General features: G+C 39.3%; 2 protein-coding genes and 3 long non-coding RNA genes across 9 annotated transcripts; 3 read left to right on the top strand and 2 right to left on the bottom strand.

Moving 5' to 3' along the window:
• The first annotated feature begins 33,781 nt into the window (after positions 1-33,781).
• On the top strand, positions 33,782-43,953 carry LOC119904963 (poly(rC)-binding protein 3-like). Of its 5 annotated transcripts, none has more exons than XM_038721632.1 (12): positions 33,782-33,876; positions 34,026-34,049; positions 34,149-34,181; positions 34,270-34,386; positions 36,195-36,326; positions 36,622-36,750; positions 37,797-37,871; positions 39,470-39,511; positions 40,851-40,929; positions 41,432-41,484; positions 42,328-42,497; positions 43,203-43,953. In XM_038721632.1, exons 1-12 carry the CDS (start codon positions 33,802-33,804, stop codon positions 43,255-43,257), a joined length of 984 nt encoding a protein of 327 aa, XP_038577560.1. In that variant the 5' UTR covers positions 33,782-33,801; the 3' UTR covers positions 43,258-43,953. The 5 variants fall into 5 exon arrangements, with proteins under 5 accessions (XP_038577560.1, XP_038577551.1, XP_038577542.1 ...); XM_038721623.1 differs by having other exon boundaries at positions 41,426-41,484; XM_038721614.1 differs by having other exon boundaries at positions 37,797-37,940; positions 40,854-40,929.
• On the bottom strand, positions 35,948-36,683 carry LOC119904992. The gene is made up of 2 exons (XR_005444767.1): positions 36,616-36,683; positions 35,948-36,303 (listed from the first exon to the last, which is right to left on the bottom strand). It is a non-coding gene; the product is annotated as an uncharacterized LOC119904992 (long non-coding RNA).
• LOC119904986 lies at positions 36,684-38,545 on the bottom strand. Its single transcript, XR_005444766.1, has 3 exons — positions 38,402-38,545; positions 38,190-38,250; positions 36,684-36,744 (listed from the first exon to the last, which is right to left on the bottom strand). It is a non-coding gene; the product is annotated as an uncharacterized LOC119904986 (long non-coding RNA).
• An 11,743-nt stretch (positions 43,954-55,696) lies between the features above and the next one.
• Positions 55,697-56,746, top strand: LOC119899611 (leucine-rich repeat-containing protein 3-like). The gene has a single exon (XM_038714234.1). It carries the CDS (start codon positions 55,761-55,763, stop codon positions 56,550-56,552), a length of 792 nt encoding a protein of 263 aa, XP_038570162.1. The 5' UTR covers positions 55,697-55,760; the 3' UTR covers positions 56,553-56,746.
• A 5,239-nt stretch (positions 56,747-61,985) lies between these two features.
• On the top strand, positions 61,986-66,064 carry LOC119904957. Its single transcript, XR_005444764.1, has 5 exons — positions 61,986-62,127; positions 63,048-63,228; positions 63,348-63,450; positions 63,684-63,824; positions 64,603-66,064. It is a non-coding gene; the product is annotated as an uncharacterized LOC119904957 (long non-coding RNA).
• The last annotated feature ends 1,960 nt before the right edge of the window (positions 66,065-68,024 follow it).

Here is a 68,024-nt window from a genome sequence, read left to right as displayed (position 1 = left end):
CTTTTTCCCTTAATCGGCAGCGCAGGGCGCACAGCCATCTTAACCTCACCCTTGACGAAATCAGTCCAGCAACAATTTATGCAGACGACCTGGGAACACCTGCAAACCCATACCACGGACCGAGACAAACTCCCCAGTATCACTTTCCTGAGAGATCGGCAATGTTGAGGCCAAAACAAATGAATCCAAGGAACCAGTATCCCTCAAAATCTTAACTGGCACCCTTACAGAATTCCCCATCAATGACAAAGCCATTTGATACAAATGGTAGGTAATCTGAAAGCTTAGCCTTCACATCTACCTGGCCACAAGATAAAGCAGAACCTGGCACAGTTTGAATGGACGCAGCCAGAGCAGTAGATATCACATGCACATTATGCTTAACCTTAGCTCTTATAGCAGGACATTCGGCTTTCCAGTGCCCTTTTTCCTTACAGTAGTTACACACATCAGCAGCAGACTGTTCTCCCAAAAACTGTTCGGACCTACCAGTCCAGTCATCCAGACACTTCCAAGAATTCACCTTGACACCAGTGTCACAGGCAACTTTGTCACACTCAGTGTCACACTCGTCTGCAAGTGCAGCAGCCTCTGCAGCCATTTTAACCTTCCTCTCATTAATGTAGGTGGCAACATTGCTCATCAGAGACATTTTAAACTGTTCCAAAATCATTAAAGTCAAATGTCTTAATTTCAAGAGCCATACTCCACCGATTAAAGTGAGTTACCAACTCCCTGGCAAACACCATGTGCGTCTGCTTACCTGACTTTTCCCAAGTTCTGAACCTTTGTCTATAAGCTTCAGGTACCAACTCATATGCTTTCAAAACAGCAGCTTTAACTGAAGAATAACTTTGGCTTTCACTTACCGGAAGGGAACAGTAAGCTTCTTGAGCCTTACCGGTTAACACACATTGCAACAACAGTGTACACTGTGAATCAGGCCAATTCCTTCTGTCTGCTACACGCTCAAACAATGAAAAGAAAGTGTCTGGATCGTTCTCACAAAACATTGGAACAAAACTCAAATTGTCAGCCACATCAATCCGTGACGACAACTCTGAGAACACAGGAGCAACATTCCAAACCGAGTCAGCTGTGATCCCACCATCACGAATCAGACTTAGCTTATACTGTTCTAGCTCAAGTATATTAAGTTCTGTCTCATTTTCTCAACCGTCCACTTGTCCCTTTCCATTTGCTGCTGCAACCTACTGTGCTCTAGCAAAAGCAATTCTTTTTGCTGCTCAAAAGTTAAGCCAGGATTTAAACCAACACCAGAGGTAGACTCAAAAGGATGCGCAGTGCCTGAAAACTCCATCCTCAAACAAGTTATCTTTCAAAATAGATTTCATGTTCTCTTTTATTCGCTTATCACCCACATCCATTCGAAAATGCGCTGCAATTATCAACAGCTGTTCTCGACTACACTGATCTAAAACCTCCTCCAATGGGGCTTTCAAAAAATCTTCAACCCCTGCCATAACCAAACAAAAACCCTCCGATTACGCACAGCAAAAATACAGTTATGCACAGCAACAGGAATATACAGCTAGCCAAATGCACAACCAACCAGATTCGGAGCCCGTCACTCTAACTGCCTAGCTAAAACACTCTTCCCTAGTCTTCAGGTAGCTACTAGCAGTGGGTACATATGCACTAACAGTCTTGTTATATATTATAGTTAGATCTAGTGACGCACACACACACACACACACACACACACGTAGTATAGGCCTAGTTTATATTGAACTAACTTCATTACACAGTAGCAACAGAAAAAAGACTAAAAACCTGCTCCAAACAGTGTGTGTATGCGAGAGGGAGAGCTAAATCAGACACACAGAAACTCTCCTTCTTACTGCCATATCATTGCAGCTAAATGTATTTCCTCATGCAACAAACACAGAACCATTGTTGTTTGTATAAAGTTACTTAATTGTCACATTATTATCATTAATAATAGTTTGCTATTTTAATAATTGTTCCTTTAAAAATTATACTGCTTGTCAAAAAGCAAGACATATTTTTAATGTAACATAGGCCTATAATGTGTTTTTATTCCTCTTTCTTTAGTTTTTATAATGTCATTTAATTGTTTATTAATATATATTTTTTTATTGTTTATATGTGAATTTATGCTCTGGCAACATTGCAACCTAAACAACCTAAACAACCTAAACATTCATGGCAATAGGCGAGAGAGAGAGAGAGAGAAAGAGAGCAAGAGAGATCTCATCTCAACAAGTTTCTGCCACTACATATCAAAGTTTCCTCCTCACTAGAGGAAGAGGTGTCCAGGCTGGACCCTGATCCTTCTCACAAGAGGTGTTACAATAACTATCACAATAGAAACTAAACTCAATTGCGCTTTCTTCCCCTGCAGCAAAGTCGCAGACATTAGCCCAAGGATCGGTACGTGATGTCACCGTCACACAGAAGCACTTCTGCCGGCACCTACAGGTCCGTGTGTGGCGGTGGTGTCACTTACTGAAATCCTTCAGAAATGTTTGGAGAAAATGTAGCGTGTGTGGAAGATACGCACTACTCGGTTAATAAAATAGCTTCGCTACTGAAAAGCTATTTGATTAAGAAATTAGCGACGCTACCACCAAGCTACTGAGAAATGTAGTTAAACTAGTAACGGTGCTACTTGTAGCGACACTACTGCCCAACACTGGAAGCAGGACGTAAGGATTGGACTTTGACAAGAGCCAAATTGTGATGGCTAAAACTCACACAGACTATCTCCAAAACTGCAGCTCTTGTATGGAGTTCCTGGTCTGCAGTAGTCTGTACCTCTCAAAAGTGGTCAGAGGAAAGAAAAGCTTAACCGGTTACAGGGTCATGGATGGCTCACTGGTGCATGCGGGGAAGAAGGCTGGCCCAAGTGGTTTGATAGGTGTCAGAACTCGCAGTATCGCAGTTTGTTGAGTACGGGGCTGCATGCCTGTCCACTGCTGAAAGTATCAGAACTGGACCATGGAGCGATGAAGAAGGTGGCCTGGTCTGATGAATCATGGGCTGCATCTGAAAAGTCAAAAAAATCTCCTTTCCTAACCACCTTTCCTTGACCTCGATGGAAAACGTCATGAGGTCAAGGAAAGATGTGAAGGAGAATCCGTAAGGACTTAGGAAAAGAGGACAGCGGGTCTAAGAGAATCCGACTGCTCTTTTCTAAGCGACGTAATTATGCGATGGCGGATTTTACTGACGTGACCTGCCATGATGAAACTACAATGTTCTGAAGATGGACTACAAAAAGCACATCTTTGACACTGCGCCCCGTGTTGTTGTAATGCAGGCCATCTAAAGGTGGACAACACGGTGGAATATATTACTTAATAACCAAGATAGCAAAAAGGCAGATAAGGTAGCCTACCAGTCACTGAATAATGGACAGGGTTGTCACATTGAGAATGCTTGCTCACACTCACCCTCCTGCCCACCCATAGGCGTATTTATCAACATGAATCCCAATTGTATGTAAATACAGTTTTTCCCACAGAATGACAGCGTAACTGTGCTGAGAGAGAGAGAGAGAGAGAGAGAGAGAGAGAGAGCGACGGGGCGAGAGGAGATGCTGAGAGAATATATGCGCTGTGCAGCACTCTGTCATCAAATACGATTGTAGCCTACCCATTTTAAATAGTAACAAAATCAATCGAAAATCAGCATTGATAATGTGGCAGGCCGCCACAAATAAATCAGTGTGTGGGAAACGCCTACTGTAGAGGTTATCCAGCTTGATCTTTGCCTTTATAGGTGAGGTAAGGTGAGGGTGTCAGCATCTGTGACTGAAGTAAAATTTATTTGCTGAAGGCTGCAGGACATAACGTGAAGCTACACGCTGCAACATTATCCTCACTTTGATCAGGGCTGAGTTCAGCGCAGACAAAACGTAGCAAAACGTGTTTTTCAACAGAAACGGTGGTTCCCTGAACACCCTGCTGTGTACGCAAGTGCAGTGAATTTTCCTGCCTTTTTAACACCGTTGTGTTTACAAACTTTTCGCAGCTGATTGGGTAACACCTGAGACACGCCCACCATACGCTCATGAAAGTGGTTTAATTGCCGTAATATATGCTGTGCTTGAACGTTTAAAGACACAATTGTTAAAGAGTGTTTCGATTATCCTTAGATAAAGAGTTTATGGTGTGGTGGGGTTATAAACAGCACTTTTAAAGCTGTCATTAAATAGAGGTTCTAAAGTGTGGAAATGACCTAACTTAAAGTCTGAATTTTAATACTTACATTTGCACAAATTAATAATTTGAGTGTAAATGAGGTCGTAGATGTTGGGTTAAAGTGGTAGCACTAAAATAAGTTAAAATTACTGCTTGCAGAAATTAATCCCAAACGTTTTACGTAACATTCAAATCACGTTAATCAGGACATACAAATCAAAAATGTCACTCCACACAGCAGAAACAAGTAAGCCCACAGACCTACCACCTGGAAGACCAAGCTCTCGTCAGAGAACCATGACAAACCATGACCAAAAAATGCAAGAGGTACATGAACAAAATGTCATTAAACATAAAAGGGCCTTTTACAAAGCTTATGACTCTTGGAAACAGACGGCAAAGGAAAGCAGGACAACAATGAAATGTTTTTGCTCTATGGACGATCTTGACAACATTGAACAAAATATTCAAACTAAACGTGATGTGCTTCAACGCAAATATGAGCCCATCCTGTGTAACCAAAATAATACTCCAGAGAAAGTTGGGAAAATGGATACCTGTGCCACTCTCACTGATGAAATACTTGCTCTGGTGAGTAAAAGAAGAGACGCAATGGATGATGACTACCATGAGCGAGTAGAGAAGGAAAGAGTGAGGATTGTCTTAAATAAAGAAGAATATGGATCTGTGTTCGGTGATACAAAAACTGACAATGTGGTTTCCCAGCATACTGACTGTTCCAGTGCAAGCTCCAGCAGTTCCAGCAAACGACAGGACGCAGAAGCAGAACTCGCAGCCAAAAGAGAGCAAACAAAGGCAATAAAGGACATACACAGATTATCAAACTTGAAAATGAATGGAAACTCGAAGAACAGAAAATAGTGGCTGATTTGGAACGCAAAAGGGCAGAGCGACGGCTAAAACTGGAAGAAGAACGAACAAAGCTGACACAGTTAAAGGCTGAAAAGGAGGTCCAAATAGCAGCTGCTCGAGTGAGAGCGTACAACAGCTCTGGAAGCGACTATGAAGAGGAGAGAGATTCAGTAACAGATACTGCTTACCTGGAACCTGAACCTGCAGCCCACCTTAACAAAAACACTGCATCGCTCCTACCCCAACAAACATTTACAAGAACGACTATAAATTAGGACACAGCCTGCTTAGTCCAAGCAATAATAAGCACATTGAGCATAAACTGTTTGCCTGTGCCTGGGCCAACATTTGATGGTGATCCCATGAAATATGTCGACTGGAAAATGTCCTTCACAACTCTCATTGACCCCCCTCTCAGCAAGCGAGAAAATGTTCTATTTGAAAACTTATCTCACTGGAGACGCACGCAAAGCAGTGGAGGGTTTCTTTTATAGAAACTCCGAAGATGCATATACAGGCGCCTGGAAGGTCCTGCAAGAGAGGTATGGCAACCCATTCATAATACAAAAGGTGTTCAGAGATAAGCTCACTAGGTGGCCCAAAATCAGTTCAACCTACCCTCTGGCTTTAAGAGAGTTTGCAGACTTTCTGCAAGGATGTGCAGAAGAAATTCCACATGTCAAGGGACTAGCCATCTTGGATGACTGCGAAGAAAATCATAAACTTCTGAAGAAATTGCCAGAGTGGATTGTGAGGAAGTGGAGTCGAATGGTGGTTGAAGAGTTGGATAAGTCCGGCAATTATTAATTAATTAATTATTAATTAATTATAGCCTGCAACCCCATTGTCTCACCAGTCCTACTGAACTGCACAACAGAAGACAAAACACCAAAAAGAGCTAAAGCCTTCACTACCAGTGTTCAAAATGAATAACTCCCCACAAGGCAGACAAGAAGCATCTAACTACAGGAGGCCACCATGCCCAGTCTGCAGAGAAGAAACACATAGGCATCGCTACCTGTTCCACCTTTGCCGCCAGGGCTATGGAGGAAAAGAAACGGTTCATCCATGAAAACCATCTCTGTTTTGGATGTTTAAAAAGGGGACACGTAAGCAAGGATTACAAAAGGCGCCACACTTGTGGCACCTGCAGTCGTCGTCATCCAACATGCCTGCATGAGGAGTGGAGACAAAGACCAACAGAAATCTCAACAAATGACTCAGTTCCCGCGGGTAACCACACAACGGAAGAAGTCCACAGAGCCATGTCTTATGCATCTACTCGATTTACCCCAGCTACCGCCAGCATAGTTCCAGTCCTGGTATCCACAAGGCAAGAGCCACAAAGAGAGGTTCTCACTTATGCCCTACTCGACACACAAAGTGATACTACATTCATCCTTGAAGATCTGCTCAAGCATCTGAGTGTGAAACCACGACCAGTGATGCTAAAGCTGAGTACAATGACTGCCGTTGACACAGTTTTCATGAGTAAAGGCATCTGCGACCTTCAAGTTCGAGGGCTTCATTATGACACCAAACTTCAAATAAACCAAGCTTATACTCGCAGCTTCATCCCGGTGGACAAATCATACATCCTGACCCAAGAAACCGCACAAAGATGGCCCCATCTCAAACACTTAACAGACAGACTGCCACCTTTCCAAGACTGTGATGTAGGACTACTTATTGGATATAACTGTCCATCAGCATTAGCCCCCCTTGAAGTAGTCATAGGCAAAGAGAATGAACCCTTCGCTCAACGTACTGAGCTCGGTTGGAGCATAATAGGATCGTCAAACCCTCATTTAGATCGGCAAGGAAGCCAAAGTTTTGTGCACAGAGTCACAGTGAAAGAAATACCCGCTCCAACAGTCACTGATGTCTTGAAAACCCTTTAACGAACGCACCTATGAGGACAAATATGTGTCTCAAAACGATGTCCATTTCATTCAGTTCCTTAGCAGTAACATCAGACAGAAAGATGATGGACACCTCAAGATGCCCCTTCCTTTTCAGAGCAGCAGCCAACCTGTGCTACCAAATAATAGGAAGCTCACTGTTGGTCGGCTTGAGAGCTTGAAAAGAAAGTTGAAGGCAGACAAACGCTATCACGACCACTACAGAACCTTCATGGAAGAGAGGGGATGCTGAGTTGGTAACCACACCGATAAATGGTGAAAGTGTTTGGTACCTTCCCCATCATGGCATTTATCATCCAAAGAATCCAGACAAACTAAGAGTCAGTCGTTTTCGACTGTTCAGCTAAGTTCAGAGGTGTTTCTCTGAATGATACTCTACTGACGGGACCTGACTTGATTAATATGTGACATTGAAAGAATGTTCCATCAGTTCAGTATTACTTCAGAATGCAGAAACTATTTGAGATTCTTATGGTGGGAGCATGGAGAGTTGGAAAAGGAACCAAAGGAACATAGGATGAGTGTCCACCTCTTCGGAGCATCCTCTTCTCCTGGGTGTGCCAACTTTGGGCTGAAGTATTTAGCACGGCAATACGCCACTGACTATCCGGCAGCATCAGTCTTTATGGAGAAAAACTTCTATGTCGACGATGGATTAACTAGTGTCAAGTCTGTAGAAGAAGCCAAGAAACTGAACATGGAGGCTCAGAGGTTGTGTAAGGAAGGAGGATTAAGGCTTCATAAATTCAACTCAAATCAAAGGGAAATTCTTGATTGTGTGGATCCTTCAGAAAGAGCAGCAATCGTTGAACCTATGAAACAAAGACAGGAAGTGTGTCAGCTGGGACATGTGCTCGGTCTTCAGTGGTCAATGGATAACGACATCTTTAGTTTTAATACTACATGGAAGGACCAGCCAGCAAGCCATAGAGGCATTTTGTCAGTGGTTGCCTCCCTGTATGATCCACTTGGATTCCTCGCGCCATTCACCTTGATGGGGAAATGTATATTGCAGGAGCTGTGCCGCAGAAGCGTCAAATGGGATGACCCTTTGCCAGAAGATTTAAACCCACGTTGGTAGGATTGAAAATTGGAGTTTCAGAGGCTACAAAATGTCACCGTCGCAAGGTGCTACCAACCAAGGGGATTCGGTGACGTGATCAGAGTGGAGTTACATCACTTCTCAGATGCTAGCAGTAAGGGGTATGGTGCATGTTCATACCTCAGATACAAGGACAACAAAAATGTGGTTCACTGCAGTCTGGTGATAGCAAAAGCAAGAGTTGCCCTGACTAAGGTGACAAGTATTCCAAGGCTTGAGCTCTCAGCTGCGGTAGTGGCTACTAGACTAAGTGGGATGTTGAAGTGCGAACTTGACATGGAGATTGACGAAGAGTTATTCTGGACAGACTCCTGAGTGGTCCTGGGTTACATCAACAACGAGGCGAGAAGGTTCCACGTTTTTGTGGGAAACCGGGTTCAACGGATAAGAGAAAACACAGACCCCGGGCAGTGGCATTATGTTGACACGGCTGAAAACCCAGCGGACCACACCTCCAGAGGCCTCCCCGTAACACACATCTCTTCCTCAAATTGGCTTACTGTTTTTGTGGTAGCAAGAAGTCCGTCCAAAGCCCTGTCCCCCTCCGGAATTGCTCGTCCTGAAGTTAAAGCGGTTTCGGTCTTTGCGACAAGAGTTAGCAACTGCATGGACATTCTTAGCCGCCTGAGCAGGTTTTCCTCTTGGTCAAAACTCCTCAAGGTGGTTGCAAGAATTAGGAGGCTGGGTTCAAAACAAAGACCTCATTGCGAGCATACAGGTGTTGAGGAACAAAAGGGAGCGGCTCAGGTGATAATCAGGCTTGTTCAACAACAGGCCTTTGCTCGGGAGTTAGAGACCTTTCAAAAGGGAAAACAGCTCTCAAATTCAAACCATCTTCACCATCTGGACCCTATACTCCATGACGGAGTGCTCTGCGTTGGTGGCAGGCTGAAGCAGTCATCTCTTAGCCATGAATTAAAGCATCCGGTAATCCTTCCAAACAATGGTCACATCACTGCATTAATTCTGGCTTTTTGCCAGGCCAAGATTCGGCATCAAGGCCGAAGCCAGACTCACATGGAAATAAGAGCAAATGGATTTTGGGTCATTGGTGGAAGCAAACTAGTGACAAAGCTGATAAACGGTTGTGTGCAGTGCAGGAAGCTACGACGCCCTTCGAAATGCAACAAATGGCTGGGCTCCCTCCTGAACGTGTTGAAGTTTCAGCCCCGTTCACATACAGTGGCATGGACTGCTTTGGCCCTTTCCTCATCAGAAAGCGTCGTAAAGAGTATAAAAGATACGGTCTGATTTTCACCTGCCTTTCTTCTCGAGCTATTCATATCAAAATACTGGAAGCCCTATCAACAGATGCATTTATTAATGCCCTAAGGTGCTTCATTAGCATCAGGGGAACTGTCCGGCAACTCTACTGTGATCAAGGTACCAACTTTGTGGGAGCTAGGAACTAAGCAAAGCTAAGGAAATTAGCTAAGCAATGGGATACCAAGTTGTTGGAAGCCTTCCTAATTGACCAGCACTGTGAGTTTGTTTTCAATGCTCCCTCTGCAAGTCATACAGGAGGTCTCTGGGAGCGTCAGGTCCGAACCGTTGTGTGATGAATGCCACTCTTGCACAGAGCTCGGGTAGACTTGACGATGCATCACTCAGAACATTGTTCTATGAAGCAATGGCTATTATAAATAGCTGCCCACTTAATATAGACAGAATCAATGACCCTCAAGCACTGGAGCCTCTCACACCTAATCATCTTATCATGATGAAGTCCAAAGTTGCCTTACCACCTCCTGGGGCTTTTGTGAAGGAGGATCTGTATGCTTCCAAAAGGTGGCGCAGGGTTCAGTACTTGGTCGAGCAGTTCTGGAGTCGATGGAAAAGGGAGTATCTTCTTAACCTCTCTATTTGACTGAAATGGCATGTACCCAAACGTAACCTCAGGTTGGACGATATAGTTATTGTCAAAGACGACAATCATAGAAACGGTATTCCCTGATGGCCTCTTTCAGGCTGGAAAGTAGAAGTGAAGGGAAAGTAAAGAAATAAAGAAAATCAACAAAGCAAAAAGGAAGTATTGAAGAAACGTAATGAAGTAAGAAAAATTAAGTAAAGTCATAAGTAAAATAGAAGGAACATTCATGCAGACGTTGAAGAAACTTAGTCGAATAATGCATCTTTTTAAAGATTAACCTAAGGGACGCCACATTCAGTCAAGCAAGACATGTTTCACATGTTTTTAAAGAGAAGTCAAGAAATAAGCATCCATGCTCATTCTTAAGAAAACAAAGTAAAGAAGAAAGCAAAAAGACTACAGAGGAAAGTAAGGAAGTAAAGAAAAAAGCAATTCTGCTCAAGACTACATGAAGGTAGAAGTGAAAAGGAAGTAAAGAAAGGAAGGACAAAAGAGTAAGAGTAAGTACGTCAATGAAACACAAAATGCAAAATACTTTATCAGATTTAACATGTTTTATTTTCGTTTTCCATAATCTTCCTCCAGCTGTTTTACCACCAGTCATAATTAGTTTTAATTGTTTGTAGCTGATCATAAATTATCCAGACACTAGTGTTTGCTTTTGATGATGGGAGTTCCTTTCAGACATCTGCTCAGCATGCCTCCTGGACGCCTCCCTGTGGCGGTTATTTTGACCAACTGGGAGAAGACAAAAGCAGGTAACATCAAGAACATGCTGGAGGGTCTAAATATCCCATCTGGTCTGGGAACCCTACCGGACGCCCCAGAAAATTCTCAATCATCCACTGGAGAAAAGGACTTTTCTGCTCCACAAAGACAGAGCAGCCTCTAAAGAAGCAGTGGAAATTGGGGAAAGTTTTGTCTGGCTAGAAAACTGCATAACATACTTATAATTTAGGTTGCATGCTGTTTTAGGGTGATTATTTTACCCCCCAAAATAATAATAATTCTTATCAGATATTGTTGGCTATTTTATTTTTGATATCTGATTTTGTTTGCCTCGTTGCAGTCGAGAAATGTTCTAGGCCTGGGTTAACCGTGTAAAGCACTTTGTCATTTTGTTTTTTATCATCATAATCACATGTTCTTCCACCTTTCTTGTCAATTTTAATTAGTATGTTAAGGGAAAACACTTTAATTTGATTATTCACACTCTAGAGTTCATGGGATTAAATGTCTGTGCTGGTCCCTTTTAATATTAAGATTTACATTGGAGTTAATATTTGAATTTATACTTGAATACATTTAAATATGTTATTAAAGGATAGAGTATATGCTGAGATGGTGTTTACTGGTATTTATCGTTAGCCAGAGTTGGCTGGGTTTGTTCTCTAAATTGTGTTTGGATTAGCATTGGAACATGAATGGATGGAAAATGTCCATTAACATCTACTAACTTGCCAGCATCCCAAAGGATCTCTAGCCTGCATGTTACACATTGTTCTCATCTTTAATTTCTCACTCCCACTAAGAATTGTCATGTTAAAAACTCTTTAGCCATGAAACATCAGCTTATTACAGCTGCTGCTTTGTTGTTAAATTCCACTTGATGGGCTGAGCTTTGTCTCCCTCTCTTCGATCCCAGTAGGACTTGTTGGCAAAAATCAAGTTTTACTCTTTTGTTTATTGCAGTATGCTAATGTGTTTCTGATGTATGATGCTCCTAGAAAAAAAGCAGACAGAAAAAGCCCTGAAGTCAAGATGCAGAGTGAAAGGATTAATTAATTATTTGCCTCTGATCTGAATAAGACACAATGCAGGATAATGAACGTCTTTGGCTTTGTTTGAATTTGGTCTGATATTTTTGAGTTTGAACTAATTTTTCTGGGGTTTATTTTGAGTTTAGCTTAAAATTCAAGCTCTTGAACTTTACCATCTTATTTCTGAACTGATGTTGCTTATCAATACTGGATTAAAGCTGATTATCATGACATTATTCACAAAGTATATCATCATATTTGAAGATTTTGTTGATTTATGGTGAGTTCTGTCTTTTTAGAGGAAGTGATCTGATAATGGTTGCATTATTTTATTGATTTTTGAATGGCTGCAGTTGATCATTTACATCTTTTATTATCAGTAAATCTGACAACTGATCAAATTCACGTTCCTACCTCCACACGCTAATGAAGACATACTAGAAACAGTTTACTGAAAATTTAACCTGTGCACGTCTGTGTACTGACTATCTCCACCAAGGGGAGCTAGCAGACTGCAGAACATTATTTGTCCTTTGGCAATGCCAAGATTATGAGTCAAGCAACTTCAGATGTCTTCCTCCAGCAGAGCACACAAATATCCAGTACAGGCCAAGTGAAACGAGGCCAAACCACATCACTGTGTAGATAAACAGTATGATTTGTCTGTGCTTTCGTTTAACTGTATTAAGCTGTAAAACATGAGCGATCCACATTAAGGGATTTCAGGGATGTTAAGTGCAGCCTAAATATTGAACGGCCAAACCATTTAATCAACAAGGACAGTGAGATGCACTAATTATAAAATGCACACAAGCTTATATCACCCCAAATGATACTAAATGGAAGAACTAACAGAATGGCATTAATTCATGGGATACATTTACTGTTTATAATCTCCTATCTTATGTTATGACCAGGGTTTACTATGTATTTGTTAGGTCCATGTTTTGGCCAACAGGCAACCACAAACACACCACTATATTGTACATGAGTACATCATCTTATTGATGATGACATGATTTCAGAACAAGACTCTACAGCCATACTCTAAGGCTGTACTTATTGGCGCTCACAGTGGCGCTGGGAGAAAAGTCAGAGGATTACCAAAGTCAGCAGGATTCATCTTATGGGAACCATGACTTTAGTTGAAAATTTTATCCTAATTCATTGATGTTGAGATATTTCAGAGGTAACATGAAATCTTCAAGTGAAAGGGAGAGAAGAAAAAAGTCAGGAGATTTCCAAAATATCTAGGATCCATCCTCTGAGGAAAATTAATACAAAAACAAATTTACAAACTTAATGGAAATTCAAGATATTTCAGTCTGGTCAGAAATTGACAGTGTGACTGACTGTCATTAGGATGGCTAAAAAGCCTAAACTGTCAAACTTATACAGTATATTAACATGAGTTATGGGAGTTCACAAGTGATCCTAAAATATTTACTAAAAAATGTTGATTTAACATACTGTATGAGCTGTCCTGAAAAAGTACTTTTTTTTTTAACAAATTAATGAAAATATGTCGCTGTTTAAAAAGCACCGAGCTGCAGGGTTCATACTCATATTCCACAGCTGAGTGGTTTTCGCTACCTCACGGTATCCCACACATAATGACGACGACAGACAGAATTACAAATCACAAATTCCTCCAAATGCTGAGATTAGACAGCTTAATTTAAAATGTTTTAAGTGAAAGAGGGTCCTAATTTGGCTTCAGACTTGTATTTGACACATTTATGCAGCCATGAAAACTGCTGGATCTACTTAAGAGGGAAGAGAAATGCTTAAAATTTCAAGGCCTAATTAGTTGTTTTTTTTAAATTCTTTGCTAATGATGAAAGCCAGCCATGCATGGGCTAAGTGAGCAGCTCCACATATGGTGCTGCAGCCATGAGGAATGTCAGTTTTACTTTGTGGCCAAGTCCATTCTGCAGGACATACTAAGCTTTTACATAATCTGGGTGAATGAAAGAAAAAGTGAAGGGTCAGGAGTTTGACGCTTTGTCCAGATCTTCATGTTAGCAGATAAAAATAAATGAGGCTTTTGTCTCAGTGTTCAGTTTTTTAATAATTCATGGAACAGCACATTATAATTTCATCCAGACATGAGCACTAAAAGACTCAGCATCCTTCACAGAAACGTCTCTGGCTCAGTTTTCTCTCAGCTGCATCTTTGGTTTCTTTTGTGTTATCTGTGATTTGAGAAACATTTTAGAGATGTTTTCACCTTTCTCTTACACTGTTTTGTTCATTTTTTAAGACTGTAATAAAGTAAATAGATTTAGTTTTTTTAAGGCATTTGCCATTATTTGTTTTATTTGATCCATGTCATTAAATCAAATATTGTTTACTAATGGAGTGAGGTGACAGGTTGGATGTATTTAAGTGATCTGATGTAGGCATTTATTTCTTGGTTTTGCTTCTACTGATGTCATTTTGGTGTTTAAGATTTTTTGTTTCATTTTACAGGTTCTTTTTCACACATTAATTTGTTATTGCTTGCAAACTGTCCAAACAAATGAGGGCTTTGATGCTGAAGGTATGAAAGTGTTACTATGGGGAATGATATACCACCCACCAAAACAAAAGCTTTAGTAAATTCAGAGAATAAGACACGATACTGTTTGACTAACCAACTGGACTGTGAGGTGATTTTGGTGTAGTAGCCAAAGTCATAGTCACAGGTCACATGATGCTCACTGGGCCAAAAAGTAAAAATATTAATACAAAAGCAGCTGTGAGCATTTCTCTTTATACCATCACATCTTGAGCCAATAAAAGGTATACTGTAGAGCTTTTTAAAACTTTTTTTTTTAAACAATCATTGTATCTCACCAGAACACGTACTCGAGACTACTAAGTATTGCAGAGCTGATTTATAATATAATATAAATAATTTGAAACCACATTTATGTTACTCATGTTTTCTAGTTGGCATTTGATTTTATCTAGACTTCGTTGGTCCATTACAAAATTTCTTGGCACGTTACCACAACCACTACTAAACACATTACTCTGTAGTGCCATTCATGGATGGATTACCGAAAGGGCCTGTTGGGCACACCCCCAGGGGCCCAAAAGACCTCTGTTTGAACTTACTGTTAACATTTCTTGTGACCCAAATTATCACAGAGATGTACCAAAAAATGCAAAGATATGCAAAATGACATAAAACAACCACAAAGAGACAGAAAACAACTACAGAGAGAATTAAACAACCACAAAGAAATGCAAAATGACCATTAAAAGACAACTGCAGGGAGGACGGCTATGTCATTTGTCTTTCTATGTTTTATATATAGAGGTGGGCGGGCTTTTACATGTCTCCCAGCAGTCTAGGCCTATAAAAGGGCAGGTTCAGGGCTCACCTGAACAATAAGCTTTATCAAAGAGGAAAGTTTTAAGCCTCCTGAAACCAAACTGGAACCTGGTTCCACAGGAGAGGAGCTTGATAGCTGAAGGCTCCGGTTCCCATTGTACTTCTAGCGACTCTAGGAACCACAAGTAACCCTCCATTCAGGGAGCGCAGTGCTCAGGTGGCGTAGTAAGGTACTACGGAGCTCTTTAAGATAAGATGGTGTATGACCATTAAGAGCGTGAAATGCGTGGACTAGTCCTTGTTTCATAATCTGTCCATGGCGCCACAAGAGGTCAGAAACTCCACAGGGTACCTTTAAGTCCAATAAAAATTACGAAGTAGTGAAGGGCAGTATGAGTACATCATTTTTGTCCCATTCAGGTTTGTGGGCCAAAACAGTTCAGGTAGAAGTTCTTTGCCATATATGTTACTGGTGAACAACTTTTATTGAAGTTAATGGGGCAAACAGAAATGCAAAGACACTGAGTTACCATTTATTAGCAGCACTGAACTTCAGCTTCATTAAGCTAAACTACTTCACTCAACTGACTCCCGAACTCCATCTTGCCTGGCACTAAACTGCACTGTACATGTCCGTTTCGAAACACCACACACCTTTATATCTGAATATTCACAAATCTGCTCAAATCTGTCTTTAATACCTAAGGCCAGGATTTTCTCATATAGATTTTGATCAAAAATCCTTAAATCTGCCAGAAAATGCTACTAAACTCCCATTTGAACATGAACATATGTGATCCCTGAAAAAGAGCTTCATATTACGATTGTAAACACTCAGCCTTTCTATGCTTGTAAGTACATGTGGTGCTTAAGTATAGAATACCAAGACCCCACTGGCCCTTTTGCATACACTATACAGACACTCAGACACACACACATGCAAACAGTGACACTTCCAGTATATTCAGGGCATCAAGGCTTCAGTCCTACTGACACCCAGGGGAACTTGTGTCCTTTGTCAAAGCAACTGGTTCTGCCACACTGGCAGCTTCAGCTAGGAGGCAGCCAGTGAGTGTGTGTGTGTGTGGACGAGAGAGTAAGAGAGAGAGAGAGAGAGAGAGAGAGAGAGAGAGAGAGAGATGGCTGTATATACTGTATTTGTTCTGTATGATCACTGAGCACAGAGTGGCTACAGCGACACATAAAATCCAAAAGGCAAAAGTACTTAGAGTCACACTCAACCTCTTTGATTGACATGTGGTCTCTAGCAACAGCGCAGCTATGAGTGCTTAGCAACAAGGGCAGAGACAAGATGTATCAGCACTTAAGCTGTCATCTTGAAAAAGGCATTTCTTCCCAGAAGGAACTGCAGCCAAACAAATGATGGCTTCATGTTGGAAACTTCCACATTAAATTATTAAAAAAAAACATTGGGTTAACACTGTTCCAGCGGTGGAGCTCATTCCAGTTTCGTAAAAATGTGTTTTCTGATCTGCCACTACTACTGGTACAGTTTGGTAAATTTGGAATATAAAAAGATATGTGGAAAATGGGAGGCGAACAGCTGTTTCTCATGTCAGAGGTCTCACACTTTGTAGGTTTTAATTCCTATTATTAATAAAATACATTTTTCCTATTGAGGTTCTTTGTAACCTACAATACTAATAAACCATTTATTAACATTTATATACGTATGCCTGATATCTGAATGAATTTACAGTACATGTGCAGCTTTTTAAAAATTTAATAAATGCTGTCTGGCTGTTTCAATCGACTTTACTTCTACTTGAGGCCCCCGAGGTTGTCTCCAGTGTTTGTGTGTTAGGGGCCCTCTAACTTTGCTAGCATCAAAAACTGTCCTTCTGAGGTTCAGTTATCCTCCGTGTGTGTGCGAGTACGTCTCGTCTCCAGCCTCTGGCATGGTCAGGTCCAATTTCTATCACTGCATTCTTTGGACGGGCTAAGAAAATGCTCTGCCACTGCAATGCACCAGTCATCCATTTCTTCATCTAGCTCTTCACTTACGAGTTCATGCATCTACCCATTCATTCATTTATACATCCATCTGTCCATCGAGTTATTCATCATCCAACCATCGTCAGTCCTCTGCGTTATAAATCATCTCCATCCCAATTGCGTATTCTTGCATTACCTTCCCTGCAGTTACCGTACCCATAATCCCCTGGCTCATATCACTATAGTTCAGAACATGGTTGCCCTGCTCATCATCCTCATCTGATTTCACAGCTGAATGTGCCTGGCATCTTAACATATCAGATCTGAGTCTAAATCCTATCGGGATTGTTCCAGGGGAGCCCACGTGTCGATGCATTGTGTTGATTAAAATAGATTTCCATCATACAGTATTAGTTATGACTCAATACCAACGTTCTGTCATGTGTTACCACCATGGTAATCCTCGGATTGAAGGGGACACTCTGTGTGTCCATGTGGGCAACGACATTAATCAGCAAAACCTATGGCGTTATTAAAGGTGAAAACATCAAGATTTCTATGTAAATGTTTCATCAGCATTAAAAAAACAAACTGGGGCTGCAAATGCAAAGAATGTCCAAGCCCATTTGCCCACAAGAAATTACCAATCTGAACTGAGAAAAGCTACTTCATAGGGTAATTTCTTTAAAATGTTAAATCTACTTGTACACTGAAGAGATGTTTTTCTTTATTTTAAGTCTTAGGAAAAGTGTCCTTTAACATGTTTGACTTTCCAGCTCGACTGTCTGCTCATTGTAAGGACTGCAGTTTTTTGTGACAGGAAAAAAGGGGCAAAAGAACATTTTCACCACCAAATTTTATTATATGCCAATTTGATCAGCTACTTATTCAAAATTGAAATTTAAACCTGCAATAACTTTTCTGGCCACATGGGGCAACGGAAGCAAGCTGTGAAACAAGACTGAGATATAATCACCTTATGTTTCGACTTTAGCAAATATTATTTACAGACCCAGCAGACTCGGATCAACATTATCAATCATTTGGAGTTGTGTTTCTGGTCACCTGGCAAATGTAAATCTAATATTTACTCTGCTGCTAGCTCTGTTTGTAGTCTCCACCAACTCCTGAGGGAAATATCTGGCTCTTTAGCTGCTAATGTTCCACTGTGTTCACCAGCTAGTCACTAACTCTGCTGTTTGGTCCTGAGTAGGTTTGCCCACTGCGGCCAATAGCAATGCTGATGAAAGAGGTGAGGACGAGTCAAAGCAAGTTGCGACCCGGAAAACCACGAGTTGAAAGACACTAAAGGAGGCGTTGCAGAGTCGGATAATAATACTCTGTGGGTTCATCCCAATGAGCAACCTCTTTCAAATTACACAGTCTAATCCACTGATGTTATAAAAATATACAGTAGCTGTGTTAAAGCTGGATTGAGCAAATTACCTTACAGTGGCCTGGCTTCGCTAGTGTTCGCTAGTTTGGGCTAATGTGATTGCAAACACTTGACTTACACATTTAGTAGGCAGAGAGCAACAGGGGCATGGGTCACCTGATAAAGATTTGTCAAATATTGTCTCACCTTGTTGTATCTGAGAAAAATAGGTGGCTCAATTTGTTTAGCTTTTTCTCTGCTCTGTGTCATTTTGTGCTGTGCATCTGTGTAGAATTAGGCTTTATCAGCTAGTTTGCCAAAACATTTGACTATGGTCTTAAATGGGAAGAGGTTTAGTGAAAGCCATGACATAGAACCAGTAAATCTTTTTGAGAGCCAAAATGATAAGCTAACCATGGCTAAAAGCTAAGTAAAGCTGCATTGTTGGGTGTTATTTATCAATGAGTATTTGAGAATACTGCTTAATGTAGTTTAAAGATAAAACTAAAGACACTCTTTAAAAAGCCTTTAAAACAGGGACGGGTTTGTTTTTTTGGTGAAATAAGTTTGACACGACTCATGTTTGTTATAAAGCCTGATGTTAGATATTTTATCTGTAAAGCCAATACATTTATAAGTTGAAGTTTAAAGGGTGGCCTTAAAGGGTGAGGATTTAAGAAACTGTCAAGGATTATCTTCTATTGTTTGAGATTGAAATATAAAAAACAATGTAAATTTGGAAGATTTTCATTTAAGATGGTGAGATGCCCCTATGTTTTCCTACATTTTTATTCAACCTTTTTTTAAGTACCCGAATTTTCTCCACTGTGATTTTGGTTTGTCTTTGGTTTTCCTCATGTTAAGAGAGGCAACCAAATCAAGGGTGGTTGTTAACTTTAAAAATAGAAATAGAGGAAATGATGTGCAGTTAAAAACTTTTATTAGACCCATTTTCTGTGATATCTGTGATCATTTTAAAAATCTCTACAGAAAATAAAGGTTAATATTTAATGTAGCCCCCTTCAGAAGACAGCTTGTTGGATTAATGTGGGGAATACAGCATCCCTCCATGACTCTTGTGTGTGATGTGTTTTCTTCAGTGGCCCTGAAAAAACTAAACTTGCTCATAAATAAATCTTATTGTACCTTGTGTTTTGCATCCACATGGTACGGTACAGTATCTTGTTTCTTTGTACACCAACAAAGCAATAGCACAGCGTTTGAGCCCAGAGGAGTCAGACACAGTCAAAGTTCCACACTAAACAGAAGTCCATTCATCATCGGTTTTTGCCAGGAGGCAACGTGTAACCATTACTGGCTGTATTGACCACATTAGTGGAGAGGGTCAGGCGATATTTTCCATTAGGAGCATGGAGTTGCTTTGTGTGGAGCGGTTTTAGAGTTATGGGCAAAGGCTTTTAGAGCATGCAGAACACTTTACAGGAGGTTTATTGTTCCCACAACACAGGAGTGCTGTTATTGCTGTCAGGGATAAACCCCCAACATAAAAGAAAATAGTTAGACATTGTCAAACGGAAAAGGGTTGTGCATTTGTGTTTAAGTACAGCTTCCTTTCTGTGTGCTTATTACTTTTTACATTCTGCTTTTACACAAATGTTTTAGCTTATGGCTTTCTTAATTTGAATGTGTTTTTGAAAAATCTTTGTAGTTTCACATCTTCGTAGTTTAAGGTAGCAGAGGTCATGCACTTTAAGATGTAAATAAAACATCTTACAAACTACCTCTTTTCTAGCAAAATCTGGCACTCTGTTTAGATTTTTAGGACATTCTTCTTGGAAGGTGTTCTCTTATAGATGCAACCTGCTGCACCCCTAAATCTTTCCCTGAGACCCTTTATGTCTGGCTTCTGTTGAGTTTTGTTGTTAGTTGCTAAGAGCAAATCAAAATAAGAGGGACACTATAGAAAAGCAGCTTTCAAATAAATATAATCATTGTATATACTCAACAGCCGGGCTGCAGGAACAAATTCACTGAAGGTACAAGATTAAACTTTCTGACATTTCTGAAGACAAACCTATAGGCTGTCTTATCTTGTCTGTTAACTGCTTTATTTCTCTGGCTGCTCTTTCTAATCATTACTTTCATCTCTTATCTTTTGAATACGGAACAGATTATGTAAATGTATTTGAATCTCAGATGAAACAATAGGGCAAAGGAAAATGAACACAACTAAAATCACCATTCTGGAAAACTAATACGCAACTAATAAGAGAAAAAGCACTGCTGAAAACGTGTGTTAATGCTCTTAAGATCTTACAGGGTAAAATACGGAAAGGGAGGTACAAATAACAATTTGCTTTTTTGGTTTTTCATACTTGTCCTAGGGGAAATTAATTTTCGTTACGACTGCCCAAGTCAAGTTGCTGTTTTACAGAGAAATTTAAGTTGTTATACAGCAGTGGGTAACTGCTTCAATGTTTTGCGTACTAAGAGCTTCTGGCACCATGCTCATGAAAAGGACAGTCACAAAGTTTGAATTATCACTTTCTGTGGTCCAAGTCAAGAGTCTTTAAATAGCCCTTAATCACAGTTACAACCTCAAATGGCTTTACAACAGCCACTTCATGAAACAATAAATTCCAACAAAGACAACACTACACTACCACCTAAAAACTATGGAAATGGGGAAATAGAGATAATGTTATCATGTGCCACAGGAGTAGAGAGGGGGTGACAAAGAATAAAGAGTGCAAAGAAGAAAATAAGATGTTTTGGATCACCAATTTGATCAAAACAAACATGTGGACATGAGCTCTCAGTCACCGCTGACTTTACTTATTTGATTGGGATTAGAAATTTCCGAACACCTAAATCTTCATTTTGGAGATGGAGGAAACTGGGGTAAGGGAGAGGAAGTGATCGCTATTTTTAAACCTGTGGCCTGTACTACAAAGTGGGGTAACTGGCTTATCCAGGTAACTTCAGGAGTAACTTCGTGACGTCGGGTGTAACTTCCCGGTTAACCCGTACTACGAAAGATGGATAGGTGTTAACCAAGGTCTGTTGCCATGGCAATTTACGCTGCATCTCTAAACTGCTCCGAGCAGGTTTTGTTCATGGTTCACTCGAGGTTACCCTGTAGACTACACACCACATCTGTACTCAGTGTTAATGATGAGAGTAGGATATTAATACACACCACTTCATAAAATGTTTAGATTTCATCCTGATTTGTTCTACTGTGGTTGTGTGGTTGTGGTCTACTGTGCGAGCCCTGCATCCTCGTGATTTTAGGAATCTTAATTAATTAATGGGATAGTTCCTTAGATGTAGCCCATCTGTAGTCTATAATTGAATTCTCCTAAGTGTTTTCACATATTTAGATAGATTATTTTACGTGTCCAAAAACAGGGCGAGTAGGTTGAACTCTCTTCGTCCACTGGACCCTATTTACACATATTTTGGTGCTGAAATGACCAGTGGGTACAAAAAAGTTTTGAATCTGTGCGGTAGATGGCTTCAAGCTGCAGATGAACCGGCTGCAGTGGCTGCCTTTGGGGCAATTGTGCTGGTCAAAATGACGTCCACAAAAAGTCCTTTTTGCCACCAACAGTCCTCAAACAACAATGTAGATTTCAAGTGTATAGTTATCTTTCAAAAGCTATGCCCTTTGACAGAGGATTGCAAGCTAGGATCTGTCTATCACTTAAGCTGAATGACAATGATGTGAAACACAATTAAAGCAATTTATATAAATTGTTTTTGGACTGATATCCATTGGCTGGTTATGGTCCAATTCTCTTAGCAGTTACGTGCTGTTGGTTACTTGTGGAAAATCAACATTGATTGCAGAGAAAAGTCAGTGAGAAATAGTTCAAAGCTAATACACACACACACACACACACACACACCCATAATTTTCCATGATTTCCTATTTCTAAGTTGTAGCATCTCTCTGACATTTTTCATTTTAGTTGTAATCTTACTTTTCTGATTTTCCACTTTAGTTACACTTTAAAACATATGAAACAACTTATTCCAATAAAATGACCCATTGGGAAAATATACTGATGATACTTGGCCTCCAAAAGAGATTTTCCCCAGATTTCATTACAGTGAGAAGTTTCATACAGTCTTTCACACTACATGGGTATTAATGGGGTCGACTCTGCCCCCTTTGTCGCCACTCTCCTGCGTCCATCAACAATCAGCTGGATTGACTGCCTCTGTGATCTCCCTCACTCTCTCCTTCACGCCCTTCTGCCTCCATTAGGACCCTGGCACCCTGATAGGACACATGGGTGGCTATGAGGACAAGCTCTGGCAGGGCAGGAGGGGGAGTCTTTGCATGCTGGGTCCATCACCTTGCTGGAGGCCATGGGCGGGGAGTGGGGGGGCGAGGGGTGTTAGTCAATTTATAGGGTCCTGGGAGCTGCCCCAGCCCCTAGTGTGCCCATAATCTGCCATCTTGGTCCTAAACTCCCAAACTGCACCTCCTCTCTCCTGATCTGGAGCCTCCCCACATCTTAACCGGTAAGTAGTTTGACCTTTGACCTTGACCACTGGCATTAAACAAGATTTATTTTTAGGTTTTAGCCTGATAGAGATCTTCAGCTAACAAATACTGTAAATTTTTTCAGTAGAGAATTATTTACAATTTTAGTTTTTGATTTAGATGGCTTATTATGGCACTAAGCCATTAATACTGCTCCATCAAACAACTTTTGACAGATTAAATGTCATTTCTCAAAGGACTGAGGACAGAACGCATTTAGCACTAATAAGGATTAGACTTTATTCAATTATACAAGAACATTATGTAAACTACTTTTTTTCCCCAGTGCTGCCACAAGTCTTGGTATTGGGTTTTGAAGGTGAGCCAGCAGTGTTGTTCGAATATAAAGCAGATTTCCTTTGACGTGGCGCTCCATTTTGCCCCACGCACTCTTTCTTTTATGATTCAATGTGGAGCAAATTTAATGCTCTATTTGTAGTTTATCCCATGGGCTGTTTTACAGTTGGGTGGGCAGGTAAAGGCATGGTTACCATTTTGGATTGCATAGGTATAAAGATGAAAAACACATGCATATTGGGAGCCTCATTACAGAGGCTTTATTTTGTTTGATATAACAACCAAGACTGGATTTTGCATGGGGAGCATCTGTGCTAAATGAAAACAATCGACAATGAGGTGAACCATGTTCTTCATTGTCTGCATTGCCCCTAATCCAGACAGCACAACACCACTGTTTGCGTTTCCCTGGCAGCTCCCTTAAATGTTCTGCTGCTGCTGCCCAACCCTAATAATGTTAGATTAAGCTCTGCACACAACTGTCCATCTGACATGAGGGCTGGATTTATGCTGGATTGGAAAATCTGGATGGTGGGCCTCCAAAGCTCTGTAATTCTACACATACACACTCTCACACACACACACACACACACACGCACACGTACGCACACAGGCAGATTAAAAAGCAGAGGCCCAGAGAGGATATGCATGTCACAGAGAGTGTTTGTTGGGGTTGTGTGGACTTCTAAGTTTGTGTGTGTTTGGTTTGACCTCTACTTCTTTGAGGTGGTTGGTTGCACCAAACCCAAAAAGTTCCTTAACTGTCCTGAGCAAGTCCCTTATGGCTGCACATAACAAAGCACGTTGGCATCCGTACCTCAGTGTGTTTTACGTCTAAGAAAAGTATTATTTGAACATGTAGCTGGGTTATTTTTGTGTCGATTGTTATCAACAATGACAAGGATGAGAGCTTGTGGATTTCAGGGGTGTTCGACCCTCCCCTGGGACAGACGAGCGCCCCGGAGGCTACATTTCTGATTCAGACCACCTCATCCCCAAACATGCCCCCACAGTGCCCGCGTGCCTCACTGGGCATGCCCCCCTTTTGTTGCAGCAGAGTTAAGGGGGGCGGCCGATAGGGCGGTGGGTGATGGTCACCCAGATTACGTCTCATTATACGGCCTATTTTACTTTACACCAAACAGTATGGCAAACCGAGCATTGCACTGTGACAACAAAAACTGCGCTCACTGAGGATACCAGTCGGTTTTGTTTCATCATATAATTTCGAGAACTGTCACGTGTTCCTCTGGTAGCTCACGTGACCGGCGGTACAGACCAATAGGGTGGCACAGTTTGTCCTGGGCAGAGCAAAAGGAAGAGGGGAAAATTTTTTTTTTTCCCTTTGCAATTTTTAATCTAGCAACACCGAAAGTGGTCGTCATCTACTGTATCCTGCGCTACATAAAGGTAAACACTCTTTTTATGGCTCTTATGAAGAATAATTCAGTAAATCCTAGGCCATGGTGTGCTTTAGCATTTTGTCCTATAATGCTACGATTCAAAGGCATAATTTATTTTTAGAAATGTACATCTTCCGGACTTCCAAAAGCATCAAACTGTTGAAAACTTGCATGAAATGCAGGTCCATGCTGAGTTGGGTGATGCCATTCAATAATTAATTAAGTTGATGACTTACCCGCAGTCAAGAAAAATCGTCATCCTGATAATGAGCTGTGACACAGTACGATTTCTTATTTGCTCGTTATCTAATTTGGTTATTTGAAGTAGATCAAGTTAACATTTTAACAAGTTAACAAGTTAACAGACTTAATGCGGTGTTGAAATATTTTTCCCCAGAGAATAGTCAATTTTATGGTCAGTCGATTTTGCTTTCAGGGGTCTCTGATTATCATTGTTTGAGTGTTCGTTGTCTTGGCTTAGATTCAAGCATGAGCGATTTTATTGTTGAAGTATTAGCCCCGAATGAGGAACCAGAAGAACTGCTGTTTATCTACTGCTATCTATGGAGCTAGGTTGACCTTTTTCACTGTAGGATTGATAACGTAACATGATGGTCAATGGAATTGATTCATCAGTTCCCCCCTAGATCATTATTCCAATTATCATCACACTGATATTAGAGCCGCTGATGGCCTTATTCTCAGCTAGTCATAGACCAAAAATGTCATTCGTCATTAACTCAAAAGCTAATTGCTGTATTCGACTTGAAATACACCAATGAATAACTCCTTTGTTTGAGTAAAAAGCCCAGTCTTTTGGCAACGAGATCAACAGTGAAAGTCTGGTGTGCTCACAAATGTATGTAGGTGACAAAATAAAATGGAGCAATGACTGAAACAGGGTTTTGAAGGAATGACAAGCTAGTAGCTAAAAGACGCAAACCAAAGAAAAGGGGACGTGCTTTTGACCCGTTCTGCATGACTGCTTGGTGAAAGCTTCCCGTATGGAAGCCATGACTTTGTGACAAGCAGTGATCTCACGTTACAAATTGTGGCAAATCTAAAATGGCCGACTTAACGCTCAGTTCTTAGCCCCGCATTCACAGCACAACATGGTGTGCCTGCATTGTAAAGCCCTTTATATTGTGCCACTGCCAGCGCCGACTCACTGGGACCCCCACCCCCCACACTTGGGACTATTTTTAAGCCAACACATAGTACTCTGTGATGTACTTTTAAAGCTTCTTGGTGATAGTTGGTCCCCACGTCTTCTTTGCTCGTTGCATTCTCTGATTTGACTAGATGTAGTGAGGATGTGGTGGCCAGAGTTTTGATTGTGATTTAGGCTGAGATCACGATGCTGGGCTGCTGATGTGGGCTGACAGCTCTTGAGAGCACTGTCATAGCGGCGTATAGGACAGCCGATGGGGTAGACAACCCCCCCCACTCGGCTGCACCGCACCACATACAACAAAAGCCATCGCCAGACGAGACAAGAGCTGCTCATATACCAGTAAACTGAGGGCGAAATCCTCAGGACTCAGTGCAACTCCTCTCGATTTCTTCTACTCGATCTGCCTACAGTTACTTTATCTGACAGGAGCGACCATCGCCAGCAATTATATATTATCCCTTTTTTCTCCTGCTCCACAGAGTCTTCATTCCTGTTGCTTTCTCTGTCACAAACTTTGTCTTTAAGAGGTTCTTTCACAAGTTGAAATGGTCCTGAAAGTGAGAAGTTCCTCCATGCGGAACTGAGGCGCTTTAAACAGATCTTGTGAAAACATATGGATCAACGAGGTCACCCTCTGTGCTCCCCCTCTGCTGCCCTATATGCACACTAATTTTCCTTTTGTTCACCCTTAATTGGAGCACAAACACGTATGCCAGGAGATCTCCTCTGTCAGGGGTCCAACATATTGACTTCATTATAAGTAAACCTTTTCTTTTGCTCTATTTGATTAACCGCCTGACCTGCAGCTGCATACATCTGCAGTTCAATTCTGCTGTATTGCTTGCAGACCCGGTACTCTTTTATCATTAAAGTATAACAAATCATCTCCAATACTTGCATGAGGATTTACAACAAGATAACACTGTGAAATAGATTTAGAACCATATGAAGCACTGGATAAGATATGGTGCTCAAACCCACATTTAAAAGTATTGGCTGTAAAGTAAAATGATAAAATGTTTTCATTGCTTAGGTGCTTCTACTTGCAGAGAAACAGTACTGAAGATAAAAATTCGCTTTCTAATAATGTCTGGAAAGGCAAATATAAAGAAAACATTCAGAGCCAGAAAGGTATATGTGGATTCTTCGTCATTTTTCCCCTGTTTTACCTTGAAAATAACCTCACCATGCTATCCACTTAACCTAAATGCGCCCTTCTAAACTATCTGAGTTATCATCCTCCACTGAAACGCAGCCATTTGCCAAACTGGACTAAAAGACAAGGCTGCTTACATAAAAGTAAATCTCAAATTTACAGTACGATGTTGCCTTAAGCTGTTTTAGGAGCTTAACATTTGAAAAGATTGAGAATGCAGCTGTTCAAAGTTAGCTCTAAAAGGTCAAATAGTTCAGAGTTGGACACCTCCTTTCGTTGCATCTGAATAGTGCAGATAAACTTAGTTTGGGATTCATTAGGACTATTTTTAAAGGGCAAGTCTGCTTAGCAGCAGGACAGAATGAATCCCTCCACTGGCATTCCTCCAAATGAATCACACATGAGAAAAGAAAGACAACCAGCAAACAGTGGGAGTTAAAATACCAAATTAATGAGTTGACTCTACTTTCATTCTTCTATTCAAGATTTTGCACAGCATGCATAATGTCACTTTTCCATATTGAAGAGGCATTTATCATGCTGCTTGTTGAATCTCTCTTTACACTACTTATTTTTTCACTGCTAGACACTTTTTATCCATTTATCCAAAAACAGACTAGAATCTCCCTTTAAATGTAATGTTCAATATTGCTAGTAATGAAAGCACTTGCTCTTGAACCGCAGATTCATATTGTGAAACCTCTGCCTTGCTGCTTTCGCCCAGGATTTTATTTCAAAACGTTATAATGACATATCTGTAGATGTGTGGATTAGGACGGAACAGCTGACAGGAGCTTTGGCCCAGATTAAACTGCCACCCGTCCATTTAATGATTTTCCTTACAGGATTTCAGATGTATCTTTCTCCCACTCTGTCTGTCTGTCTCTCTGTTACACTGGTTTATTGACAGTGTTAACTGCATCTCTCTGTGGGTTTGACATCATAATGACATTAAAACGTATTTATAAACAACATGCAAAAATTACATGCTGCAACACACTCAATTAAAATTGTATTAAAAAAATAATGGGTATTACTCAATCATATCCTAATATAACAACATGAAAACTGTAAAACATGCACAGAAATTTAAGTTCAATAATGTTTTTTTTTAAAATGTTCTATTACTTATCGCTGTTTGGGGGTTTCAGTGGATAGTTTGTGTCATATGTTCATCTAAATTTACTCTCATGAGGATATGATGGAATCACTGAATTTTATTTAATGAACAAAGCTCAGATTTGAAAAAATACAACCATTAAGTCTCCTATATTTAATAATCCATGCCTAGTTTGAGTAGTAAATGTTACAAGTAACTTCCTCCTTCATTTACCTCTTGAAATGCAGCTTTTAAATTGAGGTTATCCAAATCTATAAAAATGCCTTACAATTATATTCATTGGGCAGAAATTCTATATTTTCACCTTTCAAAACTACAACAGACTACAGAAATGTGTCTCAAAGCTACTTTTCTCTTCTTGATATTTTTTAAGATACCTGCTGTCATTTTTTTATGCTTTAAAACACTCAAAGCAAAGCAAGTTAATGGTCCCTCAGCTGTGCAGCAGCTCTCGGCCCAGGAGTGAAGGGCAGACTGAGAGGGATGTCCAGTTTTATATGCAGTGAGTGCTGTAATGAGATGCCTCCATATCTGCAGTGATCCTAAATGTCAAAGAAAACAAAGAGGAAGATTGTAACACGTAATCCTCAATGTTTTGAAATAACACACACTTTTTAAGCCTTTAAACACATTTATACTCTAAAAAAAATGGTTTGAAGTAGCTGATGGCATCAGCGTTCATTAATGCATCTTTAAAAATGCACTTTAACAAATATCCCCCCATAACTTGGCTTTTTCATGGAGTGTTTTTGCATCATTTACACCCGAGTGGTTCTGCATAAGAGCAGCATCCCCTCATTGTTTGAAGAACATAAAGAGATATAAAAAGAAGAGACTCTTAGATTCAAGTTCTCCAAGAGCAATGCACAAGTCTTTTCTGTGGCGAGCGCTGAGCAGACGCACGGAGAGATGGGTGGTGAGGGGAGGGGGGGAGCCATTTTGTGCACTGCGTTGTCCAGTAGAGCGTAAAGCGTGATTAATTCAATAGCCGCCATAGAGGAGGAGGCTAGCAGCACTGCAACACCGAGCATGACCCACTTTCCCCATCAGATGTCATGAAATATTCCCTGCCATCCCTCTCTGTGTTTCTCCCCCCTCCAACTTCCTGCCTGATTAACAAAGAGACAGGGGAGGAAAATTACTAAATCAATGCATGTACAATATGACATGATCAGTCGAAGTAGCCACAGAGCAGGGATTTAAATCATGAATTGTATGATGAGCTTTCAGGTGGATGTTAAATTCAGACCTTAAAATAAAAAAAATGCTATTTGCTGGAAGGTTTTTGGCCCATTGGGGCAAATGATTCACGGGCCTTGACCTAATTCTATTATGCTACAGGAGATATGAGCAAAATACAGTCTAGGAGGACAACTATTCAACGCAGCTCTTAACACTGACCTCGTTCATCCATCATCTCGTTTTTTTTTACCTAATAACATAGTGGAGTCTCCAGTCTCTGTCTTAATCACAGGGAAGGAGGCTGTTCATTATTGTGCAAGAGTGGAGACAACAAAGTATAACTGAGAAATTATGTTACTGAGTCAACTTTCAAAGAAAGCGGAGTGAAAGTCTGTTTTGCAGCCCACTCTCTTCTTAAAGCACTTCTTTGCCCAAAACCTCATCTTGAAAGGGCAACACTGAGCCATCTATCATCAATGTTAGCTTGAATCCCGTCATCAATCTTGGAGGGGTTTTTTTCTCTGCCCCCCTCCCCTCCCCTGGAGAAGACCTGCACCGCTGGCTTGGGTCTTAAACCCGGATTAAAGCTTTTTATGTAATCTGGTCTCCTCTGGGAGATTGGAGAGACAGCTGGCAACAGAATCCCTGTCCTTATCTCTCGAACCTCCCCTGGCCTCTGACCAGCACATCCCTCAGCTCTCTGCTCTGCATGCAGCACAGATTAGAGCATGAACAATTTCTGGAGCCAGTGGCTGATGGTACATTCACACACATTAAAATGCTATTTTTTAAATATCTATGGGTTTGGTTTAGAACAACTCATAATGTTATAACAACAGAAACTAAAGCTGAAATAATTAGTCTCTTAATAGATTAGTTGATCAACAGGAAATTATCTATTTTGATATACTCACTGAACTACTTGTTTAGCACCTTTTTAAAAATATATTATAACAGCAGAAAAATCTAAGAAATGTCACTATAATACAGTCTATTTACATATAAAGTGATTTTATCCCCACTCAGGGAAGGTTTTTGTGTGCCATTGTAATATTAATGATTCAAAAGTTGTTGTTTTTTTTTAAAACTGTGTCTACATGATATAGAAATAAAGTTATGTCACTATTAATATGAAATGCCAGTGTATTTATTAATGCATATAATATTTTAAACAAAAATGTGTGTTACTCTTAAAGGTGGTTTTCTTCACCTTCCATCACAGTAAACTGAATATCTTAAGACATCATCTTGGGCTTTAGGGAATTGTGAGCAGAATGTTTTCATTATTTTTTGACATTTTAAAGATGAAACTTGAAAATCAATCACTCAAGAAAATAATAATAGATAATGAGGTGCAACAATTAGACAATTTTCAATTTCTTTGTGGAATCAATGTTTGTTTACTAAGTGACTTATCTATATTTAGTCTCTGATGATGCCGTCACTACCTTGCTTTCATTGTGTGCTTCTATATGATCAACCAGTCAACATAATACACCCAGAACATCTTCCCTAAACTTCTCAAGATGTTTTAGTCCAGCTAATTCATTGATCAATCAAGTTGTGTTCGTTAAAGCTGAAACAATTAGTTGATTTATCACTTGACTTTTTCATACCAGAGTCTCTGTTTTATGTAAACTGAATCTAAAGATTTTTAAGTACAACCAGGTTTACTGAAGGTAAGCACTTTATGCTTTACCTGTATGGTTCAAGACTTACACAAAAAAGATAAAACACCATAAGATAGAACTTTATTCTAAGGGGAAATTCAAAAGAGTGCAATTATTAAACATCAACAACCATATATCTACAAATCAAAAATAAAGGCCATGCCAAAAATTTAAACAAAGTTAATGGTAAGAAAGACTTCTTTGTTGAAATTAATGTTGAGGGGAAAAAAAGAATATTCCTAAACTTGTGTCGTATTTCTTCCTTTAGCTTTTAGTAGTGAATGACCCTCAGTGGCTTAATATGTTAGACATCTTGATTTTACATATTTAAAAGCATTTATTGGATGTTTTCAGATGTGTTTTCCTACCATTTAATTTTAAGCTTTCATATCGTCTCTCAAGGCTTCCCAATGATAGAGGATCCATCCAGCGGAGCTGTTAAATTGTTGTTTTGTGTTGGTGATTAAAGTGTCAAAAGGGTGACAGCAAGGTCAAGCAGCAGAAAGACAATCCTTCCACTGGATAACCTGGACCAAAGCATCTATAACTTTTCAAGTTTATGCAGTCAGTCCAATCATTACATTGATTTTGTTTGAACTGCAGAGACCATAATTATAAATTCCATCAGATAATTGCCGGAAATTCCATTTCCGCATGGCAACAGTGCCTCTGACTGGCAGACAGTGACTTTATCTTTCTCTTCTGTCAAGGTCAGCTGCTTCAGGAGCTTTTTTCCCCCACATATTATCTTCTAGCAGGCTGCTGGAGAACCAAAAGTTTTATTCATCTCCCTCTGAATGTTTTGTAATTTTATCAAACTCAAAATGTAGAAAACTGTAACTCAGCATTAGATGTGAAGGTTTATGGTGTGAAATGTCAAGTAAAATCATCAATATGTTTTACTTTTCTTCTATGACTGACTGTATCTTTATTTTCCTTGGTACAGAACAAAAAATAGAAAATATTTAATATGAATTCCTTTCACTTTACATTTTCAGGGCCAATTTCTAACTCTCTCACTGCTATCACTCTGTTCCCTCAGAATCTGGCTGGTATAATTTATCGTTTTTTTCATAATTTGAACATCATCATCATCTAAAAAACCAAGAGCTGGCAGTCTCACACTCTAAATGAATTTTCTACTCTACAATAATTCTATGACAATTTATTTAATTTTAGTAACAATTATAATGTTGTTATCTGTTGACATTTACAGATAGTAACTAAAGCTGGGAAATTCTCTAAAATCTCACTATATAAATGCCTGTTCAGTTTAAAGACATTTCTGTTTGTTTCATTAACAGAAAAAAAACCTTTCAAATATGTTTCTGAATTGCATCAGATTAAAAACAAGCCAACCACGGATGCAGTGCGTGAAGTGCTCAGATCCAATGTCAGGGCTGCAGCGCCCTCTTGTGGCCACTCTCGAAACTGAAGTCTTGCTTGAGTCATTACATCACTTGTCAGCCAGAATTAGATGGGTTCCAGCTGAAATGGGCTCGATAAAAATAAATATGGCACTCAACGTTCGATGGCTCATCTCGTGACTGAAGAGACATATGCTGACCTACATTTCAATGGTTTTTAAAGCAAACAGTTGTGTACTGCATCAGGCTTTGTAGACAGGGAGACCACAGCTTGTTTATTCATTATGTCTCTGAAAATATATATTTACATCCTACAATGACTTTCATCATCTGGGGATTTTTGCCCTGGCGGCAGAAATCAAATGCTGGGCCCCACTTAACACGCCTTTTCCTCCCTCTTTCTGTGCATTTTCTATACTAAAATAGCACCAGGCTCAGCTTTGCTGTATGGTAATTTGATTAACAATACTAGTCGAGGAATATGCAACATATAATCAGTAATAAAATAAATAATAAAGTCTGTAAAACTAGATTTTAGGCACATCTTTAAGACATGGCCTCAATGTCAATCACCTTATACAGATGAATTTGGTGATATTCTATATTTTTCTTAAGAAAAGACCAAAAACAACAATGAATATATCTACTAACAAGTATTGTGTGCATCCAAAGCCTGATAGATCTTAATCCTCCTTGCGATGGAGCTACATCAGTCCCACATACCCCACACTGCTGTCAGAAATAGTCACTAGAACATGAAATGTGTATAAATCCGCAGATGAAAATAGTCCCCAACCAACCCACTTCTTACTCCTGTTTGAGCAACACATGCTAAAAACTACAGTGACCTGCTACTTTAGGAAACTGCTTAGGACAAGAGTATATTTGTGACCCGTTTTTAAAAGACTTATGTCTTCAGCAGGAACCAATGGGGTTGGTGATGAATGCCACAGACAGAGTAGGGAAGAAACACACTAACACACTTAAATTTAATATAACCAGCCTTATCCTTTCTTGAATGTAAACTGATATTGTGCTTTCGTGGTGAATATTTAGCATAAATTATTCAGTAAAGCAGGAGCTTTCAGGGCACCTGGTGAAGTTCCCCTCTTGGTAATCCAGCCTTGTGTTAATTCCATTTGTAAAAAAAAAAAAAAAAAAAGAAAAACAAAAGCTTTACTTTATTCCCGTCATCCTACACTTACCGAGCATGTGACACATGTGAAAAGTCTCAGGTTAAAGTGAATTTAAAAAGAATATATTTAGTCTTAGCATTAGAGTTGCATGGTTTGTATTCTGTTGTTTGTCACCTGGTAGCTAAATATCAACATTAAACTGTCTGAACAAAGTACTACAATATATTGTCATTACTGCCAGGAGACAGCTCAGTCCCAGTCACTATCTGCTCATCCTAAACTCAGCAGGTGTGTCTTTATTTGCTTTTTAATTTGCCAGGTGACCGGTTGGCTGACTCCACCATCACACTCGCGTTGGCCCTTGAACTCCTTTCTCACGTCACCACGCCCCTTCCTTCACATCCAATCCTGACATGGAGCCCATCAAAGTCCAATCAGAAGGTGGATTGAATGTGACCCTCACCATCAGGCTGTTGATGCACGGCAAGGTATAACAACACACAAAGAAGGTTCAACTTCCTGTTCTGTAACTTTCCTGTTCTGGTTTTATTTTCAAATATATTTCAAAAGAAAATAGATCATTTCCAGTGCGCTTGTGACACAAACACACCTAATGTTGTTTTTTGTGTTTCTGCAGGAGGTTGGAAGCATCATAGGAAAGGTATTTATCACAAATGCAACAAGCAGACCATGTAAAGCATCATAACGCCTGCGAGCATACACAAAGCATCTTAATAATGTTCCTTTTCTTCACTTCCAGAAAGGAGAAACGGTGAAGAAAATGCGTGAAGACGTAAGTAGAACTTAGAGTGTTTCAACACTTCTAATATGTATTTTTGTCTCATAACCATGTATTTTTTGTTCCTTCTCTTGCCCTATAGAGTGGTGCACGTATCAACATCTCAGAGGGGAATTGCCCTGAACGGATAGTCACCATCACTGGGCCAACAGATGCTATTTTCAAGGCTTTCGCCATGATAGCGTACAAGTTTGAGGAGGTATAACATCCATCATCTAAACACTACAGATTCTGTTGTAGCAGTTGTGCAGTTGCACGAGTTCCACATTATAATGAGTCAATAGCACTGGGTATGCTATAGTGGTGAAGTATTCAGATTCTTTACTTAAGTACAAGTATTAATACAACACTGTCAAAATACTCCATTACAAGTAAAGGTCCCGAACTAAAGTACAAGTATGTAAGAATAATCAGGAAAATATATAAAAGTTCTTGCAGAAAATGAGAAAATTTATTATACTATTTTCTATTGAACTGCAAGTAATACTTATTTTCATTATGGATTAATCTTCTGATTATTTTCTTCATTAAATCAATTGATTGTTTGGTTTGTAAAAACTAAAAAAAGTGACAAATGCCTCACAATTACCCAGACATCAAAGTCATTCAGTTAAATGATTAAAAATGAATTAAAGTTAAAATAATTTATCCCCATTTTTTAGAAGCTGGAACTATGAAATGTTTTTACATAAAGAATGGCCATTCATTTTTACTTAATCGACTGATCTACAAATTTTTCTAGCTGTACTTTATATGTGTATGTGCTTTGGTCCAGGTTATCCAGTGGAAGGATTGTGTATATTGTAAGGCACAGTAGTACAGTATTTTGTAAATATAGCGGAGTAGAAATATATCATAAAAATAAAATCAGTTAAGAAAATTAGTTCAGTCCATTCAATTTGTACTTAAGCACAGTACTTGAGTAAATGTACTTACATTCTACTAGTTACATTCCATCACTATGCTTTAGTGTCTGTTCTGACTCATTTCCAGATGGAATACAAAGCAGGCATGGCCCTATTATGTAGAACAGAAATGTGCTGATCTAACCTTGCAGCACCCTTTGAAAGTGTGCCAGTATTGTGTTTTGATTTGGGTGCCGTATCAGCATGCTTCCAGCTGGACAGAGCCGAAGTGGCTCCACCACGACATGACAGATAAACCTGTGCTAGGGTAGTTAAACCTTTGAGATGATCAGCTTTTCTAAATTAGTTTTACCTCATTTATGAGAAAGTTAATTTGTTCATATTAAACATCTAATGTTGATCTGGGTGTCAGAGGCCTTCCAGACCTTATTTCATTACATGGAGATGTATACAACGGCAAATTAGATAGCTATGATTCTCTTGACTTGAGTGTCAAGTGTGAAGTGTCAAGTAGTATCCTTTCATTGGTGGCTATATTGGTGGCAGACTAGCTGGTGAACATAGCGGAGCAGTTAGCAGCTAAAGAGACCAAAACCAGAGCTAAAAGGGAGACAATATCACACTTTACATCCATCAGGCAGACACAAACACGACTTGAATGAATGTTGATGTTGCTCCGTAACTGCTGGATGTGTAAATAAGCAACTATTTGCTAACAGGTTCACCATATCAACTTAAAAGTTGAAAAAATATATTAATGTTGTGTGTTTACAACTGGTTTCCGCTGCCCCCAAGTCATCCAAAAACTATTCTCTAAATACATTAAATCTCAAATAATTGGGGGAGCATGTGCTTGAGCGGAGCATAAATTAGCACACAATGAAAATCCTCGAGTAAAAGTACCTCAAAATTTTACTTAATTGATGTTACATTCCACCACCGGTGTGCATAATGTCAACAAAGATGTAAGCATAATGACAAATATTAATATATGAAGAACATAACAGAGCTACACTAGTAATGGCAAGTGTGTACAATCTGAAGAGCTACTTGGAGGTAGTATTTCTACGAAAGCCACCAATGCAAATCCAGTAATTAATGCTGAATTTGTCAGATATAACCATTTTTTCCCTCCCCTCAGGATATAATCAACTCTATGAGCAACAGTCCAGCCACCAGTAAACCACCTGTAACCCTGAGGCTCGTTGTCCCGGCCAGCCAGTGTGGCTCCCTCATTGGAAAAGGAGGCTCTAAAATCAAAGAAATGAGAGAGGTAGACCGCAAAGAAGAGTAAAAAGTCGTCATCAATACTATTGATCTCCATAAATATATGAATTAAGATATTGCCAGATTTTAGATGATTTTGCAAATCTCAGTTATCATTTACATAGTTCCCATGTAAGCTTTTTAAATCATATATGTATGGTTCTTATAGTTTCATTTGAAGTTTTAAGTATTGCATATTCCCCCATATGTAAAGCTCAGAGCTATTTTTGCTTCTCTGGTATAATAATTTTTTTATTTCCTCAAATCTATTCAGATTGAATAAAGATTCTTCTTACCTTTAGTCCACAGGAGCTCAGGTCCAGGTTGCAGGGGACATGCTCCCCAACTCCACCGAGAGGGCAGTGACAATCTCAGGGGCCCCAGAAGCCATCATCCAGTGTGTCAAACAGATATGTGTGGTGATGCTTGAGGTACAACAGGGAAGGGAGGGGGAAAATGACAGAAGCGGTATTTACACTGAACATATGTTGTATTGAAATGGCTGATATTGAAGATAAAGTAGTGCTTACAGTTATAATCCTTAAGATGTCCTGGTGTATTTGGTGACACTCTGGTGGTAAGAAAGCAATCTGACTCTGCCTCTAACAATGAAACCAACCAGCCAACCAGCAAAAATTGGGTTTGAAGAAATCTTACGGATTATAACTTTAATACAGTTTGTTCTGCTGTATAAAGCACTCCCTGGTGATAAAATACACCTTCAAGTCCACCTGTCTTGTTGTCTATTTCTAATGCCATTTCATAACTTGTTTTTTTGTGTTTTAATGTCTTGGTTTGCAAATCGGGAAAGTTACCCTTCATTGCTTTGCTGCAAACACATTTGGCATCCCAACTAGCTACAGTAACACATACAGCAGGAACTAGCGATACTGGCCTGTAGGTACGTGTCAAAATTTGGATTATTTGATTTAATATATCTTGCACTTGAACTGATCAGGCTCTCAGCTGACTCTTCTCAACATACCAGTCATACTTCTTTGGATCACAGGGCTACACACTTTGTAGTTGTCTCTCTTTTTCTCGCACCATTAATTTTAACTATCTGCACAGCCAGTTCTCCATTGGGCCGTCATGATGGCACCAGCCATGGATACTAGGAGATATGTGACATTACTGTAAGTCTCTAGAATACGGAGTTCAAAAGATATTTCAAACACACTATGTACAGTAGAGTCATCATTATCCAGTTGAAAGTGATGTTCCAGGTAAATCCAAGTTTAGTTGTGCACTGAACCATGATTTGGGCATTTTATGTCAGCATGAAAACACAGTGAAGAGCACTTTTGTGTGAGTGTCACAGGTTGTCTTCCCTAAGGCACTGTCCCTCTTGGTCTCACTTTATGCAACTTCTTTTCTTTCTTTCTCTCATTTTTATTTCTTTCTTTCTGCTAACACTCTCTCCACATCTCACCCTTCTTCTCCCCCCCCCAACTCTCTCCTCCTTTGCTCTCCTCAGTCCCCACCGAAAGGTGCCACCATCCCCTACCGCCCCAAGCCTGCCTCCACCCCTGTCATTTTTTCAGGTGGCCAGGTAAGAGCAGACCCACTGGGGGCGTCCACAGCCAACCTCAGCCTCTTACTGCAGCACCAGCCACTGCCTGTTAGTGTCGCACCAGGTTTTACTCACTTTTCCTCCCTTCCTCACTGTCCCCACCTGCCCCCCCAACTAGCATGATACCATCACTGCTGTTTACTGTGCCCTCACTGTCATCCATCACCCGCTGCCACTCAAACCAGTACTGGGATAAATGGCATTAGACCTAATTGGAGAAATTGAATCAGAACACAACATAAGTGTTATTCTCTGTAAGAGGAATCCATCAGGTTTTTGGGAAATTGGCTAACTTACCTTTTAATTGATGAGAACAGAGCCAGTGAAAACATCCTTGTGTTTCCCTTTGATACTAATCCTAAAAAGACAGATTAAAAAACTTAAGCAGACTTTCAAAATTGCACACTCAAGTAAAAATATAGAAAAACACTAAAAAAAATACTTCTAAATTTTATACTAAAATTTTCATTAATTTATGAACTTATTGGACTGCCATCAAGCTAACTCACCTATACAGAAATAACCTTGTTTTGGTGACAGAGCTGGGCCAACACATCTGTAAGATGAACCAAAGCAGACATGACATTCTGGTCACCTGTAGGTAAATTTATTTACAAGGCGAGATGATCAAAACAGACCCGTGCAGGAAACAACACGTTAATGCATGACAGCAGGGCAGGCTAGACTGGGGAGGCGGGACAGCGGGATAAATCAGGTGATCTGCAAAGTAGGGAAAACTCAGTAGGGGCCACTAGTGGACCGGGTGTGAATGACAGCAGATGAGAGTAAACAGCTGAAAATGCTAATATGCAAATAGAGAGAGGGGTAGTAGCAACAGTGCTTCTGTAGATATGATAATATTAGCTTCCTCCTAACACATTCCAGCTATAAATATATATATATATATATATATATATATCAAATATTATAAATTCAACTGAATTTTTTTTAGCTGATTGATTTACTGTTGATCGACAAGTAGATGAAACTGATTTCCTCATCAATTTAACAGGAGAGCTGCAATTAATAAACATAAACATTAAAAACGCTTTTCTAGTCGATATAAAATAAAATAAATGTCTAGAATCACTATCTTTCGACTGAACTTACTTTTATCTCTGGTTACTGTATCGCTGTTGCAGTCTTGGCTAATGAAAATGAAATTTATCTCAGTTCTGACCTCTGTGGCCCCTGTACACCACACATCCAATCGGTCAAGTCACAATACTCCTCTCAGGGCCGCTCCTCTGGTTTCCTCCACACCCTCCCCATCACCTCCCCACTGTCTGAGTTGTCCCTTATTGATTTAGTTCAACTGGATCTGATTGATGAATAGTTGGAGGAACATGACAGGGAGTCTATAGTGCATGACTTTCTTGTAATGTGGCTAAAAATAAAGCTCAAAAGATAAAAAAAAATGACTTCATAGAGGTTTTACATTTTAGAAATGTTACTTTTGTGAATTTATCATTTGCTTAGGTGAAATTTTGTTGTAGTTTTACCTTGTCCAAAATGTATTTAATACAGCATTCTATTTTTGTTCCGATGATGTAACAAGATTCTTCTCATGTTTTCAGGCTTATACCATTCAAGGACAGTACGCCATCCCACATCCAGATGTGAGTGCTAACCCCCTCCCTCTGATTTCTCTCTTTGAGTCGCAGGCTCTTTACTCTCTTTCCACCCATATTAATATTAATTGTTAATATTAATACAGCTTTTTTTTCCTGATATGTACTTCCTATATCTTCTAACTTTTCTGACTCCCTGCCCTCTGTTTGGCATTAAACCTCATGGGGCTTGGCCTGAAGAAGTTACCAGATTTGGCTGGAAATATTGTCCTCAGGGGACTTTAAGTTTTTAGAGTGATTTCCTTCTTTCAAATGAGCTGGTGGCTTCACTTTACTTTAATATGACATAAAAAATAAATTTGGGACCTGAAACTCACTTGATAAAGTAATCCCACTGCAGCAGACATTGTGCCGCTTTTAAATGTATTCAGTATTTTCTTGGAAAAATGTAATGCAGTTCTGAGCTGGGACCATTTTGAGAACTTTTCTTTGTTGGTGTTTTTCTATGTATTCCTAACATTCAAGATGCATAACATAAATGGCAGTTGCCAAAATGCATTTCATTCACAATCAATGCTGCTGGAAAATCAAAACCAGAAGACGATCAAGATGTTTCTCAAACAGTCCGTGTTTGCATTAACATAATTAACGTAAGAAACAAATAAAGATGATGTGACAAATCAGCTTTGTCAAGTCACTTCTTCATACGTCATCTGAACTGACATTTTGCTTCCACGTCATTATTCAATTTGACATCATGTCGATATGTTATTTTTATAATAACCGATCAGTCGTGGTTTATGTGTTTATCCCGCTGACTTAATTGTCAGTCAATACAGATGCGGTTCAGGTTGCAAGAAGCAGAACCTTTATCATGTCAAATAAAGAAACATGCTGATTTAATGACATGTTATGTATCTCTGCATCCATGCTCTGCATTTTTGTGGCTCAGTCACAGGAAAATAGATGGCATTGTTAATCCCACTTACAAAGCTCTGATTGGAAACAAGAGTCAATTCAGCCATATACACCAGACTCCAGACATGTAAGAATCAATGAAAAAATCTGAGATGGTCTGGAGCCAAGGTATGGAAATAACTCTAAAAGATAAAACCCCAATACAGTGTTAAAGCCTTCTGCACATGGTCACATATAAAAACCTAACTCAGGCCAAGTTCTTTATGAGCTTCTTCATCTCTTCTTCTTTCTTTTTCTCTCTTGGTCTTTGTCCTTTGGTCTGTGTTGTTACTTCTCCTCAGATCCTCTCTCTACTCTTGTAGCATTTCGGACAGACCTGTGTGTGTGTGTGTGTGTGAGTGTGCGTGCGCGAGAGTATGTTTTTAACGATGACCTCATAGCTCTGCTGTCCTCCTCCTCCCCCCCTCAGCAGTTGAGCAAGCTCCACCAGTTGGCTATGCAGCAAACCCCCTTTACCCCCCTTGGACAGACCACCCCTGCCTTCCCCGGTACGTACCCACCTACACGACGACCCTCTTTACCAAAGCTCCTTCTCTCGTTTTTACCTGTAGAGACAAACACATTCTATTCCTCCTTTTTTCTCTTTTATCTTCTTTTCCTGTCTCTGTCCTTTCTCTTTTTCTTCTTCTTCGCCGTTCTCCTCCTAATGGTCTCTGTGGTGCTCTGCCATTGACATGGCCTGCTGGTGGTCTGCTCTTGTTGATGTTGAGGTTTCTTTTGTTCTTTGGTCTCCCTTAGTATCCTTTTTTTTTTAAATGATGCAAATTCATCAGATTCTTTTCCCATTTGGAGAGTATAAGTCAAATTGTCAGTTGGTATTTTAGTTATGTAGTGTATGTAGGCTCTGCTCAGGGCTGAGACAGACTTTCCAGTGATACTGAAATGCTACTGGTCAATAGACAGACTACAGTTCATCAATGTGCCAAACTCTATTTTATGTCCTCTTCCTTCCCTCCTCTCTTTCTGTCTGCTTCCTGTGTTCAGCAGCAGGTCTGGATGCCAGTAACCAGGCCAGTACTCATGAACTCACCATTCCCAATGATGTGAGTACATTTGTCATAACGTGCAAAATGTCCACTTTGGCAAATTCTTTTTTATTTGGTCATTTGTTACATTTTTTCTGACAGGGATTCATTTCAAACAAAACTGCTAATGACACTTTTTAAAAAACAGTCTTCATTTTGCCTCCTTCACCATAAGCATTTAAAGGCAACATTGTTGACACTTTTGCAGAAATTGCTGCCACACTTATTCAGCAGTTTTGATCATTTGTAGCCATTTTGTGCTATATTGTCACTGCCAATACATTGTACCTTAAAAGTGAAATGTTACTTTTAGAACATTATGACGGCAAACCTTAAAGTTATAAAATAAAGGTTAATGGGACATTTTGATCATATTAACTAACTCCTTGAATATTTAAATCCATTTTCAGAGAGATTAGAAGGATACATTTTTAATTTATTAGTTAAATTATACATTAAATTCCCCAAATAGTTACATAAAACAGAAACAAAGCATGACACTGGTCATGAATGAACTAACTGCCTGACCACACTGTCCAAAAATTTATTATTTTTTAACACGGATTCCTGTTGAAGTTTCGAGCGATACAATTTGACAGTAGTTCAGCTGCAACTACTGAGTGCTTCTTCTCTACAGCAGAGATATAGTGCAGCCAAAGGCAGTTGGCATTATAAAGTGGATGTCCTTAATGGAAAAGACTTGTTGGACAAAAGTAAGAATTAATAAAGTTATAGCTGAGAGGCTGACAAAAACTGGCCCGTACTTACATGCATCATAGTGAAGCCATGTCTGGTCAAATAGCGTCAGATAAAAAAGTGTCAATCTATGTCTCTTTCATGGCCATCCTATTTTCTTCCCAGCTAATAGGCTGCATAATCGGACGCCAGGGAACCAAAATCAACGAGATCCGTCAGATGTCTGGGGCGCAGATTAAAATTGCTAACGCCATGGAAGGGTCATCGGAGCGCCAGATCACAATCACAGGGACCCCTGCTAACATCAGCCTGGCCCAGTACCTCATCAATGCACGGTCAGAGCTCAATGGCTGTTACAGTCTCCTTTTTCATGGTACTGTGGAAGCTGCGACATGTTTCCGTTTTGAAATAGAAAAGTGCCAAATTAGAGGCTCTCAGGTTGTCGTGTTCTTGCAAAAGTACCTGTTTCTCCAAATGAGAATAAAACAATATCAAGCCCCCTGTCTGTAGGCATTTATCTTTGTTTACCATTGCTGTTGTGGTTTTTAAACTCCCTGTGCTGTGTCTGCTAGCCTCCATTTCAAAATTTGTTGCAATTTCATATTAAAAAAGCTGCTAATTACAATGTGTCTAGTTATATCTCGTTTCGTTCCGTACAAAATACAACTATAAAATGTATTGTTTTACGTTGGGCTACATGCCGGACTATTTGTTGGCCAGGTGCAGTGACTTGATGTTTTTACACTTTGACGTCATGGTTTATTACTCATCACAGCAATCTAACTGTAACCATACTGTAGTTACACTGACTACTCAAAAGCAAAAGCATCCAATATCAGTGTTTTGTTGGTTGGTTTATTTATTTAAGATGATTCTACATTTGACAGCATCTACATACAACTGAAAGAAACAATATAGAAATCACTTAATGTTTGCCAACCCCAAATGGCAAACCCCTAATTTGGGGTTTAAATGCAGGCTTCTTTGAAGAAAATGAGAAAAAAGAAATTATTGCTTACCTTCCAATGATCTCCTTTCAGGTTCAGAGACGTGGCGGCCATGTGGAATGACCCATCTTCCATGACCACATCCTGAGATCCCTGACTGGCTCCTCTGTTTGGCCCTTTCCAATGACTGACTACCGCAGACAACCCCGATGAAGCCCTTCGGACTCTGGCTCTGGCTCTCTGAAAACCCCTGACCATCTTCCCGCCCTGGTTCAAAGTTGATTTCAGAGAGCCATGTTCAATTTATAAAAAAATTACAAAAAAGAAACTCTCTGTTGATTAGGTTTTTTTAGAGAACTGTTCAAGCATGTTGAATGTTTATTAGGAACAACTTGTGTTAAATCTTTCTTATTTTTCTCTCTCTATCTATTACTTTCTCTCTCTCTCTGTCAGTGCTGCGTCATAGAACATCATTTAAAAGTAAAAAAAGTTCTAGTAAAAGATTGAACAGTTTTGTAGAACGTAGTTATTGCATATTACAGCTGCTCAGTGATGCTATCGGCAGAGTGTGTGGTGGGATGTAGCCAAATTATCAAATTTTGATAATATTTTAAAAAGAAAAAAAATTGGACTGTTCTGCTTTTGTCCTAATTTGCATCTTTGTCTACTAACAAATCCAATCTCTACCCATGACTCTTTGCTGCATCACATGACCCTTTTAAGCCAATGGTATCACTCCTAGAGCCTCCCTTCTCATGTTAATTTCCTATATTTACATTATTGCTTATATTGCATGTTTTTCAATGTTGTATCGTTGTGTATCTGAGTAAACCTGTTCAGTGTACGTGCTCCTTCAAATGTTATTATTACATCTTTGCGCTCCTGTTCTTTTCCACAAACTTTTTCAGCATTTTTGGCCATTCACGTCTAGTCCTACTCCCTGCCCAGATGAAAAACTTTCCGACATAGCCTCCTTCTATCAACACCGATTATTAGTATATAGATGCATGAATGGAAATTAGTGAAAAATCAGTGGCTCAAACACTAACTGAAAATTTAAATGATTGTTTACTAACTTATTAGTATACTGTATTTGTTTTGTACAAGGACTATTGTGGCTTAGCACATTAGTCAACTACGCGACGCTCATGCAATAGACTATTCAACACTTTACTCTGGACTGCCTCTGATGTGGGGGGAATTAGTTGGACTTAAAAGCCAAGTGTTGCGTCCAAACCTCTCGGCTTCCTTCCCTTGTCTAGGAAAGTATTCGCTACGCTGCTCCCAAAACAATTGGGTTTTTGGGGGGCTTTTGAGAGAGCAAAAAGCAAGGGGAAGAAGCCGACTCTTAACGGCAAAGAGGCCTAAACGTTTGGACGAAGCCGCATGGTATTTTTTGGGCCAAGGAATGTTCAGGGGTTCGTTGAGGGGAACCCACGGGGCCTGGGCGGACGTGACCACTCAGTCTCTTTTTCAAGATTGTTCATCTTGTCATGTTTTTTTGTTGTCATACGGTTGATTTGACGCATTAGGTTTGAATGTCTTTTTATTGTCATGACTATGTCAGCAACTTAATTGTTTTTATTTAAAAAAGGACAGGTTGGATGACACTTCCTGCTTCACTGGTTTTCAGTAAAACCAGCATGTATTTATTTATGGTGTGGTGATGCACATATGACTTTTTGTTTGTTGATCATGACACTTAAGCTAAGTTAGTTTTGTTGTATTGTATTTAATTTGAGAGGGAGGTGTGGATGGTATTTGGACTAATTCAGTATTTCAACCATCCCTCATGTATTCTACTCTTGAGGATGCTCTAAATACTATTGGACAGCTTGAGTCATCTCTGAGCTTCTGCTGAGCTTAATTAAGTTTTGACACATACAAACAGCTGTTGAATGTTATTGTCGAATCACATTATCTACAGTCCAACACAGCAACATTCTGCATTTTCAGTGTCAGTTTCTTCATACATACCACTACTTTAGTTTTATTTATCCAGTCGCTTAAACTGAGCTTGAAGGACAAATTTGACATTTTGGGAAATGTTCACTTTGTTAGATGAGAAGATACCACAAGTAGCTGATTAGTGTAGCTTAGCATAAAGACCGGAAACAGGAGGAAAAAAAGTTGAAAAAATCAGTTCACCAGGACCTAAAGCTTAATAAAGCTTAATATTTAGTCTGTTTAATTACAAGAGTCAGGCTAGCAGTTTCCTTTTCAGTCTTTATACTAAGCTAAGTTAAGGTAACGATCTCCTGGTTGTGGCTTCATATACAGCGGAGAGTTATCTAAACATTTTAAACTCTGTGAGGGCTGAAAATATGATGAAATAAGTAAATCAGAAATAAATCAGAACATGTTAATTGTTAAGTACTGAGCTCCAGAGGTGCCGGTAGGTGAATTTTGTTACCTTTGGACAAAGCCAGGCTAATTGTTTCCAGTGTTTGTGTTAGGCTAAGCACTGCTAACAGTAGCTTCATATTTAGCATACAGAAATGAGAGTGGAATCAACCTACTCATCTAACTCTTGGCAAGAAAGCAAATAAGTGTATTTCCCAAAATGTCAAACTTTTCCTTTTACTTTAAGCGCTTTGATGATAAATGTGATTATGTAAATGGACCAAATGCTGTATCACTATACTGAACAATGCATAGTCAGTGATTATTCTGCAATAATTCTTACATTTTGATGTGAACACAAGTAGTAGTGCTATGAATTTGTGTTTTTTATTTTAATTATGAGTTGTTATGGCTTGTACTTCAATGGGAACGTTTGTCAAATGGACAAACTGAAATTATGTATTTTGGCAAACTTGCTTTTCAGAACAGTTATAGCTAATACTTAAGAGGGCATTCTTTACCAACAGTACTGTACCAGTAAAGAACATCCTCAAGGGTATTATGGCTTTTATACAACTGTTATCAGTGCATGTGTACCATTCAAATGTCTGCTTCAAACAAGGATTGCTAATGCTTTTTAGCACAGCTGGTGTGTGCATTTAACAAAGATCTTATTGTGTCATATGAATTTGATCGCAAAGCAAGAATATTGAGTTGTAAGTGATGGCAGTGTGATTTTAATAACATCAATATTCATGTGTTACTCAGTGTTTGAACTGTATTTACATTTGTGTATATGGCTGAGTATACTAAGACTTTGAAACAAACTGCAACTAATGCAATAATAGGGTGCAATGTGCAATTATTTATTCAATTATTTCCTTATTAGCATAGATACAGGAGAGCTGTGTAGCTTGTTGAATTTCATCCACTTTCCATGTGGCAGCAACAGCAGGAAAAACGAATGACTAGACAGGTTTTTTTTGTTTTCAGCTTTTGTTTGTGTGTATTGCAGTTTGGGGAAAAAAGTGATAGGACTTCGTAACTATTTTTGATTGATTTATTTGCAATGTGCAGATCTATATTAGTTGTGAGTAAATTATATAGGTTTTAATTTCAAAGTGTTGATAAGTATAAAAAACAAATAAAGTTTCATTTTTTCTTTCTGTGACTTTTTTTTCTGGTTTCTCTTTTGCTGTTTCTTACAGAATATTAATTACTTTACACAGTCCCTGTGTACACAGTAAGGACTGATGGACCATAAGCTGACAAGGGGCTATGTTGAGCAAAAATCCCCCTGGGGAGATTTTGATAGTTATTAAATACAACTAATTATTGAGTGGCAAAGTGATTATGGGAATCTCATTTATCCTTTAAGATAGCAATAGGCAATTAATTATTTCCAGTGATACAATCAACTGCTGCAGCATGCTTATTGTGTAGTGCAGTGGTTGACAAAGAAAGGTTCGGGGACCCCCTGAGATAAACGCCTATAACATTCCTGGATTAAACATTTGAAAATTAATTTAATAGTAAGGTGTGTACAGGTTTGAGTTTTAACTCATAGGAATAAATAGTACATGTATATCTATGTGGATGAGTCATTTACATAAAGAATGTCTGTCTGATACTGTTGTGTGGGTAATTAAATTAATTTATATTTACTGTATGTCTTCTTTCAGCCTTATTTAATGACTGTACCACAACAGTTTATTTTCCAGCACTGAAATGTGGACCATATTTAATTTGTATTTCCTTTGTTTTTACATTGTCATCCTGTGAATACCAAGTCACTGTCGAGTGAGAGAGCAACCTTCAATAGCTGAAAAATAACCGCGATGCTCAACATGCTCTGTATTTGAGAACCGAGAGAAAAAACACCATGTGTAAATTGCAGGAATAGATTGACCTGAGCTCACATCCCAAATCTTGTAAATATATTTATTTTACTTGAAGTTCACTGCCACCTTGTCCCGGCACTCCTTAAACACTTTTTGCTGCTGCCTTTCATCCAATCAATTTACATATTACATTCCATGGTTAATTCCTTCCCACTCAATATATTTCGCTTTACTCCCAAACCTTCATCCAATCAGTGCAATTCCGTCTCTCGGTTAGTCCTAAACCACTAAACACCCCTTTCCTTCTATTCTCTATAAACACTTAAACCACCTTCCTGGTAACTTCCCTGTCAAATTTCCACAGCCACACAAAGGTATGGAGGGCAGCAACAGAGAGATAGAAAGTAGATCTAAAGCTTTCTCCCCTCTGCAGCGAAAGCCTCAGTCATTTCAACATCTTGTTTGAGCTGGCCCATCATTGAACCTACAAATTGCTTTGCCAGAGTGGATGTTGAACATCCACACCATAGGCAGTGTTACAACCCAGCTCATTAGGGTAGGGCAGTAACAAGGTATTTGGGATAGAATGAAGCGGGTAAGGACAACTGAATTTAGGTTAAAGTCAAATGTTTAATTAAATGATTTGTCTCAAGAAAAACACAACAAAAGGAGGCTATATAGGTACTGACAAAAAAACAGAAACAAAAGGAGGTATTGTCCAAAGACAGCTCTCTACTCAAAAAAAAAACACTGAACAAAAGGAGGTCAGTACCTACATGCTTTACAAGAATGCAAAGTAACCAAACAGACAATGCTCAACCCAAAGAGTGCCACTCACACTATGTGGTTTACAAGGATTCTAACAGAAGCCGCTTAGGCAGGCAACCGACAGAAACAGGTAAATCCAACACTCAAGAAATTCACAAGGGTACACAACCAACAACAAGGCAAACTGATCACTGGCTCACAGTAGCCTCAAAATGCAGAAACACAAACTATTTGTAGGCCAGCTGGTGTTGATTGGTGAGTCCTGGTTGGCAGGTTTGGTCGGCTCTTCAGCCACACCAATCAGACGCCAGCAAACAGCAACCAGGAAGTAGGTGGTTCCAGGTCCAGAGGAACCAATCCTCAACAGGTGCTCGCAGCTGAGATTTGCATTTCAGAGAACTCCAGAACACAGCTACTACTCTAAGGCAGCCAGCGGCAGCCCTAACAGGCAGTGAATCGGATGCATGTGATACACAATCTTTTACTCTGTTAAATTGTGCTCATTTGTAGGAACCTTTGCATGGGTCAGGCAGAAGAACAAGAGGCCGCTTTCAGTTTTTTTAGATATGCTAATAGGACTTGAACCTAGCAGCTGCATGCATTAAACCGGTGAAAAGTTCATGAACAACAGGATTTCTGGCAGAGATTTTCATAAAAACCTCAGGAGATTTGGGAAGAAAAGTTGCTCTGTGTATGGATTTGTTCTAAGGCTGAGAAGATCTTCAAGGACAGAAAGCGGGCCTTATTATATGGTGTGTGCCAGAGCAGTGAAACCAAGTGTAAGGGTGAGAACACTGATGGCTTAAAACAGAGCACAAGACGTCAGGAAGTGTAAGTCTCATGCTGGTGATACGGGGATGCCCAAAGTTTTAGTGATAATGGTTTCTGGGTTCAGGGCTGGATTCAAGGGTAGATTAAGAATTTTTGTGTGAGAGCCAAGAACGTGTCCGAGAAGTTGATAGACAGGCAGGCCATAATCATTGGCAGCGCTCCAGAGCTTTGCGATGTGTGTTCAAAGGGCTGCCCCTGCAGCTTACGGTGAGCCTGACTGAGTCCTGCTACACAACAGTCATGACAAATGTATTCACATTTCATTATTAAATTAAAAAATGTCAGGAAGTGCTTTGCAAAGAAAGGATATTCATTTATATTAAAAACAAAACGCATGTCATCACTAAAGCAGGGAATTTAACAGGGAAACAAAAGGAAACCCACCAGTTTCGATTACTTCAGCTTTATTACTGAGAAGCCACAGCCTCAGTTAGGTATGTCCAATGGCACAATACTCAGTATTACGATACCTGTAAGCCTCAGCTGCCACATCACCATAACACGGTTAAAAGAGATATACGGTATAAAGAGAAATGGGTATGGCTCAGCCTGAAAGCTTCAGTGGCCAACTGCAGTAATGCAACAAAGACAAAAAAACCTGTAAACTGCAAAACTGAGAAACATAAGTATTACTCTTTTTTTTTTAAACCATGAAGGTTTTATATTTGTTCAGCATAGAAAAGCTGCTGTTATGTTTACAAGTATGTTATGTTTAAGTGCTGAGCAGGACCAAGCAGGCGGGGGCCAGCAGGAGAAACACAATAATGAGCATGTGCAACCAGGAAGGGGGTTTAACACAACATTTAACACTGACCTAGAATGTGACAGTGAACTGATTTAAACTGCTGACTGGTTCATCAAGTTTCTACAAAGTCTAATCTTTATCTTCAACATTAGTGGTGCAGCAGAGTGGGATGCTAATTGATTGGCTGTTTCTTGCTGAAATGGAAAGGGTTAGGCAACAAAAAAAATTAGTTAGGGTTAACAAGAGATTGCGGTTACCGTTCATAGAGAGGCAGGAATTAATTGCAAATAATTGTGACACAACATGAACCCCAGTCTCCTGCATACAAGCTAGTCCACCATCTTGACCTCCACACTCTTACTGTCCATCCCTCTGCAAAAAGGTTATACTAAAGGTAGCGGTTAGCTCACCTAGTAGAGCATGCACCACATGCACAATGCTAGGTCCTTATTGCAGCAGCCCAAGTTCAAGTCCAGCCTGTGGCCCTTTGCTGCCTGTCTTCCCCTCTCTCTCACCTGTGTGCAGATTCCTGGCATGAGAGTGAAGAGCAGAATATGGTTGTAATTCCTGGGCTCTTTTTATGTACACAATCTTTTTCCTCTGACTTTTTATAATTTTCTAACACTGGTGCTCATATTTTACACTGCTTCAACAAGGAGAGCTTCGTGTGCATTCAAGGCTTGGAAGAGCTCCTGGTGCTGATCACCTGATATTCTCTTTGCAGAAAATGAACTAGACTGCCCACAATAACTCTCTATTGGAGCCAGTTATTCATATGAGGTTGACATCCAGCTCCTTAACGAGCTGAGAGGCTTAAACTAGCCTACATCTGACAAAACATCTGACCTGACTCTCAACATTAGCCAATGATCAGATAATCTGCTGCACTTAAAAAGCACAAAAGATTTCATCCATCCTTTGTTACAGCGTATCCAACCATACACTGGACCAAAGGGAGGGCAAAATCTTGGCATCATGTTTGTTTCTATTCTAAACCCAGAATGCGCAGAGGCAAAAGCTATACCAAAAAGGACATCAGCAAATCAAGTGGCTCATACACCTGCTGTGCTTCAGACTGTGCTCTCCTTAGTTCATTTAGCTTCAATATCAGTTTGATACAGGTTCGTCCGACTGGGCTCGTCCAAAACATAAAGGCATTCTCTGCCCCTGTGTTGGCTTGGCATTAAAGTTGGAGCGTGTCCATGGTATCACTCAGCATTGCTGTAAGCTGCTTACAGACAACCTTCTCTATAATGCAAAGGAGTGATGTCAAAGCAATGAGGGAGACATCGTGCAAATCTAAAAGTTGCTGCAAATGTCTTGAAGCAGGGAGTGTGAGGAGTCTCCTGAGTTTGGACATGGGGGTCACAGTGCTAAAACATGCTGTGTCCTCCCTCGTGAGTGAAAGCAGAGTGAGCAAAATCCAATGTCAGACAGTCTCTGCAGCAGTAAAGCATTATCAAATGTACTGAGCGTGGCTTTGAAGAGGTCAGTATATACTGTAGGGCAGCTCAGTGCTGCTTTCAGAAAGTGACTTCACAATGTCACCTGGTCAACAAACGAGGCATGAAGTGCAGATGAGACAGAATGACAGCATCAATTCAATTCAATTCTATTTTATTTATATAGCGCCAAATCACAACAACAGTTATCTCTGAGCGCTTTTCATAAAAGAGCTAGACCGTACTGTAATCAGAGTCACTCAGTAATGCTTACCTGACAAAGGTTCCCTAAATTGGCTCAGCTCCATATCATTGCGATCTTATTGAGGAGTGTGAATTTATTTAAGATGCCTTACCGGGCAGGAATTTTGCCAGGAGTCCGACAAGATGAGTAAGGGTGTTAAACAAATGCCGTGGCAAGTTTCAAGTAGCTTAAACACCAGAGAATGTGAAGTAAATCTTTCACCCTGATTACCCAGGAGCAAGAGAAACACTGGTGTTGGGCTGCTTTGATTTACGAGTGTGCTTTGTGATTTTGGATCACGTCACAATAAAGCAAACTCATGCACGCTAAAACGCTTCACTAGTCCATATAATCAATGATTCTGCCTTTCAGCAAAATTGACAGGGCTGAACTTTGCACATTTAATCATATAGATGCTTTGCAAAGCTCTCACAGCATTCAGGTGGTGTTTAGGTCACAGTAATACAGCTGGGAGTACCTTCATTTGTCAGCATGGGTGAGACTGGCCCGGTATTGAAGTCCTCACTCAGGGCAGGACAATTATAATCAATGTTTATGAAGAATGACAGAGTGTGACATGCACATTACATTTTGCACTGACAGAGCATGGGGAGAATAAAGCGGCAGTAGGTTATCAAAATGGGGTTCAGGGACTTATAGGGGTCCTTTATGACTGGCTGATAAGGAAGGCAAGATGTCTTTGATGTCTCTTTTATTTCATTCGAATGTAGGACGATGCTGTAATTGATTTTGTGATGACTGATCTGATCCTCTTTTCTACTCATTAGTGACTCAAATGTGACTGTATCCTAATGTACAGTATCTATATGGAGATGTGTACATCTTGTATGAAAATTCCAGCATGGATATAATAAGGCAACTTCCAACATGCATGCTTAAAGAGGTATTTGCAACATACTGCCCTTTTAATATTCTCCGTATTCCCCTTTAAGGCTACGTAAAGTGTTCATTGGTGTAGTGTTTTTGCATGAGACATTAAAGACATTAAACAAATACAGACAGAGATGAAAATATAAATTAAATTCAATGTGCAAAGGGAGACGAGACATCCTCAAAACATAAAGAAGAGATTTAGCTGTCATTCAAAGGTGCAAGTGAGCATGAAATTTAAATTTGATACATCAGTGGATACAGCAGATACTGTAGGTCACGGAGTACACTTTACAATAAGGCAGTGGCAAAAATTCATTTCCAATCCAATCAGATTTTCTTTTTCAAGAAATCAGCCACTCATTTAGTCTACTAAACACCAGAAACTATCTTGAGCGTCCATCATAAGTTACTAAAGGCCCAAAGTTTTCTCACAAGTCTATCACATATTCTGTACAGCATAAAAGAAACTTGATCACTGTGACTGTGATCACTATGAGGTTTCCACTATATTGAGTTACAGTGGTGGACAAAGTATTAACATATTTTACTTCTGGTGGAGAGTTTGGTGAGTTAACTTGGCTTAAAAACGGGAAAATGGGGAAACAGTTGACCTGGCTCTGTCCAACAATAACAGAATCCACCCACCTGCACCTCTAAAGCTCAATCATTAACAGGCTATATTGTAGGCCTATCTTGTTTGTTTAATCTGTACAAAAAACATTTTATGGGGGGTTTAGTCTCTGATGGTGTCCTGGCAACTGGACCTGTTGTATTTTTATTTTTTTGTTAAGGATTAAACAAATGAGATAATGTGTTAATTAGTGAGCTTTAGGGTTGATGCTAGGTGGATTTTGTTACACTCAGACAGAGCCCAGCCATCCTTTTCCCCCTGTTTCCCTTAAATGCTGATCATACAGATGCTTAAGTGTAAAATCTTAATCAGCAAAGTAATTAGTAACTGAAGCTGTCAAATAGGCCTAAATGCAGTGCTTTACTCCACTGGTTGATTTAATGTATTTATTAATTATACTGTAGGCTATATGGAGTAATTCAGCATTACAGCCTGCTGTATAATAATTACAGGCAACAATGATGAATATATGATGTACTGTCGATACAATTTAATCTGTGTAGGGGTATAGTTATTTCCCCGGTGAGTTCAGCAGAGACCTCTTATAAGGGAGTGAGAGGATGAAACGGGACCAAAGCGGTGCGACTGCTGCGTCGCTGCGCACATCGACGCACACACCGACAGACTCACAGCTGCTGGAAACCTGCACTGACAGGAGGTTGTAAACTGCAATCGAATAGTTGGATCCGGACTCTTGAACCGGCAGTTTCTCAGTCTCTGACTGCTGCCGGAGACGTTTATTTGCAAAGGTCGCTATGATTTCTTCCTGGATCGTTAATCAAATCAAATAATTTCCCCCCGGACTGAAGCTATCAGGTAGGTGAGGACTAAAATAACAACCTGAACTCACTTTTTACACTTCAGGGTTGATAGGGGTTGATTTCATGAATTAGCATGAAAGTAATAAAAATAGATAAAAGCCCAAATTAGCGAATGGATTTTTGTTTCTAGCTGTGGTTGCTGATCATCATAACTGGCATACTCATTTAATCTGAGAAAAACGCTCTTTAAGATATTTTAGTATTCTTAATGGATATTTGGTAAATTGTCTATAGTGGCTATAGGGCTGTAACTGTTTGTTTTCGTTATCGATTCATCTGCTGATTGTATTCTTGATTAATTAATCAGTTAATCTATAGACTAATCCATTACATTACATCTCAAAGTGATATCTGAATATCTAACCAACAGTCAAAAACAACAATTAACTGAGAGTCCAAATAGTTTAATTTTAATTTAATGTTTATTGGTCTGTGGAAAGACTAATTGATTTGTATGTACAACATAATTGTATGTTAAGATGTTCCAGCTTTATCTTCCTTATTCTCCAAATAAGTAGTTTACAATTATAATAATAATAATAATAATAATAAATTGAATTTGTATAGCGCTTTTCACGAACTCAAAGTCGCTTTACAGAGCAGATAAAGAAACATGACAACAACAAGATGGGTCTTATGGCGGGACTGGAAAATGGTGAGGGACTCAGAGGTGCAGATCTCATGGGGGAGGGAGCTCCAGAGCCTGGGAGCTGCTATATCCTTTTTTAAATCCTTTTATTTAATGTATAGTAGTATATAATATTGTTTCAAAGATTTATGTGGTAAAGTTTGTGATTTGCTATCTTACTCTTTCTTTTGCACCTCCAATAATATTTCCATTATACTGTGATGTTCTTTTACTGAGACATTTAGCTTATCAATATTAATATTATTCTAGGGCTCCTGTAGAAAACAAAAATATTTCTGAACAACTTGCTTGACATTTATCATCTCGATAAAAGATGTTTATCAGCTGTTCTGTGTATTGTTATCTGACAGTCACCCAATGCACTGTGTCCTATAGATGATTAAATTTACATTCACCTTCACTGCTCTCACGTACACTACTGTTCATTTTATAGAGTACAGACAGTTAGTTAATTTCATCACAAATCACTATTTCAAAGTTCATCTGCTGCATATTGATGAGCCCACACCTTGTTTAATGGTTTGTCATTTTTTGAAAGGGACAAATCTTGAGTGAAGGGACTCACACTATAGAAAAATGCTATTATTATGATAATCCTGAACTTTACTAGCTTCCCCTCAGAGGACGAAGGCATCTGAAAAGGGGAAATGGTGTAGAAATTTGGCTGAATATGTGCTGGAAGATGATGGGAGCAGAAAATTATCAACGTAACAATGATAAAACGCATACAGGAGGTTAGAGGAGTTGAAATTGCATATCGTTACAGGGTTTAGCAGCATTTTTAAGGAGGAAAGCTCCAGCCTTAGACTCAGTAGGCAGCAAAATACAAAATAAAGACATTTCTGAAGATGAACTTTAGGGACAGACTTCCCATTTTTCACCTTTTGATTCTCTATATTTTTTTCTCCTTCTTAGTCACAGGTTTCTTCAAATCAGCATAGAAGACGCCTTCCCACCCTGGATACACAGTTATGACACGGCCTGTCAAAAATCTCCCTCCCCCTCTCTCTTCAGCCGGGTTGTACTTTGACATCTCATTTAGCTAGTATGCAAACCTTTCTCCTCTTGTGCTGGATCAAGTCTTGGTTTTCTATATCTGTAATGGTAAATGATGAACAATAATTTCCGAGTGAATGTAGAAAAGTACCCTGAGAATGATACTTTAGCCAGTAATGCCCAGACTAAGCCCATGTTCAGGCGGCCCCTTTGCAACAGGGATGCAAATGCAGAGGGCTCCATGCAAAAACTGCACGGCCGTTTGACAAAAAAGTTGAACCTGGCTCAATGCAAGATCATCCTGCAAGTCATCAAATTAGATTACTTTGTTACTTGAACAAAAGATAAAATAATTGCCTCTGTGATCAAGAGTTGTGAAATCCTGTCTCTGAGTATTATAAGCCGCTCTTAAATGAAGGGCTGAATTTCAGTCTGAACGGCCGCTAATGGGGGCCCCTCATAGGTGCTGGTCATCTATAAAACTTCCTTCCAGTGGTCCTCTTTTGTTTGTGGGAACACTGTGGCTTCTGTCAATGATTATGACTGCATATGCTTGCCCTAAGATCTGTCACTGTACAGACAGGAACGGTTTGGTGGTGCAGTGCACCTCACACAACTTAGAGAATGTCCCACAGAACTTGCCCAAGGACACCGTTGTTCTCTTACTTTCATCTAACCGGATCAGACACATCCCAAAGGAGGCCTTCACAGACCTGCATCGCCTCCGGGAACTTGACTTATCTCACAACGCCATTGAGAGCGTGGAGGTCGGTGCCTTTCAAGGAATTTCCGATAGCCTGCGGACCTTGGATCTGTCAAACAATCACCTCAGTAGCCTCCCCAAGGACACCTTCGCCAAGCTCCACGCCCGTGTCCGCCTGTCCCACAATCCTTGGCACTGTGAGTGCTCTTTGCAGGAGGTGCTGAGGGAGCTGAGGCTTGACCCCGAGACGGTGAATGAGGTCAACTGCTACACATCAGTGCAGGAGGAGTACATTGGACAACCGGTGATCCAGGTCCTGGACTCTGGGATCAACTTTTGCAATTTCCACCACAAGACGACTGATGTGGCCATGTTCGTGGCCATGTTCTGCTGGTTCTCCATGGTGACAGCTTACATCATTTACTACATCAAACACAACCAGGAGGATGCCAGGAGGCACATGGAGTACCTCAAGTCCCTGCCCAGCACATCCCACATTAGCAAGGACTACGACACAGCCAGCAGCGTGTTTTGATGTGAGAAAAGATGGTGTACCAATGAATACAGATGAAAGAGTCCCAATGAATATGTTTACGGCACATAAGGATCAATGATAAGTGAGCATTGTAATGAGTGATTAACTCTATGATATACACTGCACACGGTGCAAAGACATTAGGAAGAGGTTCAAAAATCTCATCATTATCAAGTACAGGCTTAAAAGTAGCACCAGATTCCTTTAAACTACAAAATAAAACTGAAATGAATCGACATTACACTTTCAGCTTATTAAAAAGTAATCTCATATGTGTGACCAGCAGGAATACATTTAGAGTTTTCAGCAGTCTCGTTTTGTTTTCCTTCCACAATAACAAAAGGTGGAAGATCATTATTTTTCACTCACATGTTATGTGCAATGCATAAAAAACATCTCGAAAAGAAACCTCACCAAAACTCCAAATAGTTTTGCATGTAATGAAGTGGTTTAAGTGAGGCAAACCTGAGTACAGTGAAATTAGGCACTTGAAAAATTATCCCTAGGGCTTCAGTTGGGGATACTTGTAGAAAAATATCACTGCTGAGATTAAAGTTGTTTTTGTGAGAGAGTTAAGTTTTATGATGGGAGTAGCAGAGAGAGACAAAAAAGTGATAATATTAATATTTAGATGTATTATCTGTTCAATACCCTGTCAAGACTTCTTAATGTAAAGAGATTATATATTTAATAATCCACAAAGGATCTAAGGCAGTAGCGCAGAATTGTTGGCATTGAACCCTTCTGGTGCTCCTACACCTTACATATAAGTTCCGTCTGTGACCAGGAATTACATTTCACGCTTGAGAATGCTTGTCACCTCCCCTAATGTTTTGCTTCAAAAGGTAATAACTTTGTCACTTTTGAGAGAGAAAATAATCAATTCCTGTCACAGAAAACTTCAATTAGATGAGCCTGTCTCAGCTATCACACAAGTCTTTTTCATTTTTTAAACGATCCTACAAGTTTTTATAAATTGCACTTCTGTAACATTTCTCAAGTTAAAGTCAGTAGAAAGTAGTTTTGTGAAATTCCTACATGCAGTTTTAGGACGAAGCATTGTGAATGAGAAACAGATCACACAAGTTCCAGCACATTATAGTCATGTTAAACACACAACAATATAGTAGGAAAATCATTTATACATTGGGAGAAGTGAGCAAAACTGCAATCTAATGTCAATATGTACACTCAGTGGATCTGAGTTTCTTCTTCTGCCCAGTTGGTTCAAGTAAAAAAGAAACCTAGTTTCAGTCAGCTTCCTGTAAATACATCACTCTCTTCCTGTTGTATCTGACACCTAATGTTCATTTGAGCGAGTGGAGCCATTCCATTTGTTCTTACAAGTCAAATTTCTATCCAAATATAGTGAAACATTTGGCTGGATTTTACGACATTTGGTAAAAGAAAATGTGAGTTAATGTGCATTTTCTTCCACCATTGTTACATGAATACTAGAAGTTGGGTGCATAGAGATAAACAGCTGGTGGTGCTCCAGTCAGATGCCATTGAACCACTGCAGAAGAAAAGAGCGTATCAAGATGACATAATTAAATAAGTCTGACCTCAAACAGTGATGAAAATGTGTTTCATGTATTAATTTAAGTTTCCATCTCCTCATTGCTTCACACAGATCTAATGTTTTCATCTGCTGCCATTCGTTGGAGCAGAAGCTTGAATCTGTTTCCACTGTACTCTGTAGCATTTCGGTTTTTATCAGTAACCATCAATGCACAAATTGAAAATGCATAAGTGGATGGAAATCCCCCCCTCGGGTGAAGTTTTGGTTAGTTTTACTGACAAAAAGGCCATGGCTAGCTTTAGGGAAAATCATAGTTTGCATTGCAAAATCGATTAAGGTTAGGCAATGATCATGGTTAAGAGAAACTAGCAAACAACATTTTCTTAATCCATCCATCTACTATAACAATTTCTCTTAGTGCACTATGTGGATCTATAACAATCTCACACTTTTTCCCCTATTGCTCCTGACAAAAGACATAATTCATACAGTCACTTGAACATAACACTTTTTCTAAAATGACTAAAGCCGTTGTTTATCTTAGGACAGTTAGTTTTTCAATTCACTTTTTGATTAAGAAGAAAAAAAAACTGTGTATTGCTAATTACAACCCCGAGAAAACTGACTTGAATAAACATAAAGGTTTTAACTGTTCCTTCCTTTCACGGGTCACTAAGTATTCCAGCCTTTTGCTCACTATGTCAGATACAGCTTTCTCGCTAGGTCTTATCACATGACAGTGCTGTATTTTCCCCCCTTTCCTATTTGTAAAATAAAACCAAACAAAACATATCGGAATCCTGCTCCTTCTTCACGTCAGGAAAAGTAGAAATGGTAAACATCAGTGAAATTATGAATCTGTTTGTTTGATGGAGAACAAGATTTGAATTGAATTCTGTGTTTTTTATGGTCGCTGTTGTCACAGCCTCTAGCCAATAAATATACCAAAAGTTCCCAAACCTTTATCAACTCCTTTGCAAGCCATAGCACATTCCTCAAAATGAGATCCTGTTATTTGTCCCTCCAGATTACTATGAAAAATGCCCACAGCTCCAAATATGGAACCCATATATCTTCAGCTGCATAGATCTGGATGACGCAGAATATTAATATGTGTCTTGCAACCCAAAAATAGTTTCATCCCATGAACAGTTCAAATCCATAAATCTAATAAGTCTTTGTGGGAGGCATTTTGTGAGCTGCTCACTTAGGATATTACTACAGTAAAAATGTATTTCAATGATGTCCAAACGTGTTTCAAAGGAAGCCAAATTTGATTATGTGTACATACATGTGCCTCTTGTCATACTTTTTTACCATAACAAAGTCACACACAAATGTAATGCACAATTTTATTTTCTGTGAAAGACTGTCAGTGTGTGGCAGTGTAGTCAAATGTAAATCACTCAAGCTGTGAACAGGTCTCCACAAAGCAATTCAGCCTTTCTCACTGAGGGCAATGGTATAGCTGCGCAAAATGTCCCATACGTCCCAGACCTCAAGTGGCTCTGGTTATTGTTCATGTTCATAACAGAGAATGTCTGCTCAAACAAATATGTGGGGCTGAAAAAGCATTTACTTTTCAAATGTTTGCATTTCTGGGAACATGCCTTTGTTATGTCATTGAAGAAATCTTCTAGCCAGATAGGATCTTGCATTGGTTGTTCATTTTCTGCTAATAATTGGCCCACTGCAGCACAGACCCCCAGATGAGCCATGTCATATAGTTTTGTAGATAACATCTGCTTATTCTGCCTAGATGTCAAGCAGAAATTGCTGAAACTGGGTGGTGGTACAGGCTTTGGCGCAAATTAAGTTAATAGTCTTAGTTAATAACAGCTTTCTGCGAAGGAATATTGACATTTCCATAGCTCCTGGGGGCCTTCATTATCAACCTTTCTTTTTTCTACAGATAGCTGCCAAATCAATGTGAAAAGTGAAACTTGCAACTTAGTATTTGTGACACAGTTTATATTACTTCTGTCAACAATGCCTTAATAATACATTTTAAAAGCAAAGCCGCAGGCTGTGTAAAATCTACCCTTTTGCCATGATTGGCCCGCAGGCTGGACTTTGGACATGTCTCATTTATATAATCATGTAAATTGCTTGATTCACCTGTTTATTCTTTCTGAATGATCAATTCAGAAAAAAACCCAAATTTTGGCCTGTTTACTAGCTTCCCTCTTTTCCACCAGCACAAAGCATGTAATATATTTTGTTTCGTATCTAATGCTGACCTTGTTGTTTCTAAAACTCGACCTATCTCTTCTGTCAAACGGTTACAACATTAATTACAGTCCACATTACTTTGTCACATTACAAGTCCCAAGGGCTGTGGCGTACATCCTAATGCACTGAATATTATTAATTAGCGGGATACAGTTGAGGTCAGTGTGTCTCCCTAAGTTTAAGTTCAGACAAACGAGTGGCACTTCATTAGCGTCACATAAGCACCAGCAGAAAGGGAAATGACAAGTTTCACTGGCAGATTTTTATCAACTATATGTGATAAAGCTTCAGCTTTATCACATATAGTCACCTGAGTGAAACACAATTCTTAAATGCAAGGGAGCTGCTTTTTAACCGAGTCACATCCTGGATTATAACAAAGGTCAGCAGTGCTTTAGCTAAACTCTGCATACACGTTTGCTCACTTAACTTCATATGTGTCTACATTCTTTGGTTATCGTTATAAGACCCAGCTAGCCTAGCTGCATCCTCCCCAAGTATGCTTTAATTCTCTGCTTGCTTTTAAAGGCTAAGAAAAACCTCACTGTATATTTTCTCTCTTTCTCTCACTTCTTTACCAGCACTCATGATGGCCATCATTATCGCTCTACGGACTCTCACTTGCTTGACTTTGGTATACAATTCAGGCTGATTCTGTAACTGAAGTCTGTAAACGGGAGAATCTGCCCCATGCCTACACTGCAAATGCCTGGTCTGGCATTCTTGTGCAACATGATGAGTTCCCAACATTTTAGTCACAATAACCACAGACGGGTCAAAACCACTGCTCTAGTAATGTGGAGTACTCAAAAATGGAGGTACGAGACAAGAACATTTCTGTACTTACAGGTACACTTTTCAAGAATGTTCCCTCAAAGGTACAATATTGATCTTAAAGAGACCAGAAGTGCACCTTTTGACTACAGAAAGGGTACAAAGTGATTTAAAACAAAAATAAGAACAAATCTGTACCCTTTCTGTCTGTCAAAGGACATTTGCAATGCAGCCATGAAAAACGTTTGTAGCTCATTTGCTACTTCCAAAGTTGGCACCTACACATGAGAAAAACACAAACTCTTCATTTCCAGGAACCTTTATGCATTATTGTTGGCAAACCTTTTTGGCCTCTAGATACCCTTGGTGTTAGCAAAAAGTAAAGATTTAATGCTACAGTCTATGCGCTCAAGTGATTGGGATATTGACATGTCACTCAGGGGTTGCATGTAAACTGTTAGCTCTGGCTGCGGTCTATATGGCTACGGTTAGCTAGCTAAATTGGTTTCACTGACAGTGCAGTCCAACCATTTATTTTTTATACAGTCAATGCGTGGTAGTCTAAATCTAACAATCTAAGCTAAATATTATAGTAATATAGTAGTATTATAGTAATATTATATTCAAATGTATTTTGGTAGTATTATAGTAATACTATAGTAAAGTAAATATAGTAGTATTAAAGTAAAATTATATTATTATTATTTTGGTTTTATATGGTTGGGTTTTTTTCCCCAAGTGGATCAAAGAAAAAATCTGATATGACCACAGTCTAACGTTGTGACCGACATGCTTTACATGTATGTGTATGCTGTGAGAATCATCATCAACAAGCTAAGCCAATCAGAGGCAGAGTAGGGCGGGACATGCCTCTGCCGTATTCACTCCCCCGCCCCGACAGAGTTAACGGTTAGTGTGCCGCTCAAACTCCGAGCAGGACCGAAGATGTCAAGCTTATTTACAGCTACTAGCAATGTCACTGGGTCTGTCGACTAAGGCGCTACTACAAAAGCTGGTGGTGGAAGGAGGCGGCTCAGAAATGTAGAGGTAAGTGGAATGTGAATTTCACATTAATTGTAATTTACTGTACTGGTAACCAACGATCCGAATTTAGCTAGCTAATATCTGAAGAGCTATGTTAGCCTGGGTATCTACAGCCAATGTTCAGCATTGCATGTCCTTAGATAGCTTGCTAAGTTTGTTCTGATATTATAACGTTAGTCACTAATTCACATTCCGGTAGCAGTACAGTGCTTATTGAATCAGTCGGTCTTAAAACGTTACGTTTGGCTTGGCCAGCTTTTGAAATGTTAAGAGTGACAAGTAGCTCCTCTATTCGCGGGCTTTGTAACATTAAATCAGCGTCGAACTTTCTGGATCAAACCAGTTTTTCAAACTTATTTCACACAAAATATATATCAACAGGTTCAGAAATGCCTTATGCTGCTGACGGTGGGATCATTTAGTCCTAATGACTAAAGTTACAGTTTCTGATTTTTATTTGAGTCTTGTTTCATGGCAAGTTTAACAGGGTTCTCAGTCTATTTTAACAGCAGGGCAGTTTACCAGATCAAATTTCACAGGTGATGTTGATTCGCTGATTAAATATCAGGGCACTTTGATGCTGTGACTGGTGGTGAGTCAGCAGTTGCTGGGCAGAAATTGACATGGCTAACTGTGATTGGTACAAATAAAGCAGAGTCTTAATGTGCATGGCTGCTTTCTTCAGTTCAGAAGTTTTCCAGTTTGAATAATGCTGTTAACCAATATCATGCGGTAAATATCTGAACTTTACAGCAGCTTCTCTGTCAAGGGGTTTTCAATTAAAGTTTTTAAGATTTTTTTTTGTTCTGTTCTTAACCCAATCCATTAATTGTGTCAGTCATTCTCTGTAGTAATCATGATTTGTATGTCCAAAGTGTCTGTGCTTCTGTGTGTATTTAATGGATTTCTTATTTACATTTCAGACGATGACGTAGATGGCGAGAGAGTGGATTGCATACCCACAGAGAGTATGATCGGGTATCTCTGACAAGTCTGACCAAAAGCTGTTAAAGTTCAGACTTCACACTCTGCTACAAGGAGGTCACCCTTAATTTGGAAGCAGTCAAGCTAGAACAACAAACATGTGTCCCATACAAACCAGAGGTAAGAATGTAATAAATGCACCACTCTTTCACCTTTTCTTTGTTGCATAGATTGACCTAATCTGCATCAATGTGGTGGCAAATTAGCTAAGATAAAGTGATTCTTCTGCTGTTTTGCAGGTGGGAACCTACTTGACACAGACAGCCTTGCAGAACCGGTCCAAAAGTAACAACAGTACCGCAACAACATAATGAGGAGTCTATATGAAATGCAGTGTACAATGTAAGTGTTACTGTTTAAATATAACAAGTATGTACAGGCTTTGAGAAAATAATTTGTTTATTCTCAGTGGTAACAACCAGTAAAGAATGGACGACTGAAAGCATGTCAAAAGCAATATTAACTTCTGACCTGCAATCCTGAAGTACTCACTGGTCTTAACTTGTATTATAGGTTGTTTAAGTACTGCAAATAAAATGTATTTCTTTCCCATATTTTTCTGTTTTATATCTCAGTTGTGCGATGAGGTCGATGCTATGCAACCCTTTGCAGTCAACAATTGCCACCACTTCAGTGAAAACTTCACATTTGGATTTGTCACTGAAAAAAACCCACATGGATGAAAGAGAATCCCTTGGCTGAGGATATTATTACAGGTACTGATTTTAACACATACATTACAAATGAGGATGGGGATCGTTAATTTTTATTGATATAGATGACATTATTGAGACTGCTTAACAGTCTCAGTCTCTCGATACACTATCGATAGTTCCTATTATTTACTGACTGTTATTTGGTCAGACCAGACCCAACGGGCAGAGGTAGGTATGACCTGCGATAAATAAAACAAATATTGAAGTGTGCATTTAAACTGCCTGGTTGTTCTTAAATTAATTATAGGATTAGAATTTAATATTTTAAATACAACTGTTTCTAGAGCAGCAACATTAATGTTTACAACATCAAGTCACTACATAAACAATATGTGACACCCCAATACTGAGTGACGTTTAGAAAGAATGAAATGAGATGTTACCTTTTTTAATTTAATTGCATCCACATTCTTCCACATCTTGGATTTTATGTTAATAAGTGATGGCTTGTGTAAGCTTTGTCTTCAAATTAGGCACCATTTTCGCTCAATTATCTACATCATTGATACCGCCTTGCGGTCAGTGTCAGACATCATGTGTTGTGATTTGATACTATTCTACTAATTTGAATGTCTATTCCAATGTAAAACCTGAATGTGAAATTGTTTGTTCCATGCATTTGCAAATGTAGGAACGTGTCAGTCACAAATAAGCAAGGCACCCTTAAAATTGTACCATCTTAATGACCTAGGAATGTTATTTTGGATTACTGTGCCCCCCTTACCACATCCATTTTGTTATGAATGCTAAAATGTTGTTTTTTTTCTCTCTTATGTAGAATGATCCCCTAACTCCCATCCAATCATTCAACTGAAAGACCACGACTGGAAAACTGCCCTCTACAGACATTGCAGTGTTTTCAAATTGGAAGGAATTGAAGTTTGTTCCTGCACTTCAGTGGATGCCTCATCCAGTTTATCACAGCCTTCTGCTTCGTCTTCAACATGACATATCCTACAAACTTTCAAAAGACCCTGAACTTTCTCCGAAGGCACATCATGGACTTTATGGAAGATTGAGACAAACCCCTGCTGGTAACTGTAACTTGAGGCATTAACCTTCTTTACTGAAAATGCCTGGACTGCATTACTGTTTGAAATGTTCAAAGAGGACCTTTGCTCTGAGGCAAGTGATTCAACACACTGGACTTGTACATGCCCACAAACCTTTCTTTTCGGTGGCATGTTTATTGAAAACACAAAGACAAAATTTCTAATTGCTGAAAAAAAACCCTGAAGAACCTTTCAAATAACTAGTATAACTTACCCACACCTGGTATTTTAAAGATGTGCAGTTTCAGGATACAGTACTTCAGCGTATGTCATCTTTATCTGGTAATGGTGTCAAAGGATGTTTTTGTTGTAGGTAATGTACACCCTGAAGCCATCTCTTTATTGAAAATTAATCACAATCTGAACATTGAGACTTTGTGTGTTGGGGTGTTGTGTAGGAAACTTGTCATCAATTGGAATCTGCTAAATCCACCATCAGGCTCTAGACACATTTAGTTGATGGTAGATTCATTGAGGTATTTCTGTCTAAATATTATCTGCCAAAATATATTTTTTTACTTTTTGTCTAAATATGCTTATACTGTTTTGTTGATGCATAGTGTACATGCAGACGTGGGACAAATCAAAGTATCTTTTGTTCTATGTGTTCTGTAGTTTCAGAGTAGGTGTAGTTTCATATTTTTTGTAAAACTATCTGCAATGAATTAACTTTGTATTACCACAAATACATGTCATGTTCATCTGGAAAATTACATTTTCATTGATGTCAATAAACAGTCAAAGTATTATTGTGTGGAGAATTATGGTACATTTTTGTCTCCTTAAAGTCCAGAATAGCTTGTCGCAGGGGTGGTACCCTTAATAGGACATTTTAGTACCCTTTTAATGGGTACATTATTGTACTATAGTTTAAAAGGTACGTTTATGTCTTGCAGGGTACACAATTGTACCAATTTCATAAGGTACAAAAATGTACCGGCACTAAAGGGTACACAATTGTCCCTCAAAAGGGTACCTCCCCTGCGACAAGCATTTGTACCCTTTTAAGTACACACCCGTACTTCTATTTCTGAGTGTGGGATGGGGAGGGAAAGCATTCATTTTGTAAATGACGTGCTCCTCAAACTGAGCACAAATTACATTTCTCAAGGCTGTTGAATAATCAGATTCCCATATTGCTGAGCAAGGAGGACACAGAATGTACAATAAAGATTAAAGGTAAATGTATTACTTTTGTTTCTTTTGATTGCCTGAGTCCTCATGTCATTCTCTTGGTTTGTTGTGAAACCACAATAACAAGAAATACTTTCTCAGAGCATACTATCCCTCTAACTCATTACAGTGTTGGCAAATGTGTTGGTTTATTAATATTGCACTGTTCAATGTTCAATTCCAATCCTTTGCAGTGTCATTGATTTATGATATACATTAATAAGCTTCAAAAGGGAGAACAGGATTCCTTTATGGAGATCCTGTTGTTTCCAGATTCTAGATTACCTGAAGGCCATCCTTTGTCTTCACCCATAAACAATGACCTTCTGTATAATAGAAAATGTCAAGGGGCAAATGTGTATGCGTAGTACCTTTAGTTTCTCTTGATTCACTTATTTGTATACCATACCTTGATATTTTCAAGGTAAATAAATTGAGTGTTTATTGAATTAATAATTTCTGTTACCAAAGGATCTATGCTGATCCCACTAGAATGCTGTTTGACCATTCAACAGATGTGCTGGTATTTGCAACATGTGGTCTTTTTATTGTGGTTGGTCCACGTACTGTTCGTTCGTTCGTTCTTTCATTCGGTTTTTAGTTTCAAAACCGAATCAGAAAAACAGATAAACAGAAAACAAAAAAAAAAAACAGCCACCAGTTTTTGTTTTTCTGTTTCAAAACCAAAATGGAAAAATGTTGATTTTGATATTTAATGAGTCCGAATAGTCTTTGTGTGTTACACTTGATAACCCTGCAGTAATTAAGATGAGCTTGAACATCAACATAAGTGTGTTTTTATTTAGAAAAACAGGACAATATTATATAGCTGCAGCCTCCAGTACTACAAGATTTCTTCAGTATCAAATTTGATAGTTGTCAGTACATCCAATGGTACACAGCAAACATGAACTGTTATTAGTTAATATTAACGAAAATACACGGATTAAAATGTTTGGGTAATTTTCATTCAGCCTCTCTACACTGTTTCGACCTGACCTTTATTTTCTTTGTGAGATGGAAGAATTTAGAAAGTTGCGCGGTGCTCCGGAGAGCCTCCGGCTGCAGTAACACATGGATTATGCGTAAAACCAGGAGTATCAGACTTCATCCAGCCAGAGGGAACGACCACTGACTGTCCAGTGCGCTGGTTCCACTGGCAACACAACCCATAGAAGGGTGAACAGAGGGAAAGCGGGGGGGGGGGGGGGGGCGAGGAAGAGGAGGTCGCACCCTGGCCGTAGCCTCGAAAAAAACCCTTGATAAAAATGTTTGGGTAGTTTTTTAGATCGCTCAGGTAACTAGCTGCTTCAGATCAGCCCAAAACAAAATGCTTCCTTGATGCTGATGAATTTTGAGTGTTTGAGGCTCTGTAATATAGTGCTCGCTTCTACAATCATATTCGCCACAGTTGATATGAGATGCGATGCGACCTGAAAAGAAAAAGGCTTTTATGAAATGAAATATAAAAATATTTAGCCTCCAATATTTACAAACAAAATAATGAAAGAATGAACCAAACCATTGTTGTTTCACAACAATTCTGATTCTGATCTTATCAAAATCTGCTTGTAGACTGAACAATTTTTTACTTAATTTTTATGAACTATATCTGTCTTTTAGGCTTACTAAGGCCTGGTATAAGACAAAAATGGGGGGATACATGAACCCCGTGATTGTTAGAGCTAGGCTAACAATACAATTACTACAATCACCTCTACAATTAGCCTAATCAGTCTGCTTTTTTGTCTAAAGGCTTACTTTCTCTACTTTCTCAGCCGCAGCGTATTTAGAGCTTGGTGCCAATTATACCAAGGTCATGGATTCAATGCATATACCAGTGTTGGGCAAGCTACTTGGAAAATGTAGTGAGCTAAGCTACTTGCTACTCTACATTAAATGAAGCTTCACTACACAGAAGCTACTCCCCAGTGAAATGTAGCAAGCTAAGCTACAGCAACATGGCAAAAGTAGC

This window comes from Micropterus salmoides, unplaced genomic scaffold (assembly GCF_014851395.1).
Source record: "Micropterus salmoides isolate LMB-PRFRI ecotype aquatic unplaced genomic scaffold, ASM1485139v1 Ms_hic_scaffold_1, whole genome shotgun sequence".
NCBI lineage: Eukaryota > Metazoa > Chordata > Actinopteri > Centrarchiformes > Centrarchidae > Micropterus > Micropterus salmoides.
This window is presented reverse-complemented; position numbering and strand designations above follow the sequence as displayed.

Bases quoted from the DNA above. Each gene is read 5' to 3' on its own strand.
- LOC119904963 (XM_038721596.1), top strand. From the start codon at position 33,802: ATGGAGCCCATCAAAGTCCAATCAGAAGGTGGATTGAATGTGACCCTC. The intron at 34,182-34,269 runs GTAAGTAGAACT...CTTGCCCTATAG, and splicing joins TGAAGAAAATGCGTGAAGAC to AGTGGTGCACGTATCAACAT. The intron at 34,387-36,194 runs GTATAACATCCA...CCCTCCCCTCAG, and splicing joins TAGCGTACAAGTTTGAGGAG to GATATAATCAACTCTATGAG.
- LOC119899611 (XM_038714234.1), top strand. From the start codon at position 55,761: ATGGGGGCCCCTCATAGGTGCTGGTCATCTATAAAACTTCCTTCCAGT.